Source organism: Pogona vitticeps, chromosome 4 (genome assembly GCF_051106095.1).
Source record: "Pogona vitticeps strain Pit_001003342236 chromosome 4, PviZW2.1, whole genome shotgun sequence".
Lineage (NCBI taxonomy): Eukaryota > Metazoa > Chordata > Lepidosauria > Squamata > Agamidae > Pogona > Pogona vitticeps.
The window spans coordinates 15,932,701-15,989,786 of record NC_135786.1 but is presented as its reverse complement, the minus strand read 5'-3'; the positions used below and the strand labels follow the sequence as shown (position 1 = coordinate 15,989,786).

Below are 57,086 nucleotides of genomic sequence, written 5' to 3'. Positions count from 1 at the left end.
AGTAGAAGACAGGAGGGCCTGGCGTGCTCTGGTCCATGGGGTCACGAAGAGTCGGACACGACTAAACGACTAAACACAAACACACTATAAACTACACAAGATCCGTTCCGATTGTTGGGTGGTCTTGGGGGAGGCTTTCTCTAGCTTTCGTGCAGCCTTGTAAGAAAGTCCTTCTCCGGCAGGGGGGGGCGCTTGTGGTGAAGGCGGGAAAAAGACAAGGAGGCTCATCTTGATCTTCATTAACAATACTTTTATTACAAACAGCACCCAACTCACAAGGATCAAACGGATCCTGCAACAAGTGATCTGGCAACAGGTTATATTTCTTTGGACAAACAACTGGGGTAGTAGCTTGATTCCCTAACAGGGAGCCAACCCAAACTTCTCGCGGTCTGTCATCTGTCGTAAGGGCGCACTCCTCAAGGCACACACCGTGCCACAGCACGGGTGGTGGGCCCAATCGCCCTCCAAGGGCCTCTTCTGGAACTCCGGCCCAGGTCGAATCACCCGCTGCCCGCCTCCAAGATAATTCAGGGGGAAAACTGTTACCTTCCATTCTAGAGGTTCGATAACTCTACCTCTGACCCCCACGGGCAATGGATCTGGGAGCAGTCCACCTCCAGTCATTAGGTTAGGGAATCCCGATGTCACCTCTGTTAACGGACCTTGGCCAAGAATGGGTTCAGTTTGTACCCCTCTATGCCTTGGTCGGTCTGGGTTTAGGTCCGTCCACGTTCTAAAATCCTGCACGCTTTTTTCCTCCTTTATATCTTCCCACCTAATTAAGTCCATCTCCTCCCCTCCTTCCTCCACAAGACACACCTCCGCAGCCCTTTCAGTCACCACCTCAGTCTGATCCAATTCTATCAACACCCCTTCCACACATCCTCCTTCCTCTATGTCTTCTTTCTTAGTAGAGGATTGCGCACTCCCTTGAGCTCCTTCACAGGCCTCTAATCTTGGGAAATCGGTGCTGACGCTCCCGGCAACCCTGGCGTGATGTTACTCGGGTGAGGCTGAGATAAAAAGATATGGTTAATATAATGATAAATCAATATTTAAAACTTACTACGAAGGTGTTCAAACTTACCTGATTATTCATGGCTCTTTCTTCTCTTGGTGTTGAAGCACAGCAGTAAAAGAGATATATATTGGTCACCCTCTGGAATATGGCATATAATCAGGAACAGAGCTGGGGCTGACCTTGATTCGATTGTTGGCGAGGGTGGGGTCCCCTCACCCCATGGACGTGACTGGAAATTTCATCCACTCTGATAACACTGTGCTCGAGACTGACCGCGTCCATTTTGTTAGCTGTTGTAAAAAAGTGAGAGACACCTGCCGTTTAGTCAGTGGGGCGATTATTACACAAGGTGTGACATCACAAAAGAACTGACACTCAGTGCAATGATCATATATTATTGAAGAGCCATAACGCTTAGCTGAACAGGCAGATTTATGGCTACGTTGTCATAACTTGATTGCCATCTCCATTTTTCGAGATGTTAACCTCAAAAATGGTTTTCTTCAGTTTGTCTGTAATAATGATGAAGCCCTTATCCTACTTCTAAACCAAAGTAATAAAGCCTTCATTTTCTGTAGCATCTCGTTGATGGGTTCAGTTTTCAACCCCCCCTCCCCTTTCCCAACTACCGGTAGTTCTTGAATCTTGATGTCCATGCACAAATGAAAAAAAGCAATCAATTTTTTTTGGAACTTTGCTTTTCACTTTCACTTCTAACTGTGCTTGCAATTCTCTTTCTATTGCTTCAGTCACCTAGGACTTTCTTTTCCCCCTTTTGCTTTTCCCTCTTTAGCTCTGTCTTTGTAGATCCCTTTCCTTCTGCCCAGCCTGATCAACCCCCCTGACATCTCCCCCCCACCCTTCCAATAAAAGTGCCATAAACCTGTAACATGGATTGACTACTTTGATGAAGGTTGACATCACTATGTGAGAAACAGCGGAAACAAGTGCAACAAGGAATCGCATGAAGAGTCTTCTCTTGTTCATGATTCTCTGCGCTGATTGCCAGCAGGTTTTCAGTGTTTCAGGGAGTCTTTCCCAGCTGGAGATGCTGGATACTGAACTTGGAAACAGCAATAAATGAGAGTCTGCAGCTGAATTTCAGGTTTTTTGTTTTGTTTTGCTTTTTTAGTTTTCCGAAGTTGTACTGTAGTCTTTTGCTTGAGATCAGGGGACTAGATCTATGGCAGGAAAAAAAAACCAGAAGATTTGCAATTTAGGATTAGAAACATATTCAGCTGTGGGCAGCTTCCAGAGGTATGAGGGCAGTGTGTAGCTGCTGCCGGAATTTGGAGAGCCACACCGACTCCTGTGTTCCCCAATACTATTATTTATTTATTTATTTATTTATTTATTATTTATTTATTTAATTTATACCCCGCCTATCTGGTCGGTGAGGACCACTCTAGGCGGCTAACAACAATAAAATACAATAAGAATATAAATAAACAATTCTAATTAGTAAAAACACTACAATACATTACATAGAGTGCAAAACAGAAACAGTAAAGAGGGAAGAAGGAGGTCAAGAGGAATATGATGGAAAGGCCTGCCCAAACATCCATGTCTTCAATTGTTTCTTAAAGATACCCAGCGAGGGAGACCCGCGAATCTCAGGAGGGAGATTGTTCCAGAGGCGAGGAGCCACCGCCGAGAAAGCCCGATTTCTTGTCTTCTCCTTCCGGGCCTCCCTCGGTGTTAGGCTCCTCAACCTCACCTCCTGGCTTGCACGAGTGACACGGGTAGAACTTGGTGGGAGTAGGCATTCCGCCAGATATCGAGGCCCCACAAATCTTTTTTTTTTAAATTTTAAAATGAAACAGCCCCCTTCCACCATCTAGTAGCAAAAAAATGTGAGGGTGTAGAGAGTGCTGGGATAAAGAAATACATGGCAAATTGCTCCTTCTGAGGGTAGATGGAGTTTCTTAAAAAGGGGGGGAAGAACCTTTTCCAAACCATGGACCAGTTGGGGGGGCACCCATGTGTTGTTGAGCGGGCAACCCATACATGCACATGTGGGTGGGCAGGGCACCCATGTATGCAGGGGGAGGTGTGTGTGCTTGGGGGGTGTACGTGCAGGAGTGGCAGGAGATCGGTCTCCACAGCCCAGTCGTGTCTTCCTCCGCTTTAAAAATCGGTGCTCTCGGGGAGGGGGAAAGGAAGATGGGTCGTGGGAAGAGGAAGTACTCTATCGCGGGGGCGGCGGGGCGATCTGTCTGCTCTGCTCTGTCTGCACTGCCTCCCTGTCCCTTTCTCCCTGCCTCTCCAGGCTGGCTGCAGAACTACTGGGTGCAGCAAGAGGCAGGCGCACGCGCTCCCTGCCCTCCCCGGGACTGACTGGCAGGCGGGCGAGCGCGGATTGGAAGGCGGGCACCGGTTGAGGGAGGGAGGGAGGGAGGGAAGGAGCAGGCTGCCCCGCCTGTCTCTGCAACAGAGCGGAAAGTACGGGGGAGGAGGAGCGGCAGAGGGACCGCCGCGGCTGCCCCCCCCTCACATTCGGCACCCGAGCAGGCATGGGAGGTAGGGGGAGTCGCTCTTTAAAGGGGCCACACGCTGCTCCTGCTGCTGAGTCAAGCCCAGCATGCTTGCACCAACATTATTCTCCTTTTTTCCCCATCTCTCTCCCCCCCCGCCCCCTTCATGTAACGCAATGCCATCCCATGCAGTTGCCTCCAGGCAACTTCCTCTGCCACTGGAAGAAGCCACGGCGGTGGTCGGCTCGTGGCTCCCCCCCACGCCGCTCCTTATGTAATGCGCTTATCAGCGAATTAAAAGCTGCAGCCCCAGCATCTACAAATAAGGTTCACATTTACCTGTTTATTAAAATTGCTGTCAGTGTTCATTAAAATAAGCCCTCCCCTGAAAATAAGCCCTCTGGTGTTTTCCTGTCCCCCAAAAATAATAAGACAGTGTCTTATTATCGGGGAAACACGGTAGAACATGGTTTCCAGACTTTTTTTCCCATGCTGGTTGCTCTCCTCCAATATGCTTCTTAAATTCTAGTGCTCAAATGTAGATTCATTAATCCAAATACTTTTCTGTTTAGTGTCTTCAATATGCAACCCCAGTGCCCCAAAGTTAGGTGTTGTTGTTTAGTCGTTAAGTCGTGTCTGACTCTTTGTGACACCATGGACCAGAGCACGTCAGGCCCTTCTATCTTCCACAGCCTCCTGTAGTTGTGTCAATTTCATGTTGGTTGCTTCACAGACACTGTCCAGCCATCTCATCCTCTGTCGTTCCCTTCTCCTCTTGCCTTCACACGTTCCCAACATCAAGGTCTTTTCCAGGGAGTCTTCTCTTCTCATGAGATGGCCAAAGTACTGGAGCCTCAGCTTCAGGATCTGCCCTTCCAGTGAGCACTCAGGGTTGATTTTCTTCAGAATCGATAGGTTTGTTCTCCTTGCAGTCCAGGGAACTCTCAAGAGCCTCCTCCAGCACCACAATTCAAAAGCATCAATTCCAAAGTGAGGTACACTAGGCAAAAAAACAGACCAGGTATGACCATACAGTGGCAAACAAGTCATCATAAGCTTTTGGAGGCTTTAGATTAGAATATACAGATGTAGACATAGGTCTAGCTGTGCACAAAGAATGGCTTTGGAAATGAATACAGTACCTGTTCAGAATCTGCCTAAAATGGCTCACGAGGAACCATAATTTGATGGAATGGAAGAAGAGGCAGACATGAATTGGTGAGCTGCTGCCATCCAGTTGGCAGTGGCTCAAATGGGCAAAATATTTTGCCCTTTGGGCAAAGACATTGGAGGAAAAAGGAGATTAAGGTTGAATTTGTGAAAAGAAAGTGAAAAAGAGAAAAGAAACATCCAAAGCGAAAGGGGGAAAAACCAGAAAAAGAGCATGACAACCCAAAAACAATGGACTGCAAACCTGAGTCTAAGATGATTCCAAGGTAGATACATTACCTTCCCTCTGTGGAAATGAACCAATATCCACTGTGGTCACCCTCAAACTTCCTTCCTCCAGGTCCCTTTCTTCTTTCCCATGACTTGTAGATTAGAAGCCTGAGGGAAAGGATTTTTGTCTGAGCACAGTACAAATAAAGTATATATAAACAGATAGAGAGACAGACAGAAAAGCACAGAGACATATCTATATGATTTCATAGAACCCACGTGAGCATCTTTTTATCTCTTTGTAAGCTAGGAGACAAATCTAGACCGCTCAAACACATGAATGCTTGCTTCTTCATGCAGATTTCTAGGTAAGGGCCAAGTCATGGCTTTTAATGCTTTATTCTTGCAACACTCTTGTCCTTGGGATTTTTCCTTAGTGCAATTTGGGAACAGATGCAGTAACAATTGCCTGCATACTTTAAACCTGGAAGCTATGTTAAAGGTATCCAAAAGTTGTAATTGACTTGAGGGCACACAATAATTATTAGTAGATCTTTATCTTATTGTCCCTGTTGTTTTTAGTTGTTTGTTGCTTTATCAATAAAGGAAGTAAAACTTCAACAATGAAAAATATTCTTTCTTTCTTTCTTTCTTTCTTTCTTTCTTTCTTTCTTTCCTTCCTTCCTTCCTTCCTTCCTTCCTTCCTTCCTTCCTTCCTTCCTTCCTTCCTTCCTTCCTTCCTGTATGGACATAGATTCACTTTTGAATGAAACCCTCAATACAATTGTTGACTTCCCACAGGTACAACTATAAATGCACGGAGGTGCAGTTCAAATCAATTAATTTCAGAATTCAAAGCAATTGATTTTCTTAGACATTCCTAATTACAACCTGAGATAATATGTGGAGAAATGCTGTTTTTAAGCATCACATATGTGTCAGTTTGATTGATGGACAGGGTAGTCCTCTTATACAGGAGAAACTGACGGCTACGTACTTTTAGCACCTATTAAAAACAGATGTTTCTTTTGGATTTCTTGCTTGATAAATGCTGACTCTTACATTTTTATTATTTCTATGCTGAATTTCTGTATTGTGATGCTTTTTATGGTCTATATCCAGTTGTCTCAATTAGAATGGAGCAGACACACTGAATCAAGGGGAAATTGGCAAATCAGCATTCAAGTTAAGTTTCATTGATTCAGTAGGTCTAGACTGGATAGCTCAATGGTTTAGATCACTGGTTCTTAACCTTAGGTTACTCAGGAGTTTTGGGCTGCAACTCCCAGAAGCCTTCACCACCAACTGTGCTGGCTGGAGTTTCTGGGAGTTGCAGTTCAAAAACATCCGAGTAACAAAGGCTAAGAACCACTGGTTTAGATGTCTGGCTGCAGAGCCAGAAATTCCCCACCGTACCCTTCTGTGAGTAGAGCCAGCCTGTGTGGTCTTGGGCAAGCTGCACAGTCCTAGGGCACCCCCAGAAGAAGGGAATGGTGAACCACTTCTGAGGATTGTCTACTTGGAAAACCCTGGAAAGGGTCACTATAAGTTAAAATTGACTTGATGGCTCATGATCGTTATTATAAATAGTTGGCAACTATCAGTTGGATCTAGAACTTTGTTTTTATGTGTTTGGAACCATTCTGTGTAAACCATTTGAGAACTCAGTAAGCAATCTATAAGTATCACCAATTTTACGTGTTTGAGTCAGACGTAATCCAGGGGTGCTTCTGGAGTGGAAGAATCAGCCAACAGGACGCTGTCATTGGGGACTCCCAAAAGTGTTCCGATTCCTCATATTCTTCAGAGATGCTCCTTCCATGTAGCCCAATATTTTCTTTAATAACAATAACAACAATGCAACAACAAACAATAATAAAGCATTGCTTTTTGAGTTATTTGTTTTGTGTTTTAACTATTGTGTAATTCTGAGTATTATGATGGGGTGGGACTTGGTCTCTGTCAGCCCTTGTAGTTTTCACTAGAAAAATAGGAATATATATTTTTATAAATAAATAATTGTACCAGCCCACCTTGAACGCGACTGCTCTTGCTTGATTACAAACAAAAACAAACAAACAAACTTAGAACTACAGAGCTGGAAAGGACCATATGGATCATTGAGTTCAGCCCCTGTCTGGCTCTGCAGCCAGAGATGTAAAACACTTAGCTACCCAGCAGTTTGCCAAAACATAGCTGGTTAGTGCTTGGGAGGAGACCACCAGAGAATACTAAAGATCTCTAGACGGAGTTAAGAAAAAATCCTGCCCAAAACCCAGGACAGTTCTTGCCAGTCAGAGTTGGCAGCGCTAGATCAAATGGATCTGACTCAATATAAGACAGTTTCCCATGCCCTTATCTTCTCTGCCTGACAGGGAAATTGAGCACACCAAGCTAAATTAAGGCCTTGGTTTGAGACCTTGGAGAGAAGATGGCACAGGACTGGATGGGCCAGTACTCTGCATATGGCAGCTGCACTTACTGTGTGTGTGTGTTCGTATGTTCTGTGCCATCAAATCAGAACTGATTTATAGCAACCCTAATGGGACTTTCAAGGCATGTAGTATATTTAAGGAGTGGTTTTATCTGTTCCACTCCCCCAGAGAGCTTCCATGGCCAAGTGGGGATTTGAACCCTGTTCTCCAGAGTCCTAGTCTGTCACTGCATCCACTATATCACACTGGGAATCTGTATTTACTAACTGGGTTTAATGGTTCTCTTCAGTGTTGCACTGCTGAAACAACCAATCAAGGCAATCTTAGCTAGCTATTGTCAATCAATTCTGGAATTAACCCTTGAGAAAAGCCCAAGTTTAACTCAAAAAGAGGATACTTACCTGGATAAATACTATCAAGATGCTCTTTGCACTCTAAAGAAAGAGAGGCAATTGCACAAGCCTTTTGGAATTCTGTTTCTTTGCACATCACAAACTTGGTGTTTTCCTTGTTGTATCCGAGCTCCCTTTTGATCTGTTTACCACCTTCCATCTCGTACGTAGCGCACAGGTCATGTCAGTTTCTTAAAGGGGCTTGTAATGTTGTTTTCAACCCACTGGCTCCATAGTTCCTGAGGGGAATTATAGTTCAATCTGATTTATAAGGAGTAATCCTTAAAGACACAATCCCTCTATATGACCAATTCAGACAGTGGGAGAAGGACTGGCTGTGCAGAATTATTCGGACGTGCCAAAGAAGAAGCCGGATTGCTACAGCCTGACAAGAGTGCAGAACCTTGACATTATCCAAGATTTAAATAGCTGCAATTGAGCTGGAATCACAGGGCTGGATGACGCCTAAAAATTTGGAAAGCCTAATCTTTGGCCTCTATAGCATTCTGCACTGCACATGATCAATTTACAACCCCCCTACTTTGCTCTGGCCTTTCTATAGGTCACAGATGGGGGATATGTGGTTATCAAACTATTACTGTTCTACAGCTCCCATCCGTCCTCACTGGGATGGCTGAGTGTTTCAGTCCAGCCATATCTGCGGGATCAAAAACTTCCCATCTGTTATACAAACTTTTTCTCGGCAATCCTCACCTGCCTTGAAGCATACTTTGAGCAGGCAGAAGGCACGAGACAGTTTTCCTATGGGACAGCTAATATCTTTCTCTCTTTTTTGGGGGGGGAGGGAGAATAATACACAAAAGAAGTCAAGCTGAACATTAAAGCCAGGATTGGGAGCTTCCAGATCACTATAGGACTTCAAATCTCAGCACTCCTTCCCAACATTGCTGATGGACAGGTCTGATGAGAGTTGAAGTCCAACATCTGGTGGGCCAGAGGTTTCTCGTCACTACAGCAGAGAACAGCAATACAAGTACTCTCCACAGGCCTAAGGTTGGTAACAATTAATCTTCATCAGAAGTCCTGCACCACCTGCCCTTGCACTTACAGCCACTAGCCATTACTGTTGTGGTGTTATTTTTTTAATTATTATTACTTATTTCTTGCAGTCTGGCATAGCACTAGTACTGAATGACAGAAAGGAGGGGAAAGGAGGGAGACATGGATTCAGGGCTGAAACTGACCAGAGACATTGACTAGACTTCCAAAGAAGGTATGCATCTATGTGCGTGTATCCACATGTGCGCACACACACACACACAGAGAGAGACTCAGGGTAGAGAAGGAGAGGGAGAAGGAACTGCCAGCCAGGGCTGAAACTGACCAGAGACATTTTGCTTAGATCCACACTTCTTGCCTTGCCAAGGGGGAGACACACAAGCACACCAGTGAGTGGCAAATCCCACAAACACAATTTACACTGATAGAGCTGTTTATATATGCTGAAACAATTAAAAATAAATATTTTTCACAAGCAATTTAAAATAAATGACTCTCTCGCAGTTGAATAAAATATCTCGCTTTCCAACCAAAAAGCGTGTTTCCCAGGCAAAAACATACGCACTTCCATGTGTGTTGTGTAGTCAGCTTTTAAAACATTGATTTCAAACATGCTAAACTCGATTCAAATATATGTGCTTTTTCCATGTGTCAAGTGCTCTCATAGGGATGGGAAAGATATGTTAATAAGTAGGCCAAATTAATCACTAGATGCAACATCTAGAACGTTTGGCCTTATACTGATAAATTAGTTAAGTAGAAGTGGGCATAGTGCACTTTTATAAGTATGGTAAGAAGAAAACAGACAATGAGAAAGATTTTTCTTCTTTCTTCACAGTAGAAGAACCCAGGATCACATAATGGAATTTAACTTTCGGTGCAGGGCCAGCAGAAGAAGGAATGATTCTCCAACATGTAAACTACCTCATGAAATCTGCTTCCAGAAGTTATGGTGATGGCTGTTGGCTCAGATTAGCCTTCTCTAAACTAGATTCTTCTAGGTTTTGTTAGCCCATGACATCTGGAGAGACCCAAATGTTAAATTGGGGGGGGCAGTAGGCCACAAACATATTATCTCTGAATCTTTTTGGGCCTACAGATCTCAGTAGTGCAAAGGTCTCAGGCCTCTCTAGTCTCCTTGATTCTGTGAACCTCTCTCATTGGCTCCCAAGTCACAAACTTCTTTATTTAAAAAAAAACTTTTGATGTCTAAAATAGGCTTAGGGTGAGGTAGATGTAGTCGACTGGTTTCCAACCTTGGGTTTCCAGATGTTTTTGGACTAAATCAGAAGCCTTCATCACTAGCTGTGCTGGCCAGGATTTCTGGGAGTTGTAGTTGAACACTTGGGGACTCAAGGTTGGGAACTGCTGCTGTAGAGCCTTTTAGGGAGTCACAGATTTTGATTCAGGAGAAATTTGGTTGTGTGTGTGTGTTTCAGGTGGACTTTGGGTGAATCAGAGAGTAAGGAGGACCTTCAATATGTGGGAAAAGGGGGGGGGGAAGCCTCCTGCATCCTTGGAAGTTTCCATCCATGGACTTCAACCCTTGATGTGATGATTCAGGCTCTTAGATTAGTCAATATCCTGTCTCTGTTCTCTAACTGAGACAATATGTAAGGACCAAGTGTGCCTTATAAAAAGTGCTGAACCATCTGCTTCATGTGTGAAGGTCAGTCAAATATGAAGGTCAAGGGAATCTTCAGGAACAACAAGGGGAACAATTCTGCCATAAAGGATTCTAACAGGAAGAAAAGAGTTTTCCTTCACAGATGAAAGAAAAATCTATGAGGGAGAGGCTTCTCCTTCAAAGATGTATTTAAATTTTAAAGGGTTTGGGGAGTTGGGATTACAGAAGAGAACTATAGGGTGGTTGTCCCTTTTAGCAACTACACACATATGTGAAGGACGCAGTGTCTCCCAGATATAAATGAAAGTGTTTGTTTCTGCAACACAAGTTTTTGACTAGTTCGGCACTAGTGTTTAGCAGCATATTTTGACCATGGGCCAAAGTAAGGAAACAGTGAGTACTACAACAAATGGCCTGGGACAAAGGTCGCATGCAAGGATCCCTCTTAAGATTCATGGCTGTGTGAGTGTGTGCAACTCCACACACACCCCTCCAGGCATCCACAGCAAGCATTTCCAGCCCTTTTGGTTCTCTTTGCAATGGAACCCCATGTGGTTGGGGCAGAGTTGCCCATGAGAAGGGGCGGAGTCCTGCCCAGCAGGGCAGACAATCAGAGTGAACATTGGTTGCCTGTGACCTGCTTTAAAGCCCTAAAATACTTGTTATATAATACAATCTTAGAACTGCCAAGCTGGAAGGGATGCTATGGATTATCAAGTCCAGCCCCTGTCAAGGAGGAACAGTGGGAAATCGAACTCCCAACCAGAGACCGAAATCACTGAACTATCCAGTTATGAGTGGGGAAAATCAGAGTTTTCTTTCACAGAAATCTAGCGCAGTCCTCAAGTCTAAATGAGAGGAAAGATCTCTTCGAAATCCCACGCCCCTTCCTCTCTGTGTGATGACAGGAGAAATAATGATATACGTTGCCTTGGGTCCTTTCTTAGGAGAAAGGCAGAGTATAAATAAATAAATAAATGGACTGACGGACGGATAGATAGATTAGACAGACGGACGGACGGACGGACGGACGGACGGACGGACGGACGGACGGACGGACGGACGGACGGACGGACGGACGGATAGACAGACAGACAGACAGATAGATAGATAGATAGATAGATAGATAGATAGATAGATAGATAGATAGATAGATAGATAGATAGATAGATAGATAGATAGATAGATAGATAGATAGATAGATAGATAGATAGATAGATGTGATGTTGGTTATATACAGTATTCGAAGTGTAGGAAACCTGGCGCTCCATGTTATATTGCTTTTGCTCTGATCTCAGTTCAAAGAAGCTCTCAGAACAACTGCAGTTGCTCCTTACCCTTTCCGTGTAAGCTTTCCGTGATTAGCATTTTATCAGTGTTTGGTGTCATCAAGGACAGGCCAGAGTGTTTTTCAGATTTCTATCCTCAATGCTTAAAAATATAATAAAAGGCTCTAGAAGGAAGACAAAAACATACTCCGGAGATAGAGAAATCATGGATCGATGGTTTAAAACAGTTTAAAGTTTTTATACCAGATGGTTAATGTGAATGAGAAATTCTTTTTCTCCTTTTTATTTTCAAACACATTAGATACAGAATGGAAAAGTTACAGTGGTGCCTCGCATAGCGATCGCTCCGTATAGCGATGAAATCGCTTTGTGGTGGACCCTATGGGGAAATTTCGCTTTGCGATGATCGCAGTGAAGTGATCATCACAAAGCCTTCATTTTCGGCCAGCTGATCAGCGGTTTCAAAATGGCTGCCGGGTAAACAAAATCGTCGCCCACTGTGTTTCCTCACTTAAGACGCACCGAAAATGGCCACACCTATGGAGGATCTTCGCTTAAAAGTGAGTTTTTAGCCCATAGGAACGCATTAATCGCATTTTAATGCATTTCTATGGGCTTTTCATTTTCGCTTAGCGATGTTATAGCTTAGCAGTTATTTTTTCTGCACGGATTAACATCACTAAGCGAGGCACCACTGTACTTTTTTGGATTGTAGTTCCCAGATTCCTCCAGCCAGCATGGTGGCTAAGGGGTCCTGAGAGCTGTACTACAAAAGACTGGATTTTCCAAATGCTTTATAAAATATTCAAAAGTCACTATTCCAAGTTGTCAAGCACTGCTAGGGGAGAACATTGGGGTGCCTTGTGAGGTAAAGCCCAAGGAGAAGATATAGCCCCTTTCCTTGCCTTTTCTCTCAGACCTCATTTAGGAGGCTGGAGTGACTTTCTTCTTCCTTTGTTTGTTAAAATAGTAAGTGGTGTTTCAACATGGCAATGCATCCACTTGGCATGGTTTTAGAATTTCACAGTGTCAGTGAAGAATACGTTGAAAATAAAAGATTAAAATAGAGGAGGCGGGTTTTTCCACCCAATTCCACACCTAATACATCACAAGGTTATCTCCTCAGTTAATGCCACTCCCAGTGTCATTTTGGTGGAAGTACCCAGAACTATTTGGCATCTCAGTGAATCATACCAAAAAGATTGCATGCCCTAGCCCTGTGCCAGTTTGGTGTGGAACAGCTCTTAAAGGGAAGGATGGAGCGTTCTGAGTAGAAACACACGTGGACACAATCTTTTCTTTTGTGCCAAAGAGTGCCAGTAAGGTTCCATACATCATAACTATATGCCAGTGTGGGTAAGCTCTTTGTTTTGTGATTTTACTAATGCTGTGGTTCCCAGCTTTCAGTAACTCAGGTGTTCTTGGACTGCAGTTCGCAAGAAGTCTTCAGCACCAGCTGTGCTGCCCAGGGTTTCTGGGAGTTGCAGTCGAAGAATATCTGGGTTACCCAAGGTTGGGAACCACGGGTCTAATGCACACAAAAACAGACTTCATTTGCAAGTGTGATCGCTCAGTCACAGTGGTCTGCTTGAATCATATATAACAGTAAGATATTTCAGTTTTAAATGATAGGCTACCTGCAACTTATAATTTGGCTCTAGAATAGGACTGAATAATATGTCGAAAGGGTATACGTATTTTGTAACCAATGGAAGAGCAAAGCTTCATGGTGGTAATGAGAATAATTTGTATTCATATGGTGTGCCTTTACAACACACTTATGCCTTTCCCTGTATGTGAACACATGCAATTTGTTTGTTAGCACCATATTGAGTTATATATAGAAGTTTCCTGGGAGAAAATCTTTAAATCATCGAATCTGACACAATCAATGGAGAACACAAGATATATTTTACATGCTAATAAAACATTGTGGGAAAGGAACTTTTTAAAAAAGCACCTAATAAGACCTAATGTCTTTTCTGACACCTTCATGCTTGTCATAGCACTGATCATATGTCACAAAAAGGGGCCTTCCGTTCTCAAATGATTGTATTTGCCTTGGAAACACTGATTGCTGGGTGCTCGTTAGAGAACCATTTTGGCATCAGCAAAAAGTATCTGGACAGGAGATGTGAAATGGCTATGCTTGATTATTGTTGTTTTAGGATTACAGGAGGCTAGATTGTTCGTTTTAATTTGTCGTCAACCACTTTTTACCTTGACTGTCATAAAATATTTTTTTTATTATTTGGATTTTGGGCTGCAGATTCTTCTGTTGCTGCCTATTTTGTGTGTAAAAATGTCATTTCTGGTAGACCTGGCAGCTGGCCACCAGATCTGCTAACATAGGTAGGCATCGTTTTTAGCCCCTCTATACCAGATTTGCTTTTCTCTTCTTTCTTAAGAGGCAAAACTAGTATCTAAAAGAATGGCTCCAAAATGAACAGGAAATTCTCTGGAAAGAGTTGTGTTGATCATTGCTACAACAAAATTTATTGGCTAGTATCCTGTTTGTTGCATACGCTGGTGTAAGTGCAATGATGTAAATTGCAACGGTGAATTGCATAATTAAGGAGTCAACATCTGGATTCCTCATCACACACGGAATCACATGACTGGCACACATACATGCATTGACTCCTTAACTAGTGACAAGTCACCGCTGCAGGTTACGCTGTTCCACTTATGCTGGCATCCATAAGTAACAGGATTCTGGCCAATAGTTAAAACAACAAGTAGTATGAGAGTAGGCTAGTTGCTCTCAGGACAAATGGGCAGCGTAAGGGCTGCATGTTTTGTCTCATATTTCAGCTTCTCTAAAGGAGATCTACTGCAGTGAGTAAAGTGCAGACACAATTGGGGCCAAGACTCTTACTACAAAAGTCTTGCTGAAACTGAAAGTGTGATCACTCAGCAAAATAAACTGCACTTGTGGAGCAGTCCGGTGTGATCTGTTCCCTGGTGATCATGCATCTTACAGGGAATTGTGCTCCACCTCGACTTCAATCAATGTATGGCTAGTATTTGACGGGGGTGGGGTGGGAGAGAGACTGGAGCAATCCCTAGCAGAAAGAACCATTCCTTTCAAAGCGACACTTTTCAGTGTGATCAAATACCCTAAGATCATATTTTTGCTAACCTCTATATCCCGTTATATTACTGGATAGCTCCGTGGTTTAGGTAACTGGCTGCAGAACCGGAAATTAAGAATTTGATTTTTCCACGGTGATTCCTTGGTGGTCTATAGCACTGGTTCTTAACCTTGGGTTACTCAGGAGTTTTGGACTGCAACTCCCAGAAGCCTTCACCACCAACTGTGCTGGCTGGGGTTTCTGGGAGTTGCAGTTCAAAAACATCCGAGTAACAAAGGTTAAGAACCACTGGTCTATAGGGTGCCTTCAAGCTCTATAATTCTAAGATAATGATGACAAGGATGATTATGATTCTATTTCTGGGGTGGCCAAATCTAGTAAAATGTGCAAAAGCAGTACTTTTGGATTAAAAGAAGGTACACTTAGGATGCTTGCTGGCTCAGGGAGGCCACTCTTCAGAACAATGCAAAGAGTCAGGCTGCTAACAAGAGTGACGGTCTTAGAAATCATTGTAAGTCTTTTGCTGATCGTCTGGATGTGCGTATGTCTTCTTCCTCAGACACCTATGGCTGCATCTACCTTTGGATGTGCTGCAGGTGACAGGTATTGGGGGATGGCAGCATGCCCCAGGCAATCCACTAATCCCTCCAGCCATTTCCCTTTCTTTAAGGCCAGAATTTCCTATGCCAAACAGCCTATCCTGCCTTTTCCCACTTAACTAGCCCGTTGCCCCCAGAAATGGCAGAGAACCCTTTCCTATTAAAATAAGTTTCAATTGTCAATCCCATTGGCTTCAGTACACTGAAGGGGGCAGGATGCTACATTGTCCTTTGATTCAGGCAGCAAAAACGCCTTGGGTCAGCTGTAATTTGTGTCTGAGGTCTGGAATCCACCTGAGAAAAGACACCGATTTCCACTCCTGCATGCCCATCCTTCAGTTTTTTTAAAAAAATGGTAGCGCTGGAAGGGAACCTGTGAGTCTTGAAGTCCAATTTAAGGAGAAACAGAAAGTATAGAAGTGAAGATTGACGTGAAAGTGAAGTGAGGAGATGGAGAAGAGAAGTATTAGAACAGTGAACTTCCAAATGTTTCCTCCAGCCCGAATTAAAAGCTTCCTCCATTCATCTGAAACATGGGAACTGCTATGTGTGAACTGCATATAAATGCTGTCCCCTGGCAACTTATCCTTTTGCTATTCAGTCCTGCTCTCCCCCCCCCCCCCATGATGACAATAGATATTTCCAAAGGCAAGTAAACAAGCCAGCCCCCCCCCCCCCCCGTCCCAGCCAAAGGACAGTTGCTGTGGCTACAAAACCGGCTTTTCTATCTATTGCGCACATAACTGACCTCAAAGTTCCAGCGGCTGCTGCCATCCAGGGGTGTGTGTGTGTTTCTGTGTGTGTGTGTTCTCAGTCTTTTGCTTGTATGGAGGGAAATATTGGAGGTGGGGGGGTGAGGTTTGCATCAGGGACAGAATTGGGCCAAAGGTTGGCCCAGCCAGGTTGTTTCGTAAACTGGCTTAAAAATACTGGGAGGGCGAGAAAGCTGACGAGCCTCTGTTTCAAGCACTCATTAATTGAGCTGGTTAAACAATAAACTCTTTGGGATTGCTGCTCTTAGTTGTTTTCTGGAGACATCATCCAACCTTGGCAACGGGCCAGGAGATGCTTCCCCCCCCCCTTGGGGTGACGTAAGAGACCAGCCTCTTTTGCTCTGACTGATGGAACGGGGCTGAAACTGAGGAAGTATATAAGGAGGAAGGCTGGGCTCTGGAAATCCAGAGGACATCAGGAGAGACTGGAGTGTCAACCTAGTGCCAGGAAGGACCAGCTCAGTCATCTCCAAACCTGGACACAGAGACTGCTCCAGAACTGTAAGCATTTAACCTTCATGTATTTTCAAAAAAATTTGATACATATGCAGTCAATTCATGTGGTGACTTGTGTCTATATGCCATCTAATCAATCAATTAATTACGTACTGTCATAATCAATTAATGTCATCATTTAAAAATAATATTGTAATAATTAATCAATTAATCACATGCTGTCATGTCAATTCTGACCTTTCCCAGGGTTTTCTATGTACTGCATACTCAGAAGTGGTTAACCTTTCGTTCTTCTTGGGGTGCTCTGTAGCCAGTTCGTTTGCTGGAGACCACATAGGCTGGCTTTTCTCCTACAGTGGAGATTAGAACTCCCAGTGCAGCATTTCACTAAGCCAGGCATGCTTCATTTTATATGTGCTCTTCTCAAACCCATGCTAACTGGGGAATTTTAAGAACTGCAGTCAACAAAGAAACTTTTCCAATCTCTGGGACAGATTCCTGTCTGAAACCCTGCAGAGCTGCTACCAGCCAGTGTAAACAATACTGGCTAATATTAATTGCCCGAGTCTGTTCATTTTGTTGCATCTAGAACCTACTTTGTTGCTCAGAGGCAAGAGACCAATGAATTCCTGTCACCAGGCTTACACTCTAAAACAGGGGTTCTCAACCTTGGGTCCCCAGATGTTCTTAGACTACAGCTCCCAGAAACCCTGGCCAGCACAGCTAGCGATGAAGGCTTCTGGGAGTTTTATTTTAGTAACATCTGAGGACCCAGGATTGGAACCTATTGCTCTAAAGGGAACGTGACACAAAAGGAAAAGGAGAATAAGCATGGGAGGCCAATTAGGAGATACAGCAGAGCTGAAATCATTTTAGAGAAGTGGTAAAGGCTGACTTCTGTCGGACCATTCAAACCCACTGATTTATTTCAGTGTTAGCTTCTGTAGATAACAACCCACTTTCTCCAGACTTGCAGAGCACAATATTTGGGCCACAGGTTTATACATAGCATACATGGCATGGGGACAGGGATGGGGGACCAGTGGCCTGACAGTGGCAGGTTAATGTTTGATAATACGCTTCCCAGGTGGCAATGCCTTACAAGCACAGGTAGCAAACATTCATGGACTTGCTAAAATTAACATGCTGGCAATGGAACGCTGCAAAAGATGTGAATTTTCAGACTAATTTTTAGCAAAGATCAGGTCACACCGAGGCCAGGATTTTGCCAAAACCCCACTATTTACTTCCACAGCAAACAGTAAACAACCAAGCATGTTGCGTATAATCACACAGTTTGTGTGCATAACCTCAGCCTCAACACGATCTACTCTTCCTGAAACCTCAAATCCAGATAATCCAGGTCATTTTTATCAATTAGCACTTAAGCAATTTTAATGACTGGATACCTGTAATGTATAGCTCAGCTCTCAATCAGCTTCCTACATTTCTATCAATGAAAATATCAACCATGCACCATCCAATCTTTTGCATTGCAGTTCACAATTCATAATCATTAGCCATATATCCAGGCGTTCACCCTTATTGTCTGCAAAGCATTGGCAATGCCTGCCCAGCTGCAAAGACAGACAAGCAGCATCCCCAAGGTCATCCAAGGGGACCTGAAGAATCTGGCACCAAGGGTGAGGGACTTCATTGAAAGCAATGCCCAGTTGTGCCAACCGGAGTTCATCCACATCTGCGATGGCTCAGAGGCTGAAAACAAGAAGCTCTTGGAGCTCATGGTAGAACAAGGCATGATTAAGAAGCTCAAGAAATATGAAAACTGGTAAGTGAGATGTGCTCTCAACCTTTTGCTTGTATGGAAAGAAAGGCTTGTGCACCAGGTACCGGCTGCTAAAGATGTTGAATGGATTCTGAAGTATGGTGAACAGATAACACCTGGTATGAAATAGTGGCAGCTCATACATTAGGGCTACAGAGGTCCTGGCACACCTCAGGTTCAGATTGCCCCAGCCAGCCCACTCTTACCTGCCCTCCTTTGTCAAAGACAGAGGGTCAGAGCCTATTTCTATTCCAGCCCTACTGTGTAAATGTGGGAATTCTTGCTTGCCTTCTTCTATGGGTAAATGTGTGCATTTGTGTGTGTGTGTGTGTGTGTGTGTGTGTGTGTGTGTGTGTGTGTGTGTGTGTGTGTGTGTGTGTGTGTGTGTGTGTGTGTGTGTGTTCGTTCATTTTTGACCCCTGGCTTTCTCTGTCATCCCTCATTTTCCCACCTTTACTCCTGCGACTTCCTACCCAAGTTAATGGGCTTCAGCTACTACTAGTATGAAATCCATGGAGCAACCCCTGCTTTGAGATGGGTTAATGCCATTGGGCTAATGTCCCTTCTTGCTCTTTTATTGTGAGAAAGGATTTGAAAGTTGCATTTCTCTTTCTCTTTCCCATGTTATTCCCCACCAGGGAAAAAAAAGGATAGAATCCGGTAGGGATGACAAGGGAAAAACAAACATTCTGAGTAGGGGTGAATGAGAATATCAGTTGCATTTATAAGCGAATTGGCACCACTGGGCTCCAGCTTCTGTTTCTTCTAGGTCTTTAATTTTTGTCTTTAATTTTTAAAAAAGAGAACAACTGCTTCCCTTCCATGCCAATTTCAAAACAAAGTCAGGAGAGAGAAGCTGCTTACATGCACACCTGGAGAGGGAACTTGCTAGAAGCTGTCTGGAGAGGCATGCCAGCTTGATCTCTCTCTGCTGAGCTGCTAAGGTGGGCAAAACAGACACCTTGACAGATGCTGGATGAGAAACAGTTTGACTGCCTGGTCTCGGTGGTGAAAGGGGAGTAGGGAGGATAAGGAAGAGGAAGAGACACTACTGCCATTGCTGCCGCCTCCTTCTTCCTTTCTTTCCCCTTCTTAGTTTGGAAATGTAGATTTTGCCTTGATCAGGGTGCAGCAACAATGACAGCTGCCCTATTCTTTCTTCTCCCACATTCCTGAGCTGGAAGCCAGCTGTGCACTCCTTGGAGAAAGAGAAGGCAGGCCAGAAGGGGTTAAAGTGATTTTTCCAGGTTCCTCTTTATGTTTTTAATATTTATTTATTTATTCATTTCAATTTTTTCCAAAGTGAAATAGCGCTAAATCAGTGTTACAGATAGAAAAAAATAGCAGTTCAGATTGAAAGGTTACCCTGCAGCCTGAAACCTGTGACCCTGGCTCCCAATCCAACAGGTGACAAACTCCACAGATACAATTCAGTTCAACACAGGTGAGCACAGATGCTTAAATGGTTCAAAATAAATTGCATTCACAATGAAATTGAAATGAACAAGCTCCTTGTGGTTGTTTAAAATAACTCACTTTCTGATGAAATACATATGCACTTAGCAGTATGTTGTGTAGGCAGAATTTTTTAAATCCATAACAAGCATGCTAAACCCAATGCAAAACCAGGAGTACTGTATTACAATGTGTAATTGAGCCCTGAAACTCAATTTGGACCTCAAGCTGAATCTTCCCAATCCATGCTCTTCTACACCTGGTAGTTCTGGAGTCCCTCTGGAAAGCAAAGTGCAAGCAGATTCTTTATATGTATTTTATTTAGTATAGTAAAGTTTTCTGTTCTGTTGTTTTTGAAATGTTATTCTTATCTGAAATATCGCAAGTTGCTTTAGGCACTATTAGTTGAAAGGCAGGATACAAATCAAAAGATACTGAGCTGCTGATATGCTAGTATTTAGACTACCAGTTAAAAGCAGCATTAGACCCAGCCCCCTCCCCCAATCTGGTCAGTTAATGGTCCTCATAGCCTAGTACTGTATAATGGGAAAGTAGAGGTGAATAGTCTAATTTGACAATAATATGTGGCTTAAAATCCTGATTCCTGAGAGTCTAACAGGAGTTGCCTTCCACTATTCAAACTCCGTACTGATGATGGTTTCATCAGCAAGACTTGTCCAAAAATCAATTCTTTGCTTACACTATAAATATTATCCCTTTTCACAACCAACTCTGTTAGCGTCTTGAGTGAGAAGACGTTGTGTTGGACTTCTGTCATTTTTATTGCCAGCATAGTTCAAGTACTGCTGTCTGTTTCCACAGCTGGTTGGCTCGCACGGATCCAAGAGACGTGGCAAGAATCGAAAGCAAAACTGTCATTGTCACTCAGGAGCAGCGGGATACCATTCCGATCCCCAAAAGTGGAGTCAGCCAGCTGGGACATTGGATGTCAGAAGAAGACTTTGAGAAAGCCTTCAGTGTCAGATTCCCAGGCTGCATGAGAGGTAGGGACAGGTGGAAGAGCGTTCCCTGCTAGAATGAAAGAGGCCCGTTCATGCAGGTGGGATGATCTAAGATGCATGTTCATTTTATTTGTCCCACAGATGGACTCTCGCCAAACAGGTTCCATAGGGGTTTGGAAGCAGAGCAAACATGTAGAAATCCTCTGAACAGAGGGATAAAGATGCGCTCCCAAGTCAGTAGTGTTTATGTCCCATTGACTGCAACTCTCTGGAAAAACAAAATCACAACTACTTTTTTCCCTGTGTGTGGATAGGTTTCTGTTTTTTTTTTTCAAAAGCAATGAGTTCAGTCATTTAAAAATATTGACGCACAGGTTTTAGTACCAATCTAGGTTTCAAAAACAGATGCCATGGAGGAGGTATCTAGAAAATTAGAATATACCCCACTGTTAAATTCTTATTGATTTTCTTACCATCCAACCTCCCAGCTATGATCTCATATATATTTTGTATACTGTATATATATATATATAATAAAACCCTGATGCTGGAAAAGTGTGAAGGCAAGAGGAGAAGGGGGCGACAGAGGACGAGATGGTTGGACAGTGTCACTGAAGCTACCAACATGAATTTGACCCAACTCCAGGAGGCAGTAGAAGACAGGAGGGCCTGGCGTGCTCTGGTCCATGGGGTCATGAAGAGTTGGACATGACTTAACAACTAAACAACAGATAAATATTTGCCATGTTACAGTTTTCTCTTATGTCTGAGGAAGTGGGCTTGTCCGCGAAAGCTCACATTAAAACAAAGCAGTTTATCTTGAAGATAAAAAAGACTTTTTTGTCTTTTTTATTTGTTCTTTTATTTTATTTTTAAAATGTTGTTTTTACCTAGAAAATTAGGGTACAAATTCTTTGGCTTGTTTTTTCCCCTTAGCTACCCATATTAGGACACCTGTGGTTCACATGACCGAAACCCCAACTTCTTCCTATCTTTAAATTCTTTTAAGGACACCTTTTAGTGCAAGTTTTTACATGGAAGCTTCTGTTGTGTAGATATGAACTTCCTAGAACTGGTTTGCAATTACAGTGGTGCCTCGCAGACGGGCGCCCCGTTTAATGACGAAACCGCATTACAATGAACTTTTTGCAATCACAAAAGCAATCGCTTTCTGATGGTTTCAGTGGGTGAATTTCGCTTTGCGATGATCAGTTCCCTGCTTCGGGAACCGATTCTCGCAAATTGACGATTTTCGGCCAGCTGATCTGCAGTTTCAAAATGGCCGCCGGGTAAAAAAAATGGCTCCCCACTCTTTTCTGGGACGGATTCCTCACTGCACGGGCAGCAAAAATGGCCGTGCTATGGAGGATCTTCGCTGGACTGTGAGTTTCAAGCCCATAGGAACGCATTAATCGGGTTTTAATGCATTTCTATGGGCTTTTTTATTTCGCATTACGACATTTTTGTTCTACGGCGATTTCGCTGGAACGAATTAACATCATAATGCGAGTCACCACTGTACAGAAGAGGTGATCCTGTTGAAAGCTGTGGGGCTCTTCACTTGTGCAAGAATTTTGCAAATCTTCCCACACACTCCCCACAAAAGCAACAGGAAAAGAGGAACCACATAGAATGGAACATTCCGCACAACATTCAGAGCGAAAAGGATACTGGCTAATATAAGGAGGACAGCAGAACAATGGAGGGGGGTATAAATCAATAAGAATAAAATAGCAGCAGAAGAGCAATTTTCTTAATTCTACCATAAATTTGCAAATTGGTTCCTATATACTATCTTCTGGCAGCTGTCAATCCATTTAAAAATAATTAGTATGCAGTTCCTCTTTTATTAAAAAAACCCCCTCTGAAATACAAGAAGGATAGGATTTGAGGGTGATGTGCGGGATGCAGAATATAATGTTGACAGACATTTGCAAAGTTGCTGTCTATTAATTCCTATCCTTCTTTCTTTTTAGGGCGCACCATGTATGTCCTCCCATTCAGCATGGGGCCAATCGGTTCTCCCTTATCCAAATTTGGGATTGAGCTAACAGACTCTCCTTACGTGGTGGCAAGTATGAGGATCATGACTCGGATGGGAAGATCTGTCCTAGAAGCCCTTGGCAACGGTGAATTCGTAAAATGCCTCCATTCTGTTGGTTGCCCTTTGCCACTAAAACGTAAGCAGTGCTTCACATCCAAATGATGGTCTTTATTGTTTTGTGATCTAGGATAATATTCTGGGTGGTTTATCTTACAGAGTTCTTGGGAATCTGTTTGAGTAAGAAAGGCACTGAAATGCAATGGACCAGAAATTAATTGTCAAATATACCACTGAATGTGCTTTGAAGCACTCAGATGTTTCTTTTAGATCCCAACTGACTTGGGCAAAGTAAGGGCAGATCTGGCCCACGGAAATTCAGAGGGTTTTCCCTATCACAGATGCATCACAAATGTACAGTGGTGCCTCGCTTGACGAGGATAATTCGTTCCATTGAAATCGCTGTTAAGCGAAATCCTCATCAAGCAAAATGAAAAAGCCCATTGAAATGCATTGAAACAGGTTCAATGTGTTCCAATGGGCTAAATACCTCAATGTCCAGCGAAGATCCTCCATAGGGCAGCAATTTTCGGTGCCTGTAAAGCGAAGAATTTTATCTGAACACACAGTGGGGAGCCATTTTGCACAGCGGACGGCCATTTTAGAGCCGCCAATCAGCTCTTTCAAAATCGTCATTTAGCGAAAAATCGGTTCCCAAAGCAGGGAACTGATCATCGCTAAGCACATTTTTACCATTAAAACATTGTCAACTTTGTCGTCAAGCGGTTTTATCGTTTAACGAGGTAATCGTTAAGCAAGCCACCACTGTATCAGAAACTAGCTGTGCTTGGAGGACATTGACCCCTAGTGCTGCTGTTTGCTGTGACACTTAGTGACAGAAAACAAGCATTGAGGTTAAATTTTAATATACAAAATGAAAGTAAAAAGAAAATGCACATGGTCCAGTTTAGAAGTTATGTGTGTTGAAAAAGAAAATTGTTCTTTTTTCCCAGGTAGCCAGTAACAAAAAGTTATGCATTCTGCTTTGCATTTTATAGGGCCTCTGTTAAATAACTGGCCATGTAACCCAGATCTGACTCTGATTGCTCACATCCCTGAGCACAGAGAGATCATTTCTTTTGGAAGTGGTTATGGAGGAAATTCTCTTCTGGGAAAGAAGTGTTTTGCTCTCAGGATTGCCAGCAGGATTGCCAAGGAAGAGGGCTGGCTTGCTGAGCACATGCTGGTAGGAAACGTTTCAATGGATACATTATTAAAATCCCAGTCAGTTCAGCGCTCAGGGGATGGTGTCACTGCATTTTTATAGTGTCTTAAATGTTCAGCAGTATAGTTCCAAAAGTAACTTTTCCAAACTCTTTAAATCACAGTGCTATAAAATGGTTTATTGCATGAACTGCTGAATAGCTCAGTGGTTGATGTATCTGGCTGGAGGCAGAGGTTGGGAGTTTGATCCCCTCCTTGACGGGGGATCCACAGGATTCCTTCTATTATTATTAAGATTTTTTCATCTTAGGGCAAAGGAGAGTGGACACAGAAAAACATGAATGGCAAACAACAAGTGGCTGCCACTCACTCCCATAATTGTGTTAGATAAATATATTTCTATGATGCCGTTACCAGAACTGGATACTAGAGGGAGCCAGAGACCATGCTAGGCATGGTGTTTGCTATAATCCACGTTTTTCAGCATCCGCGGGGGGCTTGGAATCAGTCCTCTGCGGATACGGAGGTTGTAGTGTATAGACCAGGAGAAATGAACAATGTGATATTGAGAAATTGAGTTGGTGCGCAACACTTTCCCCACCTGAATCACGACCGGTCAATTCCAATTCTTCCCCTTCCCCCAAGTTCTAAATACATGTTTGAAAAATCAGGACAATATGAGGCCCCTTGACCAGCATTTGGGCAAAAGCTTATCCGATCTGTCTCTTCTTCGAAATGTTCGGGCTTGCAACTTGAAAAGGGATCCATAGCCATCCAAGATACAAGTGCCCTGCAAGCACAGAGGCTGGAATGCTTCTATTTCCCCTTTGAAAAGTAAAAATATTAAGTAGCACAGTAACCGTAGATCTCTTTACTTGTAAGTGCACTTTATGAAATGATAGGATATCCTGGAGCTTTAGGCAGAGTACAAGTAGAGTGTAGGAATACATCTCAGGCTAATTCTACACATGTGCATGTTTGGAATCTATTAATTTAGAGGTCCTTAAGGTTTGCTTGAGGTTTAAGAATGTGGTTGTTGTTGTTGTTTTTAACAGATCTTGGGTATTACAAATCCAGAAGGTGAAAAGAAATATTTTGCCGCAGCGTTCCCAAGTGCATGTGGAAAAACCAACCTGGCCATGATGAATCCAACTCTGCCAGGGTGGAAAGTTGAGTGTGTCGGGGATGATATTGCTTGGATGAAATTTGATGATGAAGGTAACCTCCTTAGCATTCACCTGGCAGTTTAAACAAAGAGAACTGTCTGAATGTCATGGTGGTGAGATCAAGCAATGAGTTTAGCCAGTCCTAAAGGTTTGATGCTGTCAAGTCAATCCTTTTCAGCATTTTCCAGGTAGAGAATACTCAAGAATAAACTAAAATGAAGGTGTCCCCCAGCATTGATAGGGGCTGCAAAATGAATAAGAGGGAAGACATGGAACAAGGAAGAGTGACTATGAAAGGGAGTGAGGAAGGGTCTCATTCAAAGCAGAGTGCGCATGTGTGCACATGCACAGAAGGAAGGGTTCACTTCTATGGGGGAGAACCCTTTAATCCATATATGATTCCCTGAGAGTTTACATATGATGTCTGAAACTCATGTTTCTTTTGCAACACCTTAGGTAACTTAAGAGCAATAAATCCAGAGAACGGCTTTTTTGGGGTTGCTCCTGGAACATCAGTGAAAACAAACCCCAATGCTATGAAGACAATAGAGAAGAACACAATCTTCACCAATGTTGGGGAAACCAGTGACGGAGACATATATTGGGATGGCATTGATAAACACCTTGCACCAGGAGTGACAGTCACGTCATGGAAAAACAAGGAATGGACTTCCAAGAATGGTATTAATAACTGCAGTGAAGGCCTACCATCCTATATTTCTTTATTTTCATTGCATTGTAGTTTGGTGGTATAATTTTACTATTGTATTTGTACAGGGGAACCATGTGCTCACCCCAATTCTCGATTCTGTACTCCTGCCAACCAGTGCCCCATTATTGATCCTGCCTGGGAGAATCCGGAAGGTGTGCCGATTGAGGGGATCATATTTGGAGGACGGAGACCTGAAGGTAAGACTCAGAAGAGATTCTCATCTATTAAGCAAAGCACTGCATTGTTTCAAATATTTGAAAGGTAGTCATACAGAGGAGGGGCAGGATCTGTTCTCGGTCATCCCAGAGTACAGGACACGCAACAATGGGCTTAAGTTAAAGGAAGCCAGATTTTGGTTGAATATCCGGAAAAACATCCTAACTGTTAGAGCAGTACGACATTGGAACCAGTTCCCTTGGGAGTTGGTGAGTTCTCCAACACTGGAGGCATTAAAGAAAAACTTAGATAATCACCTGACAGATATGCTCTGATTATATTCTTGCATTGAACAAGGGGCTGGGCATTATGGTCTTGTAGGCCCCTTCCAACTTCACTTTTCTATGATTCTAGGATTCTAGATGGGCACGAATAGGAAAAATGCCAATTCATTTCCATTCATGATTTGTCAAGGTCGGCGAATTGCAAATAATGAATTTGCAATTTTTTCCTGACAAATCAGTGAATTGATTTGTTGATTTGTTTTGCCTTTAAAAACCCTATAACCCACCCCCAGCATCTAGAGGCACCAAAGTTTCAGCAAAGCTTCCCCTGACTCTACCCTACAATCCCTCTATGCTTGGTGAAGTTTGGGTTTCAGACTTCAGAGTTATACACCCACAAAATTTGCCCTCCCAGGAAAGTCCCCCCCCCAAGCACCTAGAGATCCCAAAATCACAGAGAAGCTTCTGCTGCCTCTCCTCTACAAGCATTAGAGTAATTAGTTCCTCTAATTAGTTGTTTGCTGAAATTTGAGTTTTTGGATATCCAAGTTATATACCCACAAAGTGGGTTCACCCCCCAAGAAAAATGCCCTTTAGTAGCTGACTTAGAGGAACCCAGTCTTCACCTTAAAATTGTGAAATTTCAAGGACCTCATAACCTTTTCCTATTTTTTTCTGGACTATAAGGATGTAAAGGCTGTGGCTAATGTACTGTATGTCTCCTTTCCTGATGCCATGTACCTTACGATATCCTACGATTGGCTAGTCCCTTCAATGAATGGATTACACAGTCTGAATAGATTAGATAACCAGCCAGAGGGAAATTGATAACACTATAATCCCAGATTTACAAGTGCTGATTATATAGCTGCTGCAGCAGCAGTATTTTCAAAGCAGAACATTTAGTCCTATGCATAGACTGACTGCTCCTTAAATCCTGTTCTTGCCAGGTGTGCCTCTGGTCTATGAAGCTCTTAACTGGCAGCATGGAGTATTCATAGGTGCTACAATGAGATCAGAAGCAACAGCTGCAGCTGAACATAAAGGTATTTTAAGAATGAAATTCCGGCTGCAATCCTGTTGCACAGCTCCGTGTGCACAGCAGGAATATATCATCCACAGTGTCAAATCACTGCTGATTAAAGGCTTCATTTGGCAATTTCAGGCTGCGCACAACTCATACAGAATGCACTCAGAATTTGCCAAAGGAAGCCCTTAATCAGTGGCAGTTTGCCACTACTGATGACATCATTCCTATTGCACATGCAGAGCTGCACAACAGGATTTTAGCCACTGTCAAGCACATCTTGTTATTGTTACCTGGAAATTGGTGATAGTTGCTGGATTTACTTCCCCCCTTCTCATTTCCTTTTTATTATAAATATAGCTGCTGTGATTAACAAATAGTAAGTGAGCATTCAGAGGATGGACAAGATTTAAAATCCACTGAGGGCCAAACAAGGTAATGGAAGTAGCCCATAACTGGAGCCTGAAATTTGTTAAGGTTTCAGAAATGTAGTGTGTGGTTTCAGAAGAGTTTTGTGGTGGAACAATTAAGTCTGCATGCAAACAAAGCCCATGTTTACTTTCCTGTGACCGATTCCCACACAAAGCATGCTACTTTGCAAACTGGGGAAGTAACTTTACAAATCGAAAAGGAAATGGGAAAAGTTTTGGAAGATACTTGCTGTGACAGTCAGACATCTCTAGCACTTAAGAAATCCCTTCATCTAATGAAGTGCTCCCTGTAATTTGTTGTTTGGCCCTAAATCAGTGGCTGAGAGGGCCTTGATAGCATTGGCCAGCTACAGGCCAAATTTGGTCCTCCTCCACTTGTCTTTTCATAAGCTGCATGCCTATTTTATCCTTTTGGTGCAGATCAGGATCTTGGGGGAACTTTCTGTGGTTCTAACTGGATTCACAGCATTCTGCCTTTGTATATGATGGGAGCTTTCTTTTCATTCCGTACAAGAAAGGAACAGCACCAACCATGCTGGAGGCAAAGAATCAAATTCCTCCCACCCCCATGTCTTGGTACTAATCCAGCTTGGGGGAAGCATACCAGCTGTAGGAGATTAAAAGAAGAACCGCTATTCAGGATCCAGACTGTATGATATATGTTATACATGCTTTGGCCTTAGGAAAGATGCACAAGATATGTTTCCAGGAGGCTTGCCAGCTGTTTTTGGTCTTAGCAAGGAATTATTGATAAGTTTGTAAAGATCCAACGAGATGAGCCTGCATTTAGAAACAGAGATGTCTTAAGTTAAAAAAAAAGATGTCTATTTATCCCAATACAAACGTTTCTCACCTCCATGTTTTGCAACCTGTCTTGCTCTGTTTTGTGATTGGTTGCTAGGAGGTAAACATGTGCTTCATTTGAAAGTGTGATTGCTCAGGCACATGGCTGTGAGGAATGCAAACATGTCATTTAGTGTGACCCTGGGAAACACCAGTGCATGTAAATAAATAAATAAATAAATAAATAAATAAATAAATAAATAAATACAGAAAACACTATTATAGCAAGGGTGACAGATGGAAACTATCCCTTTAAAGACTGTTTGCTTTTACCTTTAATGGCAGGAAGAGATAAAACAGCAACTTCATGATTAGAAGTGGGGCTTCCCTAATGCTGATTTTTCCTACCAAGAGGTTTTTGCAACTCTACAAGTTTCAAATTAGCTTGCTTTTGGTTAGGTTCTTCAGGAGATAAGCATAGGATCCATTTACAGTTTAAATATGTAAACATGAAATCTTTGAGCCAAGGACTATTGTGCCACCTTCTAATTGCAAAGCTAGCATGTTCTCTGTTTCTGTCTTAATCTTCCTTGCAAGTACAGGTACCATATTTTTCTGTGTTTAAGATGCCCCCAAGTATAAAACGCTCCCCCACTTTTCTAATCCAAAATTAAGAAATCTATGTGGGGGTTTAGCAAGTGCAGGGGGAAAGGGATAAAAGCACTGCAGAATCGCTTTGATCCCTGCTTTCCCCTCCACTTGTTTTTGTTCTCTTCTCAGCTTACTTCCATGTATAAGACGACCCTCAATTTTTAGTCTAAAGATTTTAGACAAAAGTATAGTCTTATACACAGAAAAATACAGTAAACCCCAAAAGAAGGGCTCTTGAAGGTGGCATCAGTGTTGCTTGCATCTCTGGTGCTCTGAAGTCTATTGTTAAGAGGTGATCAGGTTGTGCCTGTTCAAGTGAAGAAATGTATGCCAGTTGATCACAGAAATGATGGTACTTGAAATATGGGTGAGTCACTTACATTATTTTCATGTTATTTCTAAAGGCAAGGTTATCATGCATGACCCTTTTGCCATGAGACCTTTCTTCGGCTACAACTTTGGTCAGTATCTTTCCCACTGGCTCAGCATGGCACACCGACCGGGCGCAAAACTGCCAAAGATCTTCCATGTCAACTGGTTCCGGAAAGACAAGCAAGGGCGATTTCTGTGGCCTGGCTATGGGGAAAATTCCCGAGTTCTGGAATGGATGTTCAACCGAATCGGGGGTGAAGATGGTGCTCGGCTCACTGCCATTGGCTACGTCCCCAATGACACGGGGTTGAACTTGAAAGGCTTAGAGGGCATTGACCTGCAAGAACTGTGTGATGTTTCCAAAGATTTCTGGGAAAAGGAGGTAGAAGAAATCAAAAAGTATTTTGAAGAACAAGTGAACGCTGATCTCCCTTATGAGATTGAAAGAGAGCTTCTTGCACTGGAACAAAGAATAAAGCAACTATAAAAGGAGCTAGGGCAGGATATTTAGATGATTAGTCTAATGAAACAAACACTTTCTTTTCTGGGCATCTTATTTTGAGTGCCCAAAACACAAAGGCAAGCAGAGAGGTTAGGCCAGAACGATCACTTCTGAAAGCTAAGTGAAGAAGCTGTTTTAATGCTTATCAGGCATTACTTGATAAGTGACAGAAGCAGTGGTTATCAAATTTATCAGTTTTTTAAAATTAATTTGCTTCCACTGATAAGTACAGCACTCGTGACAAGAATGCTATCCTAGGACAGATGAAATTATCTTCTGTCATCCATCTAGGTTTTTCTTTTCTTTCTACCACAGGAATTGTCTTTTTGCATTCTTCCCTAATGATATCTCTGATTTCAATCCACAGTTCCTCTGGTTCACAGTCAGTTAAATGAATTAGTAATACAAACATGTTACTTTTTGTGGACTTCAAATTCCTCAGAAATTTTGTTTAAATTATATTTTGGCACTAGGATTCTTTTAGTGGTCTTCTCACGTTTACTCTAATGTTTGATGTTAACAGTTCATGATCAGTACCACAATCTACTCCTGGTCTTGTTTCAGCAGAGAGAATACAGCTTCTCCATCCCCTGCTTCCAATTACATAGTCTGTTTGATGGCCATCTTTTAATGTCCAGGTGTACAGTCATCTGTTCAGTTGCTTGAAGCATGTATTTGTGATAAAAAGATTGTTGGCTTCACAGAACTCTACAAATTGTTCTGCTGCTTCATTTCTGACTCCTAGGCCAAAATTTTCCCACAACATTTGGTTCTGCTTTGTTTTCTGCTTTTGAATTCTAGTCACCTATGATTATAAGCATGTCTTGTTTTGCTGTGTGATCAATTTCCACCTGGATGCTTGTATAAAATCTTTTAATTTTATCTTCTTCAGCATCTGTAGCTAGAGCATAGACTTGAATGATGGTTATGTTGACAATTTTTCCAGAAGTCTGACTGATATTATTCGGTCAGACATAGAATTAACTGCCTGTGGTAGATCTTGCCTCAATATTGAACCACTCCATTTTTCCTGAATTTTTAAATTTCCAGAGTAAAACACTTTGTAGTTGTCCGGCTGGAAATGTCCCAGCCCAGTCGACTTTGGTTCACTGACACCAAGCACTGGAATGTTTATATATTCTAGGGAATAATTAGACTTAGGGAGTTAGGGAGTAATTAGCTGTAAATATATTTTTGGAACTTTAAAAATACAGATGGAATGATTAGAGCTCCATTTTGCTGCAGTTACAATGTATTGGTATGCAAAGTGAGGTTTTCTGTGCTCCATATATTTTGTATATCTTGTTAGTCTGTGATATATGGGAACCTTATGTTAAACCTCAGAGTAATAAAATAAGTTTTTATACATGAGATTTGTCTGCCTAATATTCATACTTCTTATAATCCTAGGCATGGTTACCAAAACGTAATACCCTGTAGATTTAACAAGAATCTGAATACAATCCTGTGTTTATTCAGAAGTAATAAACTGTGTTCAGTTTGATTTACTTCCTATTAAATGTGCACAGAATTTAATCTGGGATGTGTGTTCATAGAATGGCAGTTTTACTTCCTAAGAAGGTCCACATGTCACACTCTCCTCACTTCTTTAGATGAGTATCCAGGGCGAGCTGGACTACCATAGATTATGTTCTAAACATCACATTTCCTGCTGTATCTTCTCACAGCTGAGGCCCCTTCCCCACCCTTTGAATCAGAACTATGAATAGAAGTGGAAGGTGAAAATCCAATCACTGTAGAATGAAGGGATATGTTATCACTCACTACAGCTGTGCTGCCACAATGAGAAACGTATATCCAAATATTTTTAAAGATTGCAACAAAATCTTAGTGGGTCTCTAACTATGGGTCTCTTATATTTTTTTTTCCCCAGCATGGAGGGGGGAAAACACACTTTCTCCTGTAATTTCACATATTATGGCAGGATAAGGTGTGTGTCATTTCAATGATCAGATTGCAGTATGACTAACCTCCAATGTGTGATAGAACACGCATCTGTTTTTCCCCACTGGGATGTTCTAGGAGCAAGAACTTAACATTGTACGATGGTCACTGGAAATGACCAGTGGTCACATGTCCAGGATGGACTGTGATCTCATTATGAAGTAGCCAGGTACCATGGCCACCTTGCTTAGTCAATGGATCCCCAGTACTACATAGCATAATTGAGGAGTCTCTTGGCACAATGGTTACATTGCAGTAATGCAGCCAATATTCTGTTCATGGCCTGGGTTCAATCCCAGGTAGCCGGCTTGAGGTTCACTCAGCCTTCCAGACTTTCAAAGTTGGTAAGCTGAGTACCCAGCTTGCTGATGGGAGCAATGTGTAACCTGTATAATTAAATTGTAAACTACCCAGAGAGTACTTTAAGTGCTATGGGGCTGTACATAAGCAGCACACTTTGCTTTTTTTTAAAAGCAAAGTTAAAATGAAGTGCTCTGCTTCAGCAGTCCAGTTGTGTGTGTGTGTTTGTATATGCAGAAAAAAGGGGTGGCTCTGTCTACTTTTCACTTTAACTCGACCCACAGATTGCCCATGGCTCTAATCCCTCCCCCCACTCCTCAAGTAGTGACTACAGTATAGTGAACAAGATGGACGAAATATCTGACCTGATATAAGGCAAATCCCCATGTTGTCACCAGACTCTCAATAGTTGTGTGCATTTGAATAGCCTCTGAATCAAACTAGCCAATATGTTTTTCAGAATTTTTTGCAGAGGTGTTCCTGCAAGTGATGAAAGACATCTGTTTTTCATAGCATTTTCCTCACCAATGCATCTTGCATTTAGCATGCACTGTTTTGTAATTTGTCACAGGAAGGGCTGAATTTGAGAGCCTGATTGGAGAGGTGTGTTGTGTTAGGGGAGGCAAAACAAGTTAATTGGAAGAATATGCATTCCTCTTAATGTCCAATTTGACCTTAAGAACAATAGATAAATAAAGTGTGCAAATGAGTACACGGGCATCATTTTCACATTGTCCTTTCAGCTCTTCCAAAACTTCCAAACCTCCTGACTCTAACTGAAACAGTTACTTTTATGATCATTATCATGCATGCCATAACATGAAACACATTTCCTATAATAACTGTAGCATTCCCATTACGAAAAAGCCTTCCAATCCACCCCCAGGCTGGATATTGCATGGCTTTTTATTCTGACTTGGAAAGGGCCTTCATTCTACAAAATCTGCAAATATTTGTTGAGCAAAAGAGAATAGTTCAGATTGCTGGATCAAACTCATTATAGTCTGCTCTTCTCTGCAAGAGCAAACAGAGATGGGTGCCAGTCAACAGATGGTCCTTGGAATATGCCAAGAGACGTCACCCACCTTGAACAGTATCTTCTAATGCCCTCCTGGTTTGCTATTGGGTCTCATTTTTTCCAAAGGCAAAAGACCAGAGCTAGGGGAAATGACTGGGCTGCAACTTCCAGTATCTCTCCCACTCATGCTGGCCACACTGGGGGATTTTGGGATCTGTAGTTTTCAAAAGTCACACTCCCAAGCTCTAAAGTAGATTAAATACCAACTAACTAGAACATTCTCCCTCCCCACCCCTTTTTTTTTGCACTCATTTCATCCAACATCCCTTTTTTTGTTTTTTACTGCCACTTAGCCTGATGAAGACCTCCGGAGAATCAAAAGCTTATACTGTACAATAGTGTAACGTTTTAGTTGGTCAAAGCTATTCCCCAATGACTTTTGCAAATGCTAATTTTCATTATTCTTTCCATACCTTCAAGCTGCAGCTCTTGTACTGTATATGATCGCTGCTGGTAAGCTTGCTATGCCTCCAGAGCCTTCGAAATAATATTCTCAAAATGAAGCCACAAAGCCCAGGAGCTTGCTGGAGGCCCTGAAGCTGGTGCCTGGTAAGGGAGGGAAGGAGACTAGCATGTATGTGATGTTGCTGGGACCAGGGCTATACCCCCAAATTTTGCTGCCTGATGCAAAGGACGGCACATCTCCCCTCCCCCCATTTCCATGAACAATAGCCAATCAAACTACCAGCTCAACCTCATTTCATTCCTAGTGATGAAAGGAGAGTATCCTATTCCTTCTGTTATGGAAATACAGTCATGCTCGGCTTAACAATTACCCCGTATAATGACAAATCCGCTTCACGGCAATGTTTTTGCTATCGCAATTGCAATAGCAAAACAATGTTTTAATGGTTTTTTTCGCTTTGCGATGATTGGTTCCCTGCTTAGGGAACCAATTCTTCGCATTACAACAATCAAAACAGCTGATCGTCGGGTTTTCACAATGGCCGCCGGCTGCTGAAAATGGCTCCCCGCTGTTTTTAGGAGGCATTTTTTGCTTAACAGGCACCCGAAAATGGCCACCATATGGAGGATCTTCGCTGGTCGAGCAGGTATTCAGCCCGCTGGAACGCATTGAACAGTTTTCAATGCATTTCAATGGGCTTTTTTATTTCGCTTTATGACGTTTTCGCTCTACAGCAATTTCGTTGGAACGAATTAAAGTCGTCAAGCGAAGCACTACTGAAGGCAAAACGACCAGGAGAGAACCTGCTTCATAAATCCATGTCAATGTTTTCCCCACTTGCTTCCTTCGGGTGAAACTGTGCAATCCATATTTATAGATTTCCTGCAACTGTGAAGTTTTACTCCTGGACAAGGCTCTGCACTCAGCTTATGACAGCACTTAAGATTCTCATTGTGATGTTTGTAGCTGAGTTGAGAGTGCCTTATTTGCAAGCTAAGAGGTGAAGCTGGCTTGAAAATGAAGTAATTGTTACCTTTTGAACTGAATAACTTAGAAGTGGCAATAGATTTAAACTCATGGGGGCTGGTGACTCTGATTTCAGGGGAGTGAGGAAATCCACGGTGGATTTTGTCAAGATCGGGGATGTGAGAGATGGTTCCGATACAAGTCAGTCTTCCAGGTTGACAGCAAAGAGACTCATAGAGACAGTAGGTTCCTTCACCGGCAGTGTATTTACAGACTATGTACAACAGAACTATGTACTGTACATCGGTCAGCAGACTCAATAATACACTTTCAGTAAATAAATGAACAGCACTTCGTGCAGCAACTCTCCAACACAATATTCCACACATCACCATAGTGTGTATGCCTTCTATAGTTTGAACAACCAATCACCGGGCACATCACCTAAGGTCTTCTCCCAGACATTACCTCGTGTCTGATATACAGTTCGTGGATTTCATGAGCTTCATGTGATGACTCTGTGGCTGCTCACCTGTTTTAAGGTGGGTGCCTGTTAGCAAACTTTGGTTCATGTACAAAAGAGTAAATTCTACATTGTGGGTCATAATATCCTGACAAATTTTAGTTTGCGTTATACAGGAACGTATCCAAGCTCCTGAACCCGATCCCCCTCCTTAGATAACTCTTGTAAAGTTCAGAATGGAAAATCCATCTACTTTATTTTGTACGTGAAGAAATATTTATTCTTCTCTTTATCGCAAGTTTTGTAGAAAAATCAAGGCCACAATTCAACTAAAACAGACTCTTTAAAGCTAATAAGTAGGATTGATAGATCAGCCTCCCATTCCCTGATATTTCACAGCCAAAATCTTGAGAAGGGGCAGGGTTAGATCCTTGTGATGCCAAAGGGGCATGCCTTTATGATGTCATGGGCAGGCAGAGTTTGGCAGGAGGAACAGATCACTTTCTGAGTCAGATGATTATGAAACAGTTGAACTCGATACCTAATGCATGGATTTATCATTGGTTTATCCTGTCCTGTAGTCATACCCATACCCAGACTCATACCCAGACCCATACTGGGGCTCTGCTGGATAGCTCTGTGGCTTAGGTCTCTGGTTGTAGAGACAGAGGTTGGGAGTTCAATTCCCCACTGTGCCTCCTTGACAAGGGCTGCACTTGGCCCATAGGGTCCCTTCCAGCTCTGCAGTTCAAAGGTAATTCTTTCAACCACATCCTGTTTTCTTGCTTTCCTCTTTCTTAATATTTTCACCAACTTTGCAAATGAATAATTGATATATACTTTTTGTAAATCAGCTACACACACCCATAAATGTGACTTTGATGAAATAACTGAGACACTGCCGTTTGCTAGTTGTTTTTCCCTGTGAACAACAAATTAACTCTTGGTAAATATCAAGATGCCGGGCAATAAGAAAAGGCCTTTTCCCTGCCCTTCCCTCCTCTTCCCCTTTCAGATCAGTTTTTGCACTCAGTAAGACTGTGGATAACAATGCTCTAATTAAGAGGAAATGGAACACCACTTTATTAAGGTAAATAAAACATCTGAATTACTGCCTCTGCTTTGTCAACAAAAATTTGCAAGAATAGTTGCATGCATAAACAGGTACATAAGTGTTAAATGTTAAATATTTATAACAAAACAACACCCTGAGGATCAAATCAAGGTTGTGACATTCCATGCAAGGTATACTGAAATAGAATGAGAGCTGAAGAGCTGAAGAAATATATAGCAGGGCATTCTGCACTAATGAAATGAGCCTTTAAGTGCCTGCGTTTAGTAACTAGACAGAGCTACCAAAGATGCTTACCTACCTCCATGGATAATATGCAGGCAAACTCCAATCATTGGAGAACATTTTTGGTCCCAGAGATTGGTTAGTCTGTCTGCCTGCCTGTCTGCCTGCCTGCCTGCCTGCCTGCCTGCCTGCCTGCCTGTCTGTCTGTCTGTCTGTCTGTCTGTCTGTCTCTCTCTCTCTCTCTCTCTCTCTCTCTCTCTCTCTTTTAATATTGATTTTATTTACTGCTTTTAACATTTTACTTGTTCAGTTCTTTTTTAAATATTTGTATACTTACAGTTTTTAGCCTTTGAATATTGTCTTTTTAATGATGTAAAATGCCTTGGGCATTTTACATCATTAAAAAGACAATATTCAAAGGCTAAAAACTGTAAGTATACAAATATTTAAAAAAGAACTGAACAAGTAAAATGTTAAAAGCAGTAAATAAAATCAATATTAAAACACATTTAAAACCACAGAGCACAACAACCCATAAAAACCCCTTTCAGACCATCAGTTACTAAGGATAAGCCTGCCTGCTTGTGGAAGGGCAGCAATGAAGGGGCCAGTCTGGTCTCCTGTGGGAAGGAGTTCCACAGTCTGGGAACAGCCACGGAGAAGGCCCTCTCCCATTACTCCACCAAGCGTACCTGTGAGGGTGGCTGGACCAAGAGAAAGGCCTCTCCTGATTATCTTGATACGCAGACACGCTCATAGAGAGAGATGTGGTCTTTTAGACAGCTTGGGCCAAAGCCGTTTAGGGCTTTATAGGTTAAAACAAGCACTTTGACTTGTGCCCAGAAATGGATCATCAGCCAGTGGAGCTGCTGCAACAGGGGAGTTATATGTTCCTTGTAGCTAGCCATAGTTAGCAATCTGGTTGTGGCATTTTGGACCCTCTGGAGTTTCCAAACACTTTCCAAAGGCGGCCCCATGTAGAGTGCATTACAGTAATCCAGCCAAGGTGTAACTAGATCATGTGTCACTATGGCCAGATCTCTCAAGAAATAGCTGGCACACTAGTTTTAAATGTGCAAAGGTATTCCTGGCCATTTCTTGAAACCTGGGCATCTAGGTTTAGAGATGACTCCAGGAACAACGCCCTGCAAGCAGTGCACCTGTGTTTTCAGAGGGAGTGTAACCCCATCCAGCACAGGCTGCAACCCTACTCCTTGTTTGGCAACCAACCAGGAGCCCATCTGCCTTGTCTGGATTACGTTTCAGTTTATTTGCCCTCATCCAGTCCATTACTGACACCAGGTACAGATCTAGAGCTGAAACAGCTTCCTTGGATTTAGATGCAAAGGAGAGGTAAAGTTGGATGTCATCAGTATGTTGGTGAAACCAAACACCAAAACTCCAGACAACCTCTTCCAGTGGTTTCATTTAGATGTTAAACAGCATAGGGGACAAAACAGATCACTGAGAGATGCCACAGGCCAATGGCCAAGGAGTTCCCCAGTGCCACCCACTGGGTTCTCCCCTCCAGGAAGGACCAGAGTCACTGTAAAACAATGCCTCCAAGTCCCATCCAGAAGAGATGGCCCAGAAGGATACCATGGTTGACGGTATCAAAAGCCAGTGAGAGGTCCAGCAGAACCAACAGGGACACACTCACCTTGGCGTAGATCATCGACCTAGGTGACCAGAGTAGTCTCAGTCCCATAAACAGGTCTGAAGCTAAATTGAAATGGATCTAGATCAGGGGTCTCATCCAGGAACTCCTGGAGCTGAGAAGCCACAACCCGCGCTAGCTGATTGCCCAAGAATGAGATATCAGAGACTGGCCTGTACGGTAATTATCCAGTATTGTGGGGTCCAAGGAAGGGTTTTTTTTTCCAATAAGGGTCTTACTACTGCCTCCTTGAAGCAAGCTGGGATCCTACCCTGCTGCAAGGAGGCATTCACTACCCCTTGGATCCGCTCAGCCAGTCCCTCTCTGGCAGCTTTTAGAAGCCAGGAAAGGCAAGGGTCCAGCGGACAAGTGGTAGCCTTCACCTCTCCAGGGGTCTTGTCCACATCATCAGGCTCCTGAAACTGAAACTTATCCATCAACACAGAACAAGCAGGAGTCACAATTACATCTACAGGACTTTTATTAACTACAGCATCCAAGCCAGAGTGTATCTAAATGATTTTGCCTGCAAAGTGCTGTGCAAATTTTCCACGAGTTACAGTGCGGTCGACACTATCTTCCTGTGGGCCATGATATAGCAGGCTCTTGACCACATGGGAGAGATCTGCTTGGCGACTCTGTGCAGATGCAATGGTGGCAGCAAAGAATGACTTATTTGCCTCCGCCACTGCCACGGAATAGGCTTTCCAATGGGCTCCAGACTGTGTTCAGTTGGATTTACTCTGAGTTTTCTGCCATCATCATTCTAGTCTCCATCCCATTTGTTTCATCACCATCAGCTCCCTAGTAAACCAGGGCAGCAGTTTGGTTCTACTATATGAGAGGGGATGATTAGGAGTGGTTGTGTCAATAGCCCTGGCCATTTTCCTATTCCAGAGATCAACCAGGGCTTCAACAAAATCGTCTACCAAGGCAAGAGGAAACTCCCCAAGAGCCGTCAGGAAACCATTTGGATCCATCAGCCTCCCGGGGCAGATCATCTTAATGAGTCCCCCACCCCTGCAGAGGCTCTGAGTTCCAGTGTGTCTAAATCCCACCAGATGATGATCTGTCCATGACAATAGAACGACAGAGAGTCCTTCCAGACCCATATTGCTGAAATCTACCCCAGTACAGAAAACCAGGTCTAAAGCGGGCTCTGCAGCATGAGTGGGAGCAGATACACTTTGGGACAGCCCCATCTTCATCATGGAAGACATGAAATCTTGAGCCATTTTGGAAAGGATCTCACTCAAGGGCCTGCTATGTTCCAGAAGTGTGTGGGACAGAGAACATAAGGCTGGGGCAAAACAAAGGAAGGAGGGGGCAAATGCAACTGTTGTCAATCTGATGATGAATCCGCCAAGCATCTAAAAGCATAGCTCCATCCTAAGGAAGTCTAATTAGGGAGTAAGACTCAGTGCAATACCTTTAAGCTGCAAAATACAGCTTAGCTCTGTCCTGTACCTCTTGAGCTGCCGTCTCTGATCATTCAACAGGTTCCCAAGGTACAACTCAGAATTCAGCTCCATACCACTTTTTTCCAGGCTTTCACCGTAGTTTCAGATTTCCTTTCTCTTTCATCACTTTGCCACAGTACAGCAGCTTGGAGACCAAGGAAATCATCGCCATCTGCAAGTCAAACCTCTTGTTTTATGCAAAGTCTTGCTGGTCTGCAAACCAGACCTCTTTTGCATTGCAGGCACTTGAACATTGTTTTCTTGTTCCAGATTCCACTACCGCTGTATTTCAGTTACAGTGTTGGGAATACGTATGTGCTGACTGTCGGTTTTCTCCCTTCTCTTCCAGCCTGTCCCCCTTGGTTAGATTTCTACTAGTCCTTAGGGAAAGTCTCACAGGTGGGCTGTTACTTTTGGGTTAACAAAGGAAGAGAATGACATTAACAGAAAAGGAAGACAATTCTTTACTTAATACAGAGAGGATAAATCAGTAGTGTTATTTTCGCAGATAAGGAAGGGAAAAAAAAAAGGAGAGCTTTTTCCACAATCCATGGCAGTAGTCATTCAGTCTTCTTTAAGATGATCAGTGGAAAGACTGGATAGACAGCTAATTGAGCAAATAGAGACCATTTAAAATATAAAAAGGGAAAAGTCGGCTCCACTGCCTTCTGCCTCGGCAAGTGTGAACATAACACAGCGTTGGGAAAGGTGTTCCATCTGCTACGGTCTACCTCATCCCCCAGAGACCTCCATAGAATTGCTGTGTTACTCTTCAGTGAATTATGGGCTTTTACCTTAAGCTGCCATTAACACAACTCACTGAGATGGCGTGCTTGGTTGAAAATTCAAACCAGGAACACTGTCATCATACTATTTTTTTATTTGTTTAAGGAAAATTGCATCATCATATCTAATTCTGCAATATTCAAAAAGTGTCTTTTGTTGGACCCAACTGCTGGTGCTGATAGAATATCAGAGTCATCTGTTCCCAGATGTACGTCTGCAGAGTTTTTTAAAAAATACATACAGTACAGAGTATATACAGAATAAAGTACAAGGCAAAGCCTTTGAAGTGTTAATTAAGCTATCCAACCTGTCACAGTGCACTCTCTTGGGGGAAAATGTAATCATAATTTTTGCCTGAAGAATATTCAACATTCTACTTCACTCCCACATTTTTGCTAACAAATTATTCTTGTAAAAATATATCTGTAAACTGTGCTTGTATCTCTCCAATAGCTGCCTGAAAAAGAAAAAGAAAGGGGGGGGGGGAGTCAAATATTAAAATTACAGTGCAGACCTGCACATACCTGCTCAAATTTCATTGATTTTCACAGGAATTCTCCTAGTAGTTATGGGACATGTATGTAATATCACAGAGCCTAGACAAGGTAGACTAGACTACAACTCCCAGAATCCAAGGGAGGTCAAAATGGTGAATACCAGGAATTGTGCCTTTTTGATGGTGGCCCCTATGTTCCGGTACTAACAAATAAATTGTACATAAGAAGATTCTTTGATTTAACTGTAGTCCGTGAACTACAAAATGTATCAGGTTGTTTTGCCTGAAACATCAAATATTGTGAGTTGCCATTTAGACCTAAGTAATTTGCTATAGGAAACGAATTCATCATTGTGATTAGCTTAGCATTCTCTTCAAATGGTTGCTGGCAATCTTTTCATTTCTCATTTGCTGCATTATGTTTACAGAACAGAATTTTGCAGAGCTTGGCCGCTAAGCTCCTGCTGTAGATTGCAAACCTTGATTAAGCTTTGTAGCCAAAGATAAAGTGCTCCCATTAGAGGAAAGTTTAATAAACAAAGCAACAGTGTACACACTTAGAATAACTGCTGCTTTGATCTGAATGCAAATAACCCATGAAGATATATTTCATGTGCAACATTTGCCCCAACAATGAGCAACAATTTATAACCAGAACAACTTCTGAGTAAAGGTGAACAAGAACTGGTCAGAATTGGAAAAAGAAAAATCTCCTTGCTGTGGAACAAAGTAAAGAAAGACAATTCTAAGGTCCAGGTGGAAGAGATGCAGAATTTCTAGAAATTTTAAGTCACAGGTTAAAAAGCCAGCTTTCCCATTTTTCCCTGGAGAGGGGAAGAAAAGAGGAGAAAATTTGTTGGTGATGAGAAGAACTGAATGTATAATTATGGAATAATCATCTTCCTATCAAATCCAAGTTTATTCTGCTACTTTAGCAATGTATACAGCTTTGTTCCTAACTTAATTGGTCTATAAAATATAAAACTGTACCTTTTGACATATTTATGAAATGAAACATGAAAGGGTTGTACTGATAATTTTTTGATTATGCTCTCTACTGAAAAATGAACTACAGTGGTGCCCCGCACAGCAACGATAATCTGTTCCAGGAAAATCGTTGCTATCCGGAATCATCACTATATGGAACGAAAAAGCCCATAGGAACGCATTAAACCCCATTAAAGCTCACCGTTATGCGAAAATCCTCCATCTGGCCGCCATTTTCGCTGCCTGGTAAGCGAGGAAAGGTCGTGAAAACACAGTGGGTGGCCATTTTTTCTGGTGGCCAGTTTGGAACCGCCGATCAGCTGTTTTTTAAACATCGCAATGCGAAAATCGATAAGCAAAACACTTAATCATCGCAAAGTGATTTTTAGCCATTGAAAACATCACAATGCGATCGCTTTTGCTATCGCAAAAAACAAATTGTTATGCGGATTCATCGTTAAACGGGGCGCTCCTTAAGTGAGGCACCACTGTACAAACTACCACACTCTATGCCACCTAAGCACATTTATCTTGGGGCTCAATCAGATGTCCATTTGTTCCACTGTTTGGTCTGCTGCAGGGATGGGTTGGTTTGCTCCCTTTTTCCCCCCAGTGATCAATGACATAATAATTGGAGTGAACAAATCTATCCCTAGAGCATTCCTACCCCTAACTTTCTGAGCCCCCATTTTTGGTGCAGGTAGGATCACTCTGTTTTCGTCTGTTTTTGGTGTGTGTGATTGCTGAGAATGGACCAAAAGCAAGCCTTTCCAGCTTCCTTCTGATTGCAATTTCCTATATCATGGCATGGCTTAAAAAGCAAGCCATTTCAGGATATCAAAAAATTGAACACTTCTTCTGCTTCTTTGCGGAGGGGCAGGGGAAGTGAATTGTTCAAAAGATTCTGTAGATTATCACTCAGGTGCTACATCACTTAAAAAAAGAAAAACAATTTTTCTTTGGTTTGTAATGCTAATACTAATACCGTATTTTACGGAGTATACAACCCCCCAATGTATAAGACAACCCCCTAATTTTGATCCTTGATGGAGGTAGAGGAGCAGTTAATGGGCAACTGCTCCTCCACCTCCATCTCTCCTGCTGCTGCTGCCTTCGCCGCCCAATCACCTCCTCCATTGTGACTGCCAGGGCTCACCTCCAGCTCACATCATCACCACCTTGTCCCCGGCCCAAAGGGAGCACTGGAGGAGTCAATGCGGGAGCAGCAGCAAGAGGTGCCCAAGCGCATGTGAGTGCTCCTTTGCCTCCACCTCCTGCTGCTGCTGCCGCCACCAGAAGGAACAAGGTGAGGATGACATGAGCTGGAGGTGAGCCCCAGCAGTGGCGTTGGAGGGTGGCAGTGGCAGCAAGAGGCACATGAGCATGCGCAAGTGCTCCTTTGCCTCCACCCCCTTCCATGTATAAAACAACCCTAAACTAAGGGTCCTGGACCCTTTGTGCACGGCAGGAGAGGAAGCTGAACACCTTCCATATGCGTTGCCTCTGACGGATTTTTGGCATTACCTGACAGGACAAAGTTCCAAACAGAGTAGTCCTAGAATGAGCTGGAATATTCAGCATGTATACATTACTGAAACAGCGACATCTACTTTGGCTTGGGCACGTCATGAGAATGGTTGATGGTCGGATTCCAAAGGATCTCCTGTATGGAGAATTAGTGCAGGGAAATTGCCACAGAGGGAGACCACAGCTGCGATACAAGGATCTGAAGGCCTTAGGAATAGACCTCAACAGATGGGAAACCCTGACATCTGACCGTTCAGCCTGGAGGCAGGCAGTGCATCACGGCCTCTCCCAATTTGAAGAGACCCTTGTCCAGCAGGCCGAGGCAAAGAGGAAGTCACAAAAGCAGCAAAACCAGGGAGCTGGACAGGAGACAGATTGGAATTATCTTCAGTGTGGAAGAGATTGTCACTCTCGAATTGGCCTCTTCAGCCACACTAGACGCTGTTCCAAGTCCTCCATACAGAGCACGACACCATAGTCTTTCAAGACTGAAGGATGCCTAACTTCAAAATTTTTCATCTAATTATTTTAGGGGATAGTGTCATTTTATACATGGAAAAATATGGTAGCTTCAAACAACACACTCTTTGTGAGAAAATCCATTTCTCACCCATATCAGAAAAAATTCAAAGAAACAAAACTAAACAAAGACAAGTGGCACCTTAAAGACTATTATATTTTAATATAAGCTTTCATGGACACGCCTACTTTGTCAGACGTATGGAAACAGTATGAAACAGTATGAACAGTATGAATATCAGTTTCACAGGTAGAACATTCTAAATATTCATTGACTCTTGGGTGTATGGTACATCTACATGCAGTAATTTATATTTTATATTAGGGTACTGTTGTAAAATTCCTCCAGGACACAGAAAACAAACACCAGGCCTGAGCAAAGAGAGCAGGGGAGAGAGAAGGAGTGGGGAGGTGTTGGAAGACTGGGGATTCAATTAAAACCCAAGGGGGGGAAATAATATATGAAAGTACATATAAAAGTGAAAGACAACAGTAGAGGAATCACATGTGTTAATGTAGGGAATATTGACAGTTTTTACCTTTGAGCCTTGTGATGCGATATGGGCTTGGTAGTTAGGAAGTAAATAACAGCAGTAGTAGATAGCAGAAGTATTACATTTGGTAATGACTTAAGAAACCTTAGCATATATTCAGTCTATTTATATTGGTGTCTATCATGTATATACATTTTATCTCAGCTGTTTCCCTCTGTATTCTTCATTTGTAATGATTCTTTTCTAAAGGTAAAGTCCTGCACCCTTTGTGCATGGCAGGAGAGGAAGCTGAACATGTTCCATATGCGTTGTTTCCGATGCATTTTTGGTACAGTATCACCTGCCAGGACAAAGTTCCAAATAGAGTAGTCCTAGAACGAGCTGGAATTTTTAGCATGTCTACATTACTGAAAGAGTGACATCTACGTTGACTCGGGTATGTTGTGAGAATGGCTGATGGTCGGATTCCAAAAAATCTCCTGTATGGAGAATTAGTGCAGGGAAAGCACCCCAGAGGGAGACCACAGCTGTGATACAAGGATATCTGCAAGCGGGATTTGAAGGCATTAGGAATGGACTTCAACAGATGGGAAAACTTGACATCTGAGTGTTCAGCCTGGAGGCAGGCGGTGCAGCATGGCCTCTCCCAATTAGAAGAGACCTTTGTCCAGCAGGCCGAGGCAAAGAGGCAGTCCCAAAACCAGCAAAATCAGGGAGCTGGACAGGGGACAGATTGGAATTGTCTTCAGTGTGGAAGGGATTGTCACTCTTTAATTGGCCTTCTCAGCCACACTAGACACTGTTCCAAGTCCTCTATTCAGAGTATGTTACCATAGTCTTTCGAGATCTAATCTGTTCTAAAATAGTGACTTTCAAATCTTCTACAGAGTGTCCTGGTAGACTGTAATTGCTAGAGACAGGTTTCTACCTATCAGTCTGACAGAACATTCTAAGAAGATTTAAAAGTCACTATTTTAGAACAGAATCATTACACGTCAAGAATACAGAGGGAAACAGCTGAGATAAAATTTATAAGCATGATGGACACCTATATAAATTGACTCATTATACTGAAGGAATACCTCATTCACAGCAATGGGGTTTCCTCATGCAAAGTGAGCTACTAAATACCCCATTGCATACATACCAGAAAAGAAGAAACACTGTGTGCACAATACAGACAAGTAGGATATCTGCCATTGTGTGCAACTTGTATTTATTTTCTATCTCATCCCACAATAAATGTGCAAGACCCTAATCTAGATCAGCACCACCATGCCTAGGTGACAGAGACTAAAACCTCATTGCCGCCAATCATTTCCTTTCTGAACTCACCCCTTCCCTGAGCAAATATAAACAAGGGAGGGACCTTCCAGAAACTCCAGGGGTTGGGAAAGGATGCAGAGGAAAGTTGAAGCATCTCCTAGCTGTGTATGTTGGTACAAATTAAAGGTTACCTCCTGTGCCTTACACAGTCATCATAGTGGCTGAAATCTAGTAATGTGCAGTTATGCTGTGTAACTCTGATAACATCATCAGCCATGGCTGTGCCATGGTAATGAAAAGATTCCTAATCCCCCCCTCCCAGTTTTAAGTTTCCTTTTGGTCTTGGCGAAGACATTAGGGACAGCAGGAAAATGATGGGAAATGTTACATGTTTGAAAATGGCTGCTATGATGCCAGTATTAGTGATTTTTCAGACATTTAAATATTCTCAGTCTGCTATCTCAAGGCTTCCCAGCATCTATGGAATCCTAGGAACCTGGTAGAGGGGGCAGGTAGAACAAGATGCATTGAATTACCAAAATATGGATGTAGCCAATGGCATTATTTCAGCCAGCCTCTACTTTACTCCAAAGAAACTTTGGGAGCAGTTTTCAAATACTCAGAAACGTTGCTCTCAAAGTCCATTCCAAGTCCACATCCTCTTTCCTGGGAAAGCTTTTGAGGACATCCACCTTTGTCACAAACACCCAGGAATGCATCTCTAGTTTGCTCTTTATGGCATAATTTATCAGATTGGTATCTGTGGTTCACTGTACTGCTTCTATGGCTGCACTTTGGTCTTGGATAATTCAATCCAAAGGCATTAGCTTATCTGCTATCAACCAGAGTAAATATTTTATCACCAGGGAAGAACACACACTGCCTTGTTAAACAAGCAAATGGAAAGCTTTTACTTTATTTGCATTTTAGGCAAATTTGTCATATTCGGAGAACTGTTATTGACTGCTGTGGGGTTGGATGGCACACACACTTTGCATTAAGTGAGGGTTTTAAGCAAAAGCTCAGAAGAACGTGAACATCACAGGTCAAAATAATGACAAGTAAACAACTCCTGCTGGAAAGTCTTTGCATTCAACACTTTACAGAGTGTTGAATGCACTCTGTAAAATGTTTTAAAAGCTGTTCTTTCCAAACTTTTCATACCTGTGACCCATCTTTTTAGTGCTCAGGATCTATTTTTGGTGTGTGGTCAGGGAGGTATGTCTTTTTTAAAAATCATATATTCAGATGGTGCTGGAGCATAAGGTATTAAGGAGGGTGTAAATCCTCCCTTGCCTTGTTCATGGAAGTGAGGATGAGGTACAGCTACATTCTTCTCCTCACTCACAAAGTTGGTGAGAAATTTGCAGGTACTCTCAATACTGCTCTCAAATAGAGATGGGCACGAACTGGTAGTTTGATGGTTTCTGACAGTTCAGCTGAGGGCTGCACAGTTGATCTGCAGTGCAGCACCTCAACCCGTCTGTTGAGTGTCCATTCAGAGTCAATGCACAGAAGAGGTGGAGCAGAGTGCACTGCTTCTGAGTGAATGCCCTCCAGAAGAGGCAGGGTATTGTACTGCAGATCAGCTGTGCAGCTGTTGACCAAACTGGCATGAACTACCGAACCACTTGTTAGTATCTATCTCTATTCCCAAAGCAGTGAAAATTGTGTTTTGTGCAAAGTGCAGAGTTTGTGTACAGTTTCTTCAAACTAAAGCCACTCCTGCTTTGTTTCATGGACATTTAAAAATTCAAAGCATTGAATGAGTTTTCTGCAAATTTCTTAACAGTCGATTCTTCTGTGGTTTGACGTCCTATAACTTGTTTCTCAGCAGAAAGGATATTAGTTTTGCTCAGACATATTTGGCACAAATTATTTGACACTGGGTGGGGAAACGTCTTGTGTTGCTTTCAGCTGGAGGCAAAGAATCTTATGAGGTTTTCAAATTTCTCACTGAGTTGTTTTATCTAGCTCAGCCCATAAGCATGAAACATTTAACAAGTGGTCTTCACATGCCAACTCCAAGTGCTTGGAAGCAATACTCTGAAGCATCTCATTTCCTTGTAACTAGTTGCATTTATGCCACAATTAGAGATGGGCACGGATGGTGGTTTGTGATGGTTTGTGGTTAGACATGAGCTACCACAAACCAACTGGAAAACAGAATCACAAACCAGTTTGTTTTTTGGTTTCTGCCCAGGGGTGGGTGGGTAGTTATCTTGTCCTTTCATGCCGCTGTCCCCAGCCTGGTCATTTTTTTCCAGTTTTTGTTCAGTTTGTGCCCATCTTTAGCTATGAGCAATGCTACTTAGTAGCTAATGGTACTTTTGAGGTGTAACAAACTTAACCCCTCATTTCTTTCAAAAAGCAATTGTAAGTGGCAGTTTAAAGCATTTGTAGATGCAATTTTTTGAGGTTTTATGCCATACTCTTATTTGTCCTAAGTGACATTGCTTATTTGTTTGCTTGTTTGTTTACCCTGTTTTCCCAAAAATAAGACAGGGTCTTATATTAATTTTTGCTCCAAAAAACACATTAGGGCTTATTTTCAGGGGATGTATTCCCCCCATGTATAACAATCTACATTTATTCAAATACACTCCTGTCATCTTCTTCTGGTTGCTACACAATGGTGGAGGGCAGGGTTTCACTTAACTGGGAATTATTTTTGGGGTAGGGCTTATATTATGAGCATCCTGAAAAATCATACTTATTTTCAGGTTCAGTCTTATTTCGGTATATACCGCATATCTGTCCAAAGGCCACTCTGAGTGGTTTACAACATAGAAAAACAAAGGACAATTTTAAAAAATCCCCAAGCTGTGCACTTCATCCTTTGCAGAGAGAGTAGACCCACCAAAGGAGAAGGAAGCGCCCAATCCACAGATAGTAGGACCACCCACCCAGAGAACCTCCATCTTGTCCAAGTTATTATAAAACTTTCTAATATCAAAGCTGGACACTAACAATAGCCAATAGAGAATATTTTCCTGTTCTGTGCATTAATAAGACTCAACACAGTGAAAATTTGTGCATTTGACATTACAATAATAAGGATAAAGCTACTGTACGTGGTTTGGGAGAAGAGATGGTTAACTCAGGTTTCCTTTCAAAATGTATACTGCCACGTTCTGCTTGCTTCAAAGTGTTGTGGAGTAAACAGTTTCAGTGTGCATTTGGGACCGTACTCTAGAAGGAGTAATAAAAATCAAATTCCTAGCTTTCATGCAGGAATGAAATCTGCAGCTTGTTTTTTTTTTAAGATCATAGAAAATTAGCAGAAATGATAGCTCTCACCTCAATGGCTCAAAATGGAAAATTCCACATTTAGTGTAATATATTAAAAGAATGTGCAGGTCTTAACATACTTGTTTCAGTGATTGCTAGAACATGACTGGAAAACGTCAGCTGGTAGTGGCAAATATTCTGTTTACTTCCCCCCAGCTTTTACAAATCACGTAAAGCTTGTCAGTAAATCTGTATCTACTGGATACAGATACTTTTATTGCACAGAAAGTGGACCTTTTTGACATCCATTTTCATTTTTTACAATTTACATTTCATGATGAAGGAAGCACACATTAACCATGGATAGAGAACATATTGATATTTGGTGCCAGGAGAAGGCCGCATGAGCTGGGAGAACAGTGGAAATGTCCTTTCTGAATACATACAGTAGTGGTCGCAGTAATTTGTGCGAGCATACATCCAACAAGCAGTGCTAAAGGAGAGTCCCATAAAGGTAGTTTCTTAAGCCATCTGATGCCACAGCAGCAATGAAACTTTCAAAAAAAGCTTATAAAACAAAGGGCTTTCAGCTCAGAGATGCTGAAGTACAGAGCAACACCATTTAGCACCATGAGAGATCAGACTCACAAGGAGGAAACACTTTCAGTTAGTGTCTCAGAGGGTGGTCCTCTGTTTTAAAAACAGAGGACAGCCCTCTATTTTGTTAGCAGAGGAAGTTAATCTGCAGAGGTAGCCCCTGAAAAACCGGAATGGTTAGCACTGCACGCCTCCTCCTTTGGAGAGAACTTGTACCCATTCACCTACAAAAGATAGGAAGGGTGGCCAGAGAACAGTCCTCTGGGTTGGCCTAGAGTTGAGCAGGCCCAAACTGCCAAAACAGGACATTAACAAGAACACCACATGCACTAGTCTTTGAAAGAAACAAGCCGCAACCTTTACTGGTTACAGCATCAGTCCCTGGCTTAGCATTGGGGAATTAGATCCAGTGCATTAGGAAACCTGAATGCCCCCCCCGAGTCCACCACTGACCCACACATTCATCAGGGGTGGCAGTCCTTTGAAGAACATGCAGGCATACGGCTGGCTCCCTGCTACCTGAAGGCAAAGTTGGGCAACATGCCCCAGATCTAGGCGCTATCCATGGCCTTGCCTCAACTCCCTCTATGGTGATTCCTTTAACAACCCAGGCAAGCAGGTTGCTGCTGTACAGCATTATATTGTCTGGGCTCCAACCCCAATGCCCAAACAGATACCAGAGCTGGTCCCCACCCAGCTCCCACCAGAGAACTGCATCTGCAACCAATCTGCAATGGCTGACTTGATATCCTTGTAATCACATGACCTGTCCCCAGTCCAATAGGTGAACCTCATCTGTCTAAAAGAGGTGTGTCCACTAAATGAAATGACTGAGCATCACTGCTAAGGTTCCAGCTTTTCTGGGAATGAGTCTAGAGCAGTGGTTCCTAACTTTATTGATTGATTGATTGATTGATTGATTGATTGATTGATTGATTGATTGATTGATTGATTGATTGATTTGATTTGATTTGATTTGATTTGATTTGATTTGATTTATACCCCACCCATCTGGTCTAAAAGACCACTCTAGGCGGCTTTGGAGGTTCTTGGGCTATAACTCCCAGAAATCCTGGCTACCACAGCTAGTGGTGAAGGCTTCTGGGAGTTTTAGTCCAAGAACATCTGGGAACCCAAGGTTGGGAATCATTGATCTAAAGTGACAGAACAGATAGAACCTTTCTTCCTAAAAATGAAATAGAGCATTGGCGATACGTTTCTGTATTCTTGGAACAAACATGGCTGAGAAAGTTATGTTGTCTGACAAACAAATTAGGGCAAGCCTCTGGATAAGGTGCATCGCCCTCTCTGACTTGGAGGTCTGTCCATGAACTAAGCAAAGCAGCAAAGGCCTATCCAGTTCAGCTTTGACTGAAAAAGAGTCACAAGCCACAAGAGTGCAGACCCTTGAAGTCTGCAGCTTCCACAACAGACTTAGGGGACAAAGACTTAGGAACAGTTTTTGCTAATCTGGTGGAATGTATTGCAGTTCTTACATAATAAAAATCAGTTCTAATTTTGCATCTGCACATATAAATTAACATATGCAATGTAGTGAAAATTTGTGTCCTATTCTGACCTTTCTGAAGGAGACACATTCTATTTTTTGGTGATGTATAAATTGACTACATTGAGTTTGATTTCTGTCATTGTTTAGGAAACCCAGGACACATGTCTTGTGTTCCCCACCTATTCCCCACATTTTGAGAGCCCAGGCCTTGAAAGAGATCCAGATGACTGTAATTTGGGGTTACAGAGATTCTACTCATATTGTCTACCTATCCCAACCAGTCCCTCTAACCAATAAAGAATCAGTATACCTTTTCCTTAAGTGACTTCCCAAAATATGACCAAGAGTGAAAACATCTGCACAGGCATGCATGCCTAAGATAAAAACACATTGCCTTTAAATATGATTTGAATCAGATTTCCTCTCATTTGTTGCGTGTCACATACAATATTCCTCTGCTATGCAACTGTAAGTAAAAATGTGAGAGAGAGACGGAGAGGGAGGGAGAAGGAAAGAGAGAGGGGGGAATTTGCATTCCCCGCACACCACAGGTTGGGTAGAGATAAGGGGAACATGCATGTGGGTTTTTGATCAAGTGAGCTCACCCCTAGATCTTTCCTCATCTTCATATATTCATGGGAATTCAAAATGTAATTGCCTGGTTTATGCTAAGGATATTTGGCTTATCTAGCTACATTAATACAGGTGTCAGGACTATTTGGATTTCGCCTGCGAAATGGAAGGACGTTGCTGAAGGATGTGGAGAGAAGGTGAAAAGGGGGAAATAACTTTTAGAAGAGAAAACCTACAGCAAAAAAGTTTGAGAAAGATTGCCCAAAGGAATTGCATGGTGAGTATGCATTCTTTGGCACATCACCGTGTCTAATAACATTTCAGCACTAGGAGATAAAGATTTTTTTCCCCCTCTGGGATGCGAAAACCAGAGTTCCCGATTGCTGTTTAGAATCACTGATCAAATGCTTTCCTTCTTGTGAGAACGAGAGAATTTTTTCCCCTTGTGCTTAAACTATTTACAGTTCATGTGAGAGGTCCGTTATGTTTCCCATATGAAAACAAAGAGATTACTTAGATTGCCATCTTGTGGTTACAGCTTGAATGGTAACTAACTATTCCTTTGCATTTGGACTAGGGAGAATCCTTATCTCTTTTCCATTTTCCATGGTGCATTTCAGACCAGGGGTAAACAGACTGCAGTCTACTGTGCTATCCTATTTTATTTTACTGCAATCTCCATGATCCACATGTTTTACGTTTATAAAGCAAAGCAACATGTTCAGGGTCTCATGAGAGCAAAAGTATAACTAACCATAATCAGCTAAGTTATCCACCAAAAATGAGAGTTCCTTTGTTAAGTTGCAGTATTTTATGCCCCTGTCCCCACTTTCAACCATGGCCAACATAATTTGGCTGTTCATTGTTGTTAAGTGTAAATAGCTACAGAAATGACTCTGGTGCCATTTTTGAGAACGCTAAGAGAATAGCTGGCTGGATAGCTCAGTGCTTTAGGTATCTGACTGGGAGTTTGATTCCCCACTGTGCGTTCTGCAAGTACTTACTGCCTGTGTAGCCTTGGGCAAACTGCACAGTCCTAAATGACAGGAATGGTAAACACTTTTGAGCACTCTCTACCTGAAAAACCCTTTAAAAAGGTCACCATAAGTCAGAATTGACTTGATGGCACATGTTGTTAAGAGAATATTAGAACACATCTGCTTGATCATCAGACTAAGGGTCTGTTGAGAGCTTAGTCCAACACGGCGAACAAAATACTGCTGGGAAACCTGCAAACTGTAACAATAATAGATATACATTGGTGTATTGGAAGTTTGATTGGCCAGATGGGCAGTATGTATCAATCAAACATATCTATTTCTATCTATCTCTAGGCTTGAGTTCACAAGAGATGAGCTGCGTTGTTGAGGATAGGACATTCTGGAGATCATTCATTAATAGGGTTGCCGTATAGCAGAGGTGACTTGATAGCAGTTAACAATAACAACACAGTGTTATTGTTGTGTTCCAATAGGAACCATATCCTGTTCATTTCCTGACTCCTCAGCAACATGTCTAATAAGCTGAATGTGCTTATAGTCTTAAATTTGCACAGATTTGCATCTATGGCACCCTTGCACTGTATACCTTCCAGTCCATCTATTTTCAAGGACTCCTGAGTTTCTGTTTCTACTCTGGAACTGAACCTTGCAAGAAGACACGCGCCTTGCTCTAACTTTAGCCCCCACTTCCTTTGTTTTGGCAGGATGGTGTTATTAGTATTAAAGACGTTGGCATCTGCAGAATCAAAGACTGACAGCAAAAGACCAGATGTTTCAGGCTGATAAATTGCCAAGGCATTCTGCAGATCCAGCTGTACTGTATAAAAGTAGCATTATAATACCACGCTTTGATTTTCCATGTGGCATCATATGATCGCAGCATCTGGGCATCACTGCCACCGCCTCTCGTATATTTCGCTGAGAACTGTCATTACAATAATGAAGAAATTGCAGCGAACATTAATTGCTACTCCTGCAGACGATTGCAGTGAAGAGAGCATGGAGGAGGATCCGCAGAAGAAATGTAAGGTCTCTCTAGCAACTTAAAGGAGACACCTTTGCTTTGTTCCTGATAAAGACTGGGTAGATCACACAAAGAGTCATGACAAACCAAATTCATTTTCAATCCAGCTGCACTCTTTTCTTCCTAGTTTTCTCTTCCTGTCTTAAAACAAAACCCTATCAGCTTTCACCTGCTTCAGTGACTCTGATGAAAACAAAAGGTACTGTAGCCAAGACAGCAATTAAAGAGAGTAACAGAGGGGATGTAGCATCTTAATGCCTGGTGTTTGCAATGCGTGAGTGACACGACATAAAGCAAATTTCAATGACTCTGTTGTGCTAGTCAGTTTAAGAGCTGAACTAGGTGATACCAGTTAACACGTCATTTGAAGCAGAGCTCCTTAAGAAGAAACAGATTCTCTGTGTATTTAAATAGAAGCTTGCCTATTTTTGCATTTGAAAAAGCAGCCTGTTTTTTGTTTTGTACTTGGTCACTGAGCGATAAGCAAAAGTTTGTTTATGTCTATCCTTTCTGAGGCATATAGCTCTCTGGAAGATTTACGTCTCTGGAAGGATAAGGTTTTAAGAGGATAAAACAGGCATTCCCTTTATTGTGTGGTCTTACCCACATAAATAGTTTAAAGTGGTTAATTGCATCCGGCTGCCATGCTCTTTGATGCTTTAAAAATCATGTGTTTTTGTATATGTGTAGAACCTTCATGATGCAGTTCTGAAATATCCCCCTAGGGACGTGGGCTGCAAATAATCTTGGGACCATATTATTTGTTCAAGTAGCCTATTATTAGAGAAGCTTCTGAAAATGCCCATTTATCCCACTTCCTATAGCTTGCAAATTAGCTTTATTTTGTTTTGATGTAGTTGAACAGTTACTCCAGGACTGTTAAAAGATGTTGGTCTCTAACCTGAAACTTACGCTTTTGGGTTCTCAGAAAGTTAATATGCCCTCAAAACTTTTTTTTATTCCTTATTCATCATGGGTAGAGATAGGCATGAACCAAACTATGAACTAAAAAAAAAATCCACAAATCAGGCTAGTTGGTGGTTTGATTTGCAGTTCGGTTCGGGGATCCTCTATTGCTGAAACGAATTAAAGCACCCTCAGTAATAAACCTGGGGGGGGGGGGAAAGAACCATGAAACAGTTCATTTTTCCAGGATTTGTGGACAATGATTCATCATTTCCTGGTTTGCGCCCATCTCTAATTGCTGCTCATCAAGATGGCCTCACTGCTAGCTCTATGTGCAAAAACCTTTGCCCAGCTGTCCTTGGTGAGCACATCACCCCCTTTAATCCCACCTACAGCTAATTGTGGGGAAGCAATTTCTCAGCAGCAGCAGTACTATGGCACTCTAATGTGGGAGCAACCCAATGGGACTAGTAGGTGGGTCTTATTTCAACATGGGTGATAGGGCAGTGTTGTCCATGATATGAAATCTAGTGATATTGGCTCAGGGCAACGGGAAAAGCCAAAAGGCTAAAAAGGAGCAGGTGGGAAAGGGACAAACTGTTATCTCCCAGCATCTGCTACCAGAGGCAGCTGGCTCACTCTGCCTAGTGTTCGAACTGGTCATGCTTGAACACCATTTCAGAATATGCAATAACAGAGAAATGTATCAATGATAGTCTGATAGCATTGTTTCATAAAATTTTAGATCTTTCCATTGTAGAGAAAAAGATCTGGAAACCATAGTGGGGGAAAAGAGAAAATGTCCTTCAAATGCCGAACTCAATGTATAGCATATCTATGTGGAACCAGATTGCCTGGTTATTTATGAGAATCATTAACACATTTGTTTCTATTACAGAGTTTGTTTTGCTAGGGTCAAAGAGCCACAGTTCTTCATGGGCCCAATGGGGATGATTATCATCCCCGGTATTTGAGATGATGATGGTGACTGGGAGGGCTTCTTAAAGATTTGGTCCAGAAATGTATATTTTCTGAGCTTTGAACTGCAATTAATTTTACGCACTCACACATAGCCCTCAAGAGCTCAGCACACGCTCTCCATCCCTTGCTAACTCTGAAGTGTGGACAAGCGTTGCTTGAAGAGCAGGTAACACTCCTTTATTCCTTGTTATTGCAGTGATTTGGCTGCTTAGAAAGCAAACTGTTTGCTTGACCCTCTTGGCAAAGGCCTCCAGATTAAAGCAAACAAAAGAACTGCCAGGGAAAAGACCCAGAATTTGTATTTGTAGTCTGTGGTTCAGCAACTATAGCCGCTCCTGTGGGCCACCAAGTTCATATTGCACACAAACGAATGAAGTCCTCTGTTTCACCTTCACAAGAGTCATGAAGAACAGGAAGCTGCCAATTACTTATCAGCACCATTTCTTCGTTAGACAGCTTTCTTCCCTGCCTGCTGCGGCTGATGGAGGGGCTGGGGAAAAGCATATAAATGGATGATACCTGATTGGGAAGTTAATGTCATTATGTTCAGCTGAGAGTATATGTACTGAAGCAGAACGACATGATGCTTAAACACTATGAATGTTGATGGGTTTTTCTCAAGCCACCCTGTATGGATGGCTGCCTCTTGCCAAGTCCCCATGTATATTTCCAGGAAGAAAAGGCCCAGTCAGCAAAATGCTTAAAGCTAGTTTGGGGAAATAAGCTGAAACACACATTATATTTTCTCTCTCTCTCTCTCTCTCTCTCTCTCTCTCTCTCTCTCTCTCTCTCTCTCTCTCTCTCTCTGTGTGTGTGTGTGTGTGTGTACCAAAAGTAATTTTAAAAGAAATTTCAGAACCAGTCCTTGGTAAGTTCTTGCTTCTGTCAACATTGATTGCAAAGACCACAAAATTATTCCACTTTCCTTGCCAGAGAGCAAGATATTTAAGGCATTTTGTGACATTCTTAACAAGGAAGTGTTTTTCTGGGTGTATATATATAACTGACTCGAAATTATGCAAATAACATAAATGCAAAGAATGCACCCTTGGACTTAAATTACTGTTGTTATTTCCACAAAAATGTTTGATTATCCTAGGAAGATGCCTTTCAAGTACAGTACCCACATGTCACAAAGCCCTCTTTCCGCTCCTCCCTTTCTCAGCCATTATCACCAACCTCCTACCCATTCCTTTTGCAGACGCTGAAATCACTTCTTTTTAATGCGTCACAAATGAAAAAGTGCTGTGTTGACAAGAAATAGTAAGCATTTGAATCAGTGCCATATGAGTTTGATGCTATAGTGCTAAACTAGGAGGAAAATATAAAAAAGAAATAATTTACAAATTGCATTGCAGTTGTAATCCTTACAAACGTGAACAGAAAGCAGGCAAGAGTATACACCATGTATACACTGTGCATCATCAGGATCTCATCTGAAAAGGCCCAACTGCCCCAAAAGACTGATGTAGGCAAACAC

General features: G+C 42.3%; 1 protein-coding gene and 1 long non-coding RNA gene across 6 annotated transcripts; one reads left to right on the top strand and one right to left on the bottom strand.

The window, feature by feature from the left end:
• Positions 1 to 229: 229 nt before the first annotated feature.
• Positions 230 to 16,145, bottom strand: LOC110081090 (uncharacterized). Of its 2 annotated transcripts, XR_012086125.2 has the most exons (7): positions 16,084 to 16,145; positions 7,715 to 7,944; positions 6,568 to 6,715; positions 4,948 to 5,046; positions 1,908 to 2,205; positions 1,091 to 1,314; positions 230 to 1,016 (listed from the first exon to the last, which is right to left on the bottom strand). It is a non-coding gene; the product is annotated as an uncharacterized LOC110081090 (long non-coding RNA). The 2 variants fall into 2 exon arrangements; XR_012086124.2 differs by lacking the exon at positions 6,568 to 6,715.
• PCK1 (phosphoenolpyruvate carboxykinase 1) lies at positions 16,073 to 31,487 on the top strand. Of its 4 annotated transcripts, XM_078392155.1 has the most exons (11): positions 16,073 to 16,609; positions 18,064 to 18,353; positions 19,654 to 19,794; positions 20,628 to 20,809; positions 22,744 to 22,947; positions 23,867 to 24,054; positions 25,088 to 25,250; positions 25,655 to 25,879; positions 25,976 to 26,107; positions 27,301 to 27,396; positions 29,647 to 31,487. In XM_078392155.1, exons 4-11 carry the CDS (start codon positions 20,752 to 20,754, stop codon positions 30,099 to 30,101), a joined length of 1,521 nt encoding a protein of 506 aa, XP_078248281.1. In that variant the 5' UTR covers positions 16,073 to 16,609; positions 18,064 to 18,353; positions 19,654 to 19,794; positions 20,628 to 20,751; the 3' UTR covers positions 30,102 to 31,487. The 4 variants fall into 4 exon arrangements, with proteins under 4 accessions (XP_078248281.1, XP_078248280.1, XP_072852917.2 ...); XM_078392154.1 differs by lacking the exon at positions 19,654 to 19,794; XM_072996816.2 differs by lacking the exon at positions 19,654 to 19,794 and having other exon boundaries at positions 25,088 to 25,255; positions 25,660 to 25,879.
• Positions 31,488 to 57,086: the final 25,599 nt, after the last annotated feature.

Excerpts from the sequence above, each read along its gene's own strand:
- PCK1 (XM_078392154.1), top strand. The coding sequence starts at position 18,130 with ATGCCTGCCCAGCTGCAAAGACAGACAAGCAGCATCCCCAAGGTCATC. Across the intron at positions 22,948-23,866 it reads TTGCCCTTTGCCACTAAAAC|GGCCTCTGTTAAATAACTGG; the intron begins GTAAGCAGTGCT and ends TGCATTTTATAG. Across the intron at positions 25,880-25,975 it reads GGAATGGACTTCCAAGAATG|GGGAACCATGTGCTCACCCC; the intron begins GTATTAATAACT and ends GTATTTGTACAG.